This window comes from Cynocephalus volans, chromosome 18, assembly GCF_027409185.1.
Source record: "Cynocephalus volans isolate mCynVol1 chromosome 18, mCynVol1.pri, whole genome shotgun sequence".
Taxonomy (NCBI): domain Eukaryota; kingdom Metazoa; phylum Chordata; class Mammalia; order Dermoptera; family Cynocephalidae; genus Cynocephalus; species Cynocephalus volans.
The window spans coordinates 10,961,484-11,033,572 of NC_084477.1; positions in this window are offsets into that span (position 1 = coordinate 10,961,484).

Consider the following 72,089-nt stretch of genomic DNA (forward strand, 5'->3'; position numbering starts at 1 on the left):
GGGTGGAAGATGGCATTAGTGGCCTTCCGTGGGGGAAAGGACACATGGTTGCATGTGCTGGGTGAGATCACATTGAAAGTCATCCAGAAATTCCACCCAAAGAGCTCATCCTGTCAAGGGAATTATATATTTTTTTGTATATAGAGAGACAAGCACATTCTCTAAGGTTTGCTTGTGTAGAATCTGCTGCAAACATACACAAAACAGAAGCAAAATAGATGTAAAGGAATCCTGAGGGTGTAAAGGAGGCCGATCCTCCCACAACGCAATTTCTAGAAAAAAAAAATCAATCATCAGCTTTTCCAACTTCTGTCATCTTTAAATTCTTTCTCCCCGGGATGCCTTGGAATTCAAACATCATATTGTCTATGCATATTTTCCAAAAATTGCATCTGGTTATATCATCTCTTAGAAGGATCCATATATAGTTTCTAAATTACGATGCTTTCATTATACGATAAAGGAAAAATAAGCATTTAATTTTAAAAACAATCTTGATCGGAACCAGTAACCCATGTAAATCTGTCCTTATTCGTTGGCACATCATATCGAGCATTTGTCAGAGAATATAACCTCGAGCTTTCTTCTTTAAACACACTGAATTTCATCCTTGTATCAAGACAAAGAATAAAGGAGCTGCACACAGGCACCCCATGACGTTGGCCCTTAGAAGAATTGCGTGTTAGACTTTTCTTGGTTATTATGCTATGGACCTAAATTAAGGGCCAATCATCTTAAAAAACATGGGCCTTGCTTTTGGTGGCTGGAGTATGACTGGAAAAATGGCCATATTTAATCACTATAAAGGAAATAATTGATGGATAAAATTTATGGTGATTCTTATCCACTTAAAAACAAGGCCTTCTCAGTTTTATTTTTCCCCATAGCATCTACAACCACCGAACGTATTATATATTCTAGTCCTTTCTTACATAGTATCTTATATATTCTTTTCTTTCTACTTCCAATTATAATGTAAGCTTCTTGAGAACAAGGTTTATTTTTGAGCTATACATCAACTGTCACTGTGTTATGTACTTTCCTAGACAACACAAGGCCAGCATAATTGGAATTTAATTGATACCCACACATTCATCCTGTTACACGAGGACCAGTTTTTATCACTGGCAAGGACAAGGGATGAAATAGTTTCAAAATCACTTGGTTTGGGTCCATATCATAAGCTGTATTCAATCCCATCCTTTAATTTCATTTATAATCTCCTTTCCAGATGACTTTACTTTTTCTCTGATCCATGAAGAGCATTGCCAAGCAGTTAATAATTTTATGGTGAGCATTTTTCACAGGAAATCAAAAGGAAAAAAAAAACAAAAAAAACATTGTGTCACTTCTTGATTAGAAAATCCAGCCCTTCTGAGGCACAGGTGTTTCTGCCTCTGCACAGGAAACTTGCTTCATTTTATCCACCTGCAACCCTTGATTCTGTTTTTGTTTCCTGGAAATATGAAAGCTAAGTGCACATCATGGAACTATGGTTTTTCTTGCAATACCTCAAATTAATTTTAAACCTACAACACTACACAAGGGCCTAATTTGGCACTTGATAGCTCGTTGACACTATTTATTCTATACTTTACATTACATTGAAGGACACAATTGCAGCTCTCAAAACAAAGCTTGTCAGCTCAAATGGAACTAATATAATTAGTAACCCAGTTACTTTTGGATGGGAGTATAAAATGCACAGATAACACAAGGATACTAAAAAATTATAAACAGAGTAAAAATTGCTGATATCTTAAGATGCTTACCATATGCTAACCATCATATTTTAAGGTGTTGACCATATGCCAATCAGCACATAAATGTGTTCGGTCATTAAATCCTCACTTTCAATTCTTGATTTTATTGTTATTCCCAGTTTACAGGTGGGAAAACTGAGGCTTAACACGTTAAGTAACCTGCTTACGGTCATACAAGGGAAAGGTCGAGCGGGGAGCTGAATCTAGATCTGGTGACTTCACTGGTTTTTCCTGAGAAAGGGTCACAAAATTGTCAAAGACACAGCAAGGTGAGGACTTCTAGGGAATGACAGCCCTCAGAAATGGGATGGCTGAGCTCAGACACCAAACCCCAGAGTGGAGACGCACATCTACAAATACATAATAAGCACGTTAGAGGTAAATAAACTTTCAAGTGCTGCTCATGTGGGAAAGAGGCATCTTTACTTTTCAGGCATGGGTCAGGAAGTGACTCTAGGGTTTCCGCTCAAAGCTCTCTTTCATAGAATCCACTTTGGGAAGGGCAGGTGTCCCTGTTCTTTTGGATCCACTGTGGTACCCACTCCAGGACACCCTCCTCTCCCCCAGCCCTAGCCCTGAGGGCCCAGCCAGGCCCAGCCCGGCTCCACCCAGCCAGTGACCCAGCCTGGCAGGGTGCTAGAATCACCAGAATCAGGTGACTCCTTCCCAACACTTCGGCTTGGCTTGGAGACTTCCTGTGACATCATAAGAAATACAGTTTTGGTCTATACTGCCCTTTCCAGGAAAACAGCTCCTAAAACCCTTGGAATCTCTGAAGTAATGAGTATCTTTTTGCATGCTTGGGGGGGGGTCCTGGAGAGCCACAGGATGGGGGCTGGTTGCGTAGGGCACCAAATGTGTGATTAGAGGGTTGGAAGTTTCAGTCCCACCCCCCTGCACCTCTGAGAGGTCACCACCATTGGCCAGTGATGCAATCAATCATGCCTCGGTAGTGAAGTCTCCATAGAACCCCAAAAGGATGGGATTCAGAGCTTTTCCCAGTGCTGGGAGGGGAGGGAGGTGTGTTGAGAGAGGGCCTGGACACTCTTGCCCTATGCATCTCTTCCCTGGGGCTGTTCATTTGAATCCATTTACAATAAACCTATACACATAACTAAAGCATTTCGCTGAGTTCTGTGAGCCATTCTAGCAATAATCAATTCTGAGGAGAGGGTCATGGGAACCCACAATTTGCAGCTGTCAGAAGTTCCAGAGGCTTGGACTTGCTATGGGCATCTGAAGTGGGTGCTGTTGTTTGGGACTGAGCCCTTAACCTGCGGAACCGGATTCTAACTCCAGGTGGAGAGTGTCAGAATTGAGTTGAATTTTTGGTACCTAGTTGGTGTCCTCCGGAGAACTGCTTGGTGTCTGTGGGGGAAGAAAACCCACACATTTGGTAACCAAAAGTGTGTTGAATGCTAAGAGTGCAGCAAGAGAAAATGGTCTATTTAGTTTATTTTTTCTCTACTATTCTACACTTCCCATCAACCTGGCTGAGATTTTCTCCAGGATCTGCGATCTGAGTCTCTCCCATCTTAAGCATCCCTTGCATTCTCCCTTCACAAGTGAGTGACCCGTGTCTCCCTCCTGCCCCCATAAATCTCTTGCGCATCTAAGCCCACAGTGGGGCCTGCTTCTGAACTGACAGATTTGCTCATGGGAATAATAACACTTTCAGAATCTTTTCAGAATCTAACATTGTCTAATAGAATGCATAATTAATGTCTTGTCTAGAAGAATGCATAATTTATATCTGTGTGCATCCTTCTGTTTTTCACAGCTGAACCTGTTCATTCATTTGGGATATATCCACGTTCATTGTGTGGAAATACAAGTAGGCGACATCTTGTTTCTAAGGTGACATTAAACTGTGTGTGCACAGCAATTTTGTACAAAACTGTGCAAAGATGTAGCTATGCCACTTAAAATAACAGAATAGATGTTACTGTAGACATTGGCGTGTATTTAGATAAAAGCGCATTAAAGAAATCAATCAATTTCTAGACATTTTAGCTTATTTTTTGCTACCATAGCACTTGGGATAGCAACAAATTCATTTCCATTTGTTATTCCGAATTCACCATAATTTCATATTGATAAACGTTGTAAGGTAAGAACAAAACAGGACTAGTTAAACGTTTTTCTCCTTATTTCTTAGAAGTAAAGCTGAAATAGAATGGAAAGTTTAAGTCATCTTCATGACAGCTTATTGAGCTTGAAGTTTTTAGGGCTTCTGAGCTGATTCTCTGCTCTCCTAGGCTCCTTTACCATGCCCAGCATTTAATTAGATGCAAGCCTAAATACGGAAAGAGGATGTTTCATCTTTTTTAACTTTTACTGCTTTCTGCAATAGGAATGACTTTCTTTTTAAATATAACTGTCATGTATTAATCTAGAGTTCTGCTGTAATTTATATTCCCTTTGGGTAATGAATTTGACACAACTGTTAATTCTTTGTTTGCAGACATCAAGTCATAGATTGACCCTACATCATAATGGTAAGCCTACATCTTGGTGAAATCTGTTGGTTACAATGAATATTGATATTAGACATACTGGAACATATTTTGTAGTTCCGTGATTCTTCAAGAAGATATTTTTAAAAATAGGAAACCACCTTTAAAATCTGGGCTTAATGAAGCAATTAATTTGTAGAAATCCTAAGTTCTTTTTCTCACTATAGTCTCAACCCCCTAAAACTGTCATCAGCCGTTTACCACTACAGATATTCATGGTTGGGTAATGAGAATAATTGTTAATTGTTTAATAATAAACAATATAAACTTTTAAAAGAAATAAATCACAATTAGCTTCTATATATAGGCCAGTGATTTCTGCTACATTAGTGGGAGTATAAACCAAAGTTAAAAATAATTCGAATGCATGTATTCACAATTATTTTAACAGTTGAACATTTGTCTTCACGTGGCCTAAACGAGGGTAGAATGTAGAGTATTTTAATTACAACTATTGGATATCAACTTATAATACATAGTTATGAGAAATGGCTAAATACCATTTTTTAAAGAATTCACATATTTTATGGAAAGCATACTTAGCAGTTATGTTGTGTAGTGTAATAACAAACACAGATATAACATAGTCTGTTTAAATGGCACATTTTCTTTTATTTCAAAATATGTTGCATTTTAATCCATTAAGTAACTTTATTTCAAAATGTAATAAAATAAGTATTCTAAAGTAGAGTATTTTAAAAGGCAATAGAATTTAGGAAAATAAGATAAAATATTTTATGTATATGGACATTTTGACCTACTTTAACTCATATATTTTGCATTCAATAATACTTCACTATAAAATGTTTTTGCTTTTATTTTTTCCCATCCCTTGGCTGGACGTTTTTCTATTGGTTACCCAAGTTAAATTTATTAAAAAGATCATAGTGAAGATTGAAATCCTTTTTCAATAGAAAATCTGATTTAAAAAAGAAAAATGTTCCAGGCACTGTTTCAAGTGGCCTGTGTATGTGATATGTCTACTCCATGTGATACCTGTGAAGTGGGTACTGTTATTGCCCCTGGCACACCAGCGTGGAAACTGAGGCACAGAAGATAAATTAAGTGGCCCGTGCTCTACCATGCCAGGTTCTGAATCTACAATCTGCCTGTGCTGGCAACACCCTGAGGAGCCAGCTCTCTATTCTAGGCAAAAACTTTGGTGTTATCTATATAATTTAAAAATTTAATTCCAAAGAATTATAAAAGAGGCTGTTTTATTTTACTTCAAATTCAGCCTCCTCTGGTGTGCTTCTCTGATTCACTGAGTATTTATCAGGCCTATAATAGAAGATGCTGGAATTTAAAACTAATCCTACTACTCGAACACTGATTTTATCTTTTAGTTCATCATTTTAATGTGATTTTTTGGTCCACAAAGATTCTATTTCATACGTAATACCTCAGTACTGATTTGAGAGGAATGATTAAAAGATTTAAGGAGGATACTTAACCAAAAATAAATGATCAACACCGTATATGCCTACATGATACAAACTGAATATGTAACTGACGTGGGCATTTTCAAGCCTGAATTCCCTGAGACATGGACGCTAACAAATATGGGACTCCCATGCATTGTTAAGAAAGTCTATACCCTTTCTTACAAAGACGTTTTTACATCTATCTTCATTAATTTTTTTTCTTAGAATTTTCTATAATACTCCAAATTGAAAGTAGAATAGATGCAATAGATACTCTTTATAACCATATTTATTCTCTCTCTGTCTCTGTCTATTTTTTTTTTTTTTTTTGGTAACTGGTAGGTACAGGGATTCAAACCTTTGATCTTGGTGTCATCTGCACCACACTCTAACCAAACAAGCTAATCAGTCATCTGCCAAAAACAAAACAAAACAAAACAAAACAAACAAACAACAACCCCCCCCCCCGTATATTTATTCTCTACATAGCTTATACTGTGTAGGAGAGGAAATCTCCTTTCCTAGGCCAGACTGAAGACAGTCCTAAAATCAGTATGTTGAAATCACAGGATTGTTCAATCATGTGGCAGAAAAGACAGAATTTCATATTTTATAACATCATTGACAAGAATCAACTTATAGAAAACTAAGATAAATAGATTAGGAAACTATTAGTAAACTAGAAAACTATATTGGTAAAATATATTAGTCAACTAGAAAACTATAATTTATTCTACAAATTTTAACTCAGCATTTAGTTTTCATGGCAGGCTCTGTGCTAGACTCTGGGATAAAAAATAAGTAAAATACAGCTTCTACCACCTAGGAATTTGTAGTCTAGTGGCTGAGAGAGAGAGAGACACAAGTAGATAAATCATTCAAATGTAGAGGAATGAGTCGTGCCCCTGCAGGAAGAGCAAAGCGAAAATGGCCATGAGTATGCAGAGTTGGCAGACATGCAAAATGACACAATCTCCCCAGGGGCCCATTTGGCAGTACATTTTGAAAGTATTAAAAATGCACACATCCAGGAATTCTTCTAGGAATTTGTCCTACAGAAATAGTATTAGATGTACACAAGAATTATGTATAAGGATGTCTTACTGTTTTTCTTATGAAAGCAAAATAATTTAAACAGCCTGGGTGGCCAACAAGAGAGAAACTGTTACATTTACTATGTTCTATGTCTGTGGTGTACTCAAAACCATGTTTTCAAAGAGTATTTAAAGATATGGAAAAAATGTACATGATCTGATGTGAAGTAGAAAAGAATATAAAAATATACAGATGTGTTTCTAAGCTGGTTTTGTTGTTATTGCTTGTTTTTGGAGGGAGAATATGGGTTTGCATATTCTGCAAATATTCTTGCAAATTCTGAAATAAAACTGGAAAGAAATATACAAAAATACTAATGATATTTGTCCCTATTCGTGGAGTTATGTATGGAGAATATGGGTTTGCATGAAATAAAACTGGAAGGAAATTGACAAAAATACTAATGATCTTTGTCCCGATTCACGGAGTTATGTATGGTCGGCATTTATTTTCACCTTCTTATTTGTGTATTTTTCTACAGTATTTGTATTGATTTTACAATCAGAAAATAAAATTTGAAAAACAAAAGAAGAGATAACTAAAAATGCTCTCTGAAGAAAACCTTTAGATTGGAGGGAGCTTTGGAGATGGGCACAGGAGGAAAACAAGACTGTCCTCTCAAGGAGGTGGGGGACAAAGTGTTCTTGATGAAGGAACAACATGCATTAAAGTGGGGCCATGAGATTCTGCAGACAAGTGCAATCTATTTGGCTGCAAGGGTATGTAAAGAATATTGGCTTGTAAGGGCACAAGATGCATAACTTGCAAAGTTTCCTATATTATTAAGCAGTCCAGGGCACCCATGTTTCGCATATAACAATTCTAAGTTAAAGAGTTTGAGAGCCTGAACTAAACCCCCCAATAATTCGCATAGCTTAAGTGGTCACCTACCCAACAGGTGGGTGAGCAGGGACTTGGATTTGTGTCTTCTTGCTCTAAACCCATGTCTCTTTCCACTCCATTTTGCTATACTGGCTCTCTATGTTACAATTTTATACACACACACAAAAACATACACACCCCAGCAGTGATAATTCATCCTAAATAGAAAGCTGAGAAAATTAAGCCTGGATTAGTAAATACTATAACTAAATTTCTTATCATAGTGGCATCTTTTCTTCTTAACACAAAGAAGAATTTGGAGCCCTCTGCAAATACCCCACACCCACAAACTTTTACTTTGGGTGCAAACCAAAGTTGCTACCTAGATCAACTTGTGGGATGGAGTATGAAAAAATGTTTTTATGTTACTTACCCTTCCCTCTTTTACATCTTCAAGCTCACATAATGACTTTTATATTCACCTCCTTTGGAAATTTAATGTTATGTTGGATTGGATTGTTTAGGTTCTGGTCCAGTGATTTTCCTTTGCTCTTTTTCCAAATGATCAGCTAAAACACCCTTTCCTTTCAAAAGACTTAGTTGATTTATGATATTACTAAATATCTAAATAGAGTTAAATACATAAAATTATAGTAATAATATCTTTGGGGTTTGACCAGCAACTATGTTGAGATGTCACGAGCCCTCTTAATTTATTTGCACAGCAGAATTGTAAATGCAGCAGAAAACAGCTTACTGTAATGTAAACAGAGCTTTCCATGTACTGAGCACAGGACAAGTTTATTTAATGTAATATATTACACTCACCCATCATTGCTACCTTTCAGTTTATACTTTTATGGTAACAAACGGTTATAATAAACAGAGCCGTCGTGTTAAAATCAAATAGAAGGTTCGGTATTCATCCACTACTTCAAAAGAATCTGATATTTCTCAACTTTATATTTTGTGATACTAAAGAATATCAGGCCACTGTATTTTAAAACTAGAGAGATCCTTACTTCCTAATATTAACCTATGAAGAATTTAGGCTTAAACTTTTTATATCTAGCTCATCTGCTGGTATCTGTTTTCATGGGTTAGCTGATTTGTAACCAGATTGGAAAAAAAAAAAAATTAACAATTTGCCTATAAGAAGACTATTTTGGTATTTTACAATAATAATTTTTACCAATACTTCTGTCTTCTTTTAAAATTATTGTTTAATAGCAGCAGTATTTTAGTCATGATGAGAGAAATCTGTTAACAGATTATTTTGAATATTTATAAAGAACCATTTATTTCAATTTTTAGAAACATAGGTAACTTTTTCTTGTATGAGGTAAAATTGGGCTCAATATCTGTTACAAACATGATAAAGTGTTCATGTTTTAAAAAATCAGTTATTTTACCCATACCTCAAAAACAAATATTACATGTTATTCCTTAATGATTTGGCCCAATAATTCACTTAATATGAGAAAATTTTTAATGAAATATATTCTAGACTCCAGCTGAATATATTAATAATTTACAAAGAAAAAACTTTACAAAGCATATGTTTTTCTATATATAATATTTTAAAATTAATGTTAATAATTTGACTAATCAGTGACTAAAACTCCTCAAGTGTCTAATTTAGCAAGTGAATTCTATAGGAAATTTGCATCTACATTTCAGATCCAAAAATGAAACCCTGAAGGTGGTTGATTTAGAAAAGACACATTCCTTGAACATTTATTATGTGTAAGACACTTTGATAAAACTTTTCCCATGTTGTCTCATTTAATCATCCAAAATCACTGCATAGGAATATCGAGGCTCAGAGAGTTTGAATCATTCGCCCAAGATTGTGTAACAATGAAATGGTAGAATCAGATTGGATTCATGTCTGTCTAACCAGAAGCTTGAGTTTTGTCAAGGACAAAGTGCTGGGTTGGGTTTAACCCAACAACTTGGCTGAATTGCATGTAGCGTTGTTGAGTGGTGACACACGAAACCCAGCCCCCCAAGAGAGAGAGAGAGAGAGAGAGAGAGAGAGAGAGAGAGAGAGAGAGAGAGAGAGAGAGAGAGAGAGAGAGAGAGAGAGAGAGAGAAGTTATTAAAAGGGATGGGGATGTCAAGAAAAACACGCTGATTCATAATGTCAACTCCAACGATGCTTTCTCAATAAATGGATTCCAATTTTCAGTTTCTCTTTTCTTATCTGGAGTAAAAGTTCCTGCTCTAATACTAAGCATTTTGTAATTTTGTTGTTTTGTTTTCCTGGCAGGCAGATGTTTTTGAAGAGAAAAAATATATGCATTTTTTTCCTCCAGAATTTTCTGTACTGCCATTTTTTCTCTATCTCCCAAATCTTAGGATATTATAAGGAAACGTATATAGAAACTACCTTGGAAAAGCTCCTTTTACTTAATCCTGTCTGTATCTTTTTTTCTACAGAGAGTCTTAACTTTTTTTTAAATAAAATTTTTACTATTGAGCAGTCACAAACCTGTTTCTTTATCTCTAAAAGAAAAATATATTGTCAGTCCTATCTAATTTACAAATTATTCTGAAAAAGAAACTGAAGTGAAATAATCAAGTGAATATTTAAAAATGCTAGTCAAATTAAAGTTGGTGATGAAATTGATTGCATGATATACGTACTCATGAATTAGCTTCCAGTTAAATAAAATTTGTAAAATATGGAAAAACCAAAAAAAAAAAGTTGCATAAAAACCTGCTACCCAGAGATAACCATTAACAGTAACAATACTTTTTTTCTGAATATCTATATTTTTAGATATTTTTATACATTTTTTGCATCTTGCTTTATTTCTTTAATATTATTATGTGAGCAATTTTTATGATGTTAAGTAAACATTAATAACATCCCTCTAAATGTTCTCTTGGAACCACTGCTTGCCTAACCACTCCCCACTGCTAGATGGATTGCTCGAATTTTCCTCCACTTTAAATAGTGCTTAAATGAAAATGTATATTGTCATCACTATATTTAATATTATTTTAGTAGAACAGGCCCTCAAATATAGACTTACACATTACCAATCTGTTTTTCCAAAGGATTGCAACGTTTATACTGTTGTGGGCAATACCTCAGCTAGCCCATTTCACACCATATTGACAATCATTAAAAATGTCAAAACTTTGTGTCTCATTTACCAAGTGAAAAGTTAGCGCACGATGGTTTTCATTTATATTTCTCTGATTGCTGGTTAAGATGTAGTTGTTTTTGTTCTTGTTTAGACATTTTCATTATTCTGTAGCAAATGATGGGTCCCATACACAGATCATTAATATTGGAGGTGCTTGTTTATTTCTTCATTTAACTAATGCCATTTTATACTGAGGACAGTTTTGGTTTACTTTACTATCCATTAAATTCACAGCTTATTTGGCTCCTAATTTGATTTCTTATTCAGTTTAAGAGTTGCAAATACTAATGCATTCAATTCTATTTGTCTTTGTTTTTTCTTCTGCCTTCAAGGCTTAGAAAGAACACACCATTTAAGATGTTTGGTAATTAGCTCAATCTTTTTCTTTTTTTTTTTAAAATGGATCAGTACCCGCTGTAGTTGGCTGATTTCCTTTCTCTCCCACCGAACTGATTCTTAATGGCAGGCTGGATGTCTTTCATCTCAGGATTCCCCAGTGCCCAGTAAACAGAACTCCATATTTACTGACTCTGTGGATGGATGGACGGACAACAACGGTAATAATAATGGCTAATGTTATTTGACTTCTTATTAACCACTGTTCTGATCTCTTTCATAAACGTTAACTTGTTGATGCGTTAAAGTTTCTATTGTTAATCACATTTATATGAAAATCGTGGGAAGAGTCAGAAATTCACCACAGAAAGCCTGTTTTTCTAATGAAAGGCATTAGGGGATAATTATCAAACTTCTACCTTCGCCCCATGTCTTAGATGAAGGCTGCACTGTCCCCCAGCAATTGTAACAGAGGTGTCTATAAAGTGCTATGAAACACTGATGACATCCTCTACCCATCCCAGCTCCTGTTGTGAATCCATCTTCTCACCCCAAGCTCAGATGCCTGAGCCCTAAAACATTTCTGCCATATGCCTGATCACTCTCCATTAAGTTCCCTGTGTCTTTTCCCCTTCATCAGTGGAAACAAAATAATAATAAACGTTACCACAGGAAGGGGCTATGAAGAGTAAATGGAAAAGTGCTTAGGGCAATGGCTGCACCTGGTAAAAGCTCAATACCTCTTGGCCATTCCCATAGACTTCATTGCATTCATTCTTTCTCCTCTGCCAAGCCAGACAAGTTTCTTTAAAACATTATTTTGTATCTGCATGTCTCAGCTTCTCCAACTTTCACATATTCTTGCACATTATCATCTGATTATTATACAGGAAGGTGATTCCTCCAAGGTCAATAATCTTGTTGCCAAACCCGATGGTCTACCGCACATAAGGAAACCTGCTAATCCTTCTATCCTCCCTGTCACTGCTGCCAGAGACCTCATAATATTATTGTTCTTTCTCTTGCCATCTGTCCCTACAAGCAAATAATCCTCAAATCCAATCCCTCTACCTTAGAAAAACAGTCTCTTTCTTTTCTATTCTCACCCTCTTGTTCATGTGATTCTTTTAGGGCACTGGGAAATATACAACAGTCTCTGGTCCTTTTTGTTTTTTCTTCATCTCATACATGTTATATTCCTGTGTCAGAGTTAAAAAGCTGATTATATCATCCAGTCGATTGCCTCCCACCCCCCACATTCCCTTTCCAGTCTGACATTCCCGCATTCCTCTCCATTTCATACTTGACCTTGCTCCTGGACAAAGTCCTACCCACTTTCAGATCCCAGCTCATCCGGCAGGACCTCAAATGGTCTTTCCTGTTCCCTCCAGCACAAATTAATTGCTTCCTCTTTTGCAAATCCCTCGTATTTTATGGACTTCTCGATTTATTCAGAACATTCTTTTTATTACAGTTGTGTATGAAATGTCTCTCTCTCCTATTAGGTTGGAAAATATCTCATTTGTCTTTGTGTGACCCCTTGTACCCAGGAGAATATGTGTGTGCATTTCTTAACTCTCTTAAACCATATTTCCTTTTTCTTTTCTTTTAAAGAGAAAGCCACTTAAAATACATAGAGTTAAAATACAGTGAGCTTTCCTATTTTCTCTGGCACATACTAATTGTGTGACTCTTGAGGAAAAACCCACAACCAGCCTAAGACATTTTACTCAGGAGTAAACAGTGTACTGACGAGTGTCTGAGAGATTCTGCAAAGAACCAGACATCTCAGATGTGATGTGCCCGGCGTGGGACACGGCTCATGATTGCCATTATTAAAAGCACACACCTCATAAGCTATTTTGGGGGGTTAAGTATTAAAAAAGACAGTAAATGTAGAAGGATTTTGAAAACTGTAAAATAAGAAACCCAAGTAATATAATCAAGAGAAGGAAAATCTCAATGGAAGTTTGTTGAATTGAATCCTCTCTTACTTTCTTAAATTCTCTCTGATGACTGGGGTTTCACTCATCTGATTTTGGGTATATCTAGCCTTTGTGAAGCCAAAATATTCTACTGACCGATGCTAACATGAAGAAAAGAACTTTTCTTAACATGTAACATTTTCATTTCCTAAGCATTTCTCCAATTCTTCATGAAAGTAAGCACTTTTTGACAAAATACTCTGGATTTATTATATACAGCTTTCAATGTCATAAGCACCTAAAACAGCCGGAAAAATCTTATCCGAGCAGTAGTTTATCTTCACAGACGCTTTGATGTGATGTTTGCAGTCCAAACTTCATCTGTGCTGCCATAAATGTAGTTTATTGGCAATTTTTTTCCAGATTGGATGTTCCCGTAATTATTTACTTAAAGATGTTGATATCAATTTTATATTCATAACATTACAAAGAGAAGCTTTCCTTAGCAAACTGCAGAAGATGCGAATATGGACTACTCATTTCAATACCATATCAGGAGACTCCACGATGAAAAACAAGCCATACAAGTATCCGATTATTCCTCAAACACACGCCTTTTCCATAAATGACTCATCTTCTATGAACACTAAAAATTGTAATCACACATGACAGGAGAAAACTATTGTAAATTCTCTTCAAATATTTTCATGTGAGAACAATGACCTCAGACTACTGTAATTCACTGTGAAATAGAATAAAACAAGCTTTGCTATCTCACAATAAGTTAAATATATAAAACCATCAAGTACCACCAAATAAAAATGTGTTCAGCACAGGTGGATCCGTGAAACTTGGTATTTTATCCTTTTTTGTGAATACAGTTATTAAAATCTCATTTTTTTAAAGTTAAGTTGCAGCCATGTTCCTGTCACTTCACAGCCCATGGACTTAGGCATAGTGACAATTAATGTGTCCACTGCCAGGAAGAGAAAGGCTCGGCACCAAGAATTCGCCAGAAAAGTATGAAATGAACCCTCTTATGTCTGTTGACTATGTGAGAATGTTTGAGGGATCTACCACTTCTAAGCCCCTTGTAAACTCAAAAATAAAACCTAGGTCAGAAGTTTAATCAACTTTAAAAGATTCCCTGCTTATATTTTTCTCTTCTTTAATCAGGACAAAATGAAATAGTGACAGGACACTCTCTCAGAGCAACCTCAGAGGACCGGGTCTGAATTCCTCATCTGTGTTTCCAATTCCCATTGGCAGGGTAAAGAAATACGACCTGTGCTGGCTCCAGATGCATCTGTTTCCAGACACAGTCCCTATCTCTCAACCTGAAAAATCCTTAAACACAAACGGAAAAAAAAAAAAAGTTGTCTCTGCATACATCAAAACTAGCACATATTTAAGCTGTCTTTAATGCCAAATAACAATCTCAGACAACCTTATATTCAAGCCTGCCATTAAAACAGAAGCATTTGGAAAACATACATATTATACACTGGTACATTCTGAAAATTAATATAGGTGTTGTCTCTTTTCTAGGTATGCAATGAAAGTCAAATAGTACTGAATGCTAAAAACATAAATGATATTTTTGGAGTTTTATTTTCATTTCCCTTATACATTTATTTGTTATCAAAGATTTTTAAATCCTTCATCCATGCTTGGAAAAGTAAGGCAACAGTTGGGCTGATGCCAAGTATATGGATTGGACACGTGCAAAAAGCTTTATATACAAATTAGTCATGGCACGATTCAGAACTTTTTATTTAAAATTATTAGCTACACCTATAAAAAATAAGCAAAAGCATTCACCACCTGGATCTCCCCCACAGATTTATTTGAAAGATTCTTCATTGCTTTATCTCATCACAGATCAGAAACCACTTGGCATTGTCTATGGACTTTTCAAAATGTGCTGACAGTTGGTTTTGAATGGTCCCCCTAGTGTCTACCCTTCTCTGGCATTTGAACAAGGCCAGACTATTGGTTTGCAGACACATGTGCCAACTATAAATCTGCTCATTCCTGCACCCTCCATTTGTAGATTGAATTCTGCTCAAATGTAGAAAAACACTGGAAGCTCCGAATAAGAAATTAATCAATAGAAATGTCAACCCATCCACTGACTTTTTATAAGGACAAGAGATTTTAAAACGTCATGGTGGACATTGATGAATGGTACAATAGTCTAAACCTTATCAACAATACCACAAAAGCATGAAAACTAGCTCCAATTTAGGTAACGATTGTATTATTGCTTGCTTATTTTGGTCTTATCTTATTTTTGCTTAACTCGTCCAGGAACTAACAGCTCTAATAATTTTTACAGTTATAAATATATCTTCACTTTTTTTTTTTTTCAGTTCAGATCTATAATAATAGAAAATAATGGCCAGTAGTTTTGGAAAACTTTACATACTAGTAAATAATCATTATCCAGAGAATTGGGTTTTTGTTTATTTTTCTACCTCTTCCCTCAATCTGCCAATTTATGAATTTAACTCCACACTAAGAGCACAAAGACTGTAAAAGCAAAATACCACCCAGAGTAATGTCTGTCTTACAAACAAAGAGGAAATGTGAATTCAGTCATCCCAGGGAGCCTGAGCTGTTTATGGAGTTTAACTGTACAGATGTCTGAGCTAATATTGCAGGTTTCCAGACAAGGATTGAAAAACTATTTAATTAGATACAATTCTGGGGTTGTAGCATTTTAGCTATATTATAAAGGATGCATTTGTTAACTGGCTGAGACCTGTTGTCTGACAAAAAAATAATTCATTCAACAAATACTGGGTATCTACTATGAGACTAGAATACCTTAAGAGAGACCAAAGTAAACATCACTTTAATGTTAAACATGCTCCATAGTCCTGTGTCTTTCAAATTGGAACAACTTAACACCTGAATATAGAGTCAGCCCTGCGTTTAATTCTAGCATTCCTCCTAAAATGGATACGTGCATTTTGTCCAAGACCAGCAGCTCAGTTTCCTCCCTGCATTTTCTGGTCTCTTTCCTCTTTTCTCCTTCCTTTGTGACTCACTTTCAAGAATCTCCTTCTGTGCTTTTGGCTAATGTGTAAACTTACCAGGCTTATGGTCCTAAATTCCTGTACCCATAGAGAGGTTTCTAAACTCTATCATCAACCACATTTGCACACACGCTATCTCCCAAACTCTAATAACCTGATGTCATGCCCTAATAAAAGGAATGCGATCACCTGTCACTCCCTACAAATCTGCTCTGCACCGACGGCCGCACTCTGTGTCCCAAACATGCCCGGGATACACTATTCAGGAGCAAAGACCTGGGCGTAATGATATGCAATGACCATAATAGATTATAATCAACCAAGAAGGCCTAAATGTATTTATTTATTTTTACAGTTGCAAGGTCCTTTTTTTAAAAAAATTTTTTTGTCATTTAATAGGCTATTTTACAGCAGTTACTGGTTTACAGAAAAGTTAGGTAGAAAGGACAGACAGTTCCCCCCACACATACACAGTTTCTTCTATTATTAACATCTTACATTAGTATGGTATATTTGTATATTTGTTACAATTCTGAACAAATATTGAGACGTTATTATTAAATACGTTTTTACATTAGGGTTTCCTCTTTCTATGGGTTTTGACAAATGTGTAATGACCTGTATTGACCATTATAGTATTATTCATAATAGTTTCAATGCCCTAAAAATCCTCTATGCTCCAACTACTCTTTTCTCTTTCCCTCCCTCCCTCCCAGACAGCTACCATCTTGACCTGACTACCTAGGGTATTCCAGGGGTTCCAATCCAACACAAACCCAAGGAGGAAGTTTCAAAATTGTATTTTTACTACCCACTATCTAGAGCCCTTCAGTGGAACTGCTGGTCAACCCAGAGCACAGTGTACCTTTCCAGTAGCTTCCACTAACTTATCTAAGCCTGTATATTTTCATGCTAAGTATGCTGAGAGATGTTGCTACACTATGTAGGAAACTGGATATAAAGCAAGGCCCACCTTATACAACTGTTTGGGTATTATGTTCATGAAGGAAAATTTAGTTGGGATTACATTTTGATTCCATACGAAGCATTCTTTGTTTACAGAGTCCCTAAGATGTTTTAATTTGGTTTTCTGTTCTTTGATAACTGGCCCACATTGGGCAACCTTTCGCTTATGTAATATGAGAATTCTGGAATAGGTTTCAGAGGGTCATCGCTACTGACAAATAGTACACTGAAAAATAGCTCTCTTCTTCTTAGGTTGCACACCTGATCAGAAAGCCTCAATGTTCTTTGCAAGGAATTCATAGCTTCCTAAGAGTAAGCATTATCTCCTAATGGATCATACAGAATAGTTTCACTGCCCTAAAGATCCCCCATGCTTTTAAAGCTTTTACAGTCCATGAAAGCTTCCCAAATCTCAAAAATAATGACACAACAGTCGTATCAAGTTCATAGTAACCACAGCATTCGCTGTGACTCAAGGATAATCCACAAGATGGAGATTATATGACAAACGCTGGTGTCTCAAAGTACAATATAAAAACAGACTCCACCAGGGTCCACACGCCAAGATTAAGCAGAGAAATGTCAGAGGGACATGTCCGTGCCCTAATGCGTTTACCTATTCAAAGCAGAATCTTGCTCTTTATTACTTTATAAAGTTCAAGTCCATTTTCATTCAGATGTGAGTTTAAAAATCAAACACTTAGCTAGCTTTACTTGAATTATCTGTGCATGTGTCACAAATTATCACTATTCATAGAGGTAAGGTTTACACACCAGTACTGTAGCTATAGTTTTAGAGAATAAATCTTTCTTAACTATTAAGGAAACATTCAAGGGTAGAAATAAATGTAAATGTAATTAAAACACAATACAATGAAAGACCATTTAGGTGAAACATTAGCATGTTTTACTATATTTTAAAATGTCCTAGGTTATGGCTGAAGGAGAAATTCAGGAAACAAGAAGTCACTAATGGGCTTTCAGGTCTGTGATCCTATCTGCCATTTCTAATCCATGTGACTTTCGCCCTGTGAGTCCCTCATTCTCTGTAACCATTACCCCAGTGAAGATCGTGGTCACTCCCTAGGCAAAGCGTTAGGAACATAATAAGGCCTTAGAAATTTGCAAGTCTAATTCAAAAATGCTTCTAGTTCTTATGGTAAATCCAGATAAGATGCTTTCTTCTTTTCATAACAGCTAAAAATAAAAGATAAGAAAAAAAGGAACAAATTCTACTAACAGTGTCTAGTTTCAGATTTCAGCCTCAGATTTCCTGAGCAGTTTTGGTGAACCTTTTGGCCTCTCCTTTCTGTCTTGTCAACTTTCCTCTGCCTCTACTTCAGTGGTGTGCCCAGACCCAGTAAGACGGGCTCTCCCCACCACAACCGCCCAGTCACCAACACCTCCAGGGGAGCAGACAATGTTCCAGGGCACAGTCAGTTGCAGTATTTGAAAGCTGTGAAGGAAACATGTCAATGGCATCAGGAAATATTTAACTGGGAAAAAAATTAAAAATTGTCATTACCCACTAGATTGTACCCAGAGTGGGATCATTTATTTTTAAAAAAGATTTCCAGTATGAGATATGGAGCAATGTGGTATGTACCTCATGAGCCACTGAAGTGCTGGCCTGACATGGGAAATTCCATGACAGGTCACTTCATTGGGGGCAGATAAGGTCAAACAAAAAACGTGTGGGTGAGAGCACAAGTCCTGATGAAGATGGAGAAATAGCAACAGTCAAGTCAGCATTTTATTGGGGAGAGCTACAGGGGACAGAACGAGGCATAACAATAAAACCCAGCATCACTGCTCAAATGAGTGTGTTTGCCCTAGAAAAAGTAGCTGTCAATGACTTTGAGGTTTGGGAATATAAAGCATGTGAAGGTAGGAGGTGACATGAAGCACCATACAGAAAAAGCATCTGAGCACGATTAATGAACGTGAGAGAAATTCACAAAGCCTTCCCACTTTCAATCAAAATAAGGATGCGTGACTACCCCCAGCTGTTTCTGACAAGTAGATCAGGTAGGTGAAAAGTACAGCAGAGACACAGAGAGTCAAATAAAATGATGTTGTCCCCAGGCTTGAATGCACTGCCAGGCTGCCCACATTTAAATGCTAAGGGAGCCAGGGGCAGCCTGACCACTCTTTCTGCAATGGTCTGGTGACCGTGAGACGGGACACACAGCTCTATGCATCCACCTTGCAGTCCCTGCACCACAACACGCAAGACCAACCAGGTACCAGGACCTCCAAATTCCAAGTGGATAAGTCCCTCGGACTCACCAGCCCAGAAATGACTTGATTAGCCCAGAGTGATACCTTTGAAATTAACGTGTTTATAATCTGTTGGAGAGCCAATTTTCAGGAAAAGTCTCCAAAATCAACATTATTGATTTTTAAAGCACTCAGCTAGATAGCCAAGATTTCTCTGCCTCCTTTCTTATGTGCCCACGAGCACACACACACACACACACACACATGCAGATACACAAACTCATTTTTAAAATATTTGTCTCTTACAAACATTATTTACAGTGTCTTCCAAAACTATTTAAAAAAAAAACCACATATTTTTAATTATCAAAAGAGAAATGTGATCCTCCCAGCAATGCCTTATATATAGCCCTAACAGTACAAAATATCACAGTATGGAAATGTTAAAAAGAAAACAAAAAAGGCATAAAATATTTTTCCAGGAAAATCAAAAGTTCAAATATGAGTTCAAAATTAAATCTATAATTTTCAAATCTATAATTTTATAAATTAAATTTATTTTTTTATATTTTATTTTTTAAACATTTTATTTTATCTATATACAATGTAGTTGATTTTTGTGTCCCTTTACTAATTCCTTCTTTCCCCCCCTCTCTCTCCCCCTCCCCCCATCAACATCATATCTGTTCACTTGTCTTAACAAGTTCAAGGAATTGTTGTGATTGTCTTCCCCCCACCCCGTTTATTTGTTTGCATATTTATTCATTTTTATTAGCTCCCACACACAAGGGAGGAAAATGTGGTATTTCTCTTTCTGTGCCTGACTTATTTCACTTAATATAATTTTCTCTAAGTCCATCCATGTTGTTGCAAATGGTAGTATTTCATTTTTTTTTTTTATAACAGAGTAGTGTTCCATTGTGTAGATGTACCACATTTTCCTTATCCACTCATCCGATGATGGACATTTGGGCTGGTTCCAACTCTTGGCTATTGTAAATAGAGCTGCAATAAACATGGGAGTGCAGGTGTCCCTTCGACATGATGATTTCCATTTCTCTGGGTATATAACCAGTAGTGGGATAGCTGGGTCATATGGTAGATCTATCTGTAATTTATCTATATAAATTAAATTTATAAATGTGGTAGGATTTGCTGCCGTTAGGACACTCTCTGTAAAACACAGAAAACACTGAGTACATTTTTAAAAGCACAGACACTAAACCAGAAAGAAACATGAAATTTCCGAATGCCTGGCCTACGCCAGATATTGATTTGGAGGAGGTTAGCCCTGTCACTCACTCAGTTCTTTATTCAGTATTTCCTTGGGAAATCGAGTGACAGCCCCCGCTTCCCATCTCCCAGCAGTAGTGGGAGAACTTTTTACTAAAAGCCCTGAACACTACTTGGTTCTTTTTTTAATTTCTGAAAAATTATATAACTTTATATTTTCTTAACTGCACATTTTATTAAACATTTATTAATAGAATAGAAATGGGAACAATACTGACATCCACAGACAGTTGAGTCCTATAATGAAGTCATGAAGCAACAGGTTGCATGAGAAGGAAAAAACCTCTTGAGGGGATCTCAAGGGGGTCTACACCTTTTTCTACAAGCTGATGATATGGAAATCTCAAATTGCCAACCAGAATACCTGTTATGGTTTCTTCTCAAAGCAATTACGATCCCACAGTTTAATGTGAATTCCTTCCCTCCTTTCCTCTCTCCCTCTTTCAACACCAAGCAAATATCATATGCTAAAATACAAATTCACGTAGGCAGGGGTTTTTGTCTGTGTCTTTTTTCCATCGATGTGTTGCAAGCACTTAGTGTATAGCACACAGTAGATGCTCAATAAGTACTTATTGCATTGAATAGAATATGTCCATTACCAGGAGAAAGTGGTAAAAAAGATGCAGTTTCTGCTCTCAGGTACCTGAGGAAACTGACAAGGTTGTCACATGACTATGAGAGGTGAATTATAGGAGACACGCACAGAATATTCTTGGGGGACACAGGGCTGCACAGTAACCCTACTGCTGTGTAGATGGGGTGCCTTGGGAAATATCTCAGAGGAGATGATGTTTATATTGAGTTATGAGAGAAATGTAGGAATGAGCTCGGCAAATGAGGCAAAAAGGGCCCTCCAGGTGGAGGAGATGACCTGGAAGGGCTTGGAATGTGAGATCACAATGCATTGCCAGCTCAACCACAGGGGGACTGTCAGAGATCAGGGCACGGACGTCACCAGGCATTAGGGAAGAAGTGTGACTGAGGGAGAGTTCGAGGAACTTCCAGCAAGGCAGTAAAATGATCAGATTGTGATCCTCCAAAGAGAGTTTTGATGTAGCGGGAGGGGTGGAAAAAACCCAGAGGACTGAGATCTAATGAAGGATGAATTGCATGTGTTTTGGCAAAAATAATGAGAAGAACCTGAACTAAGATAATGGAGGTGCTTTAGAAAAAAAAGGGAGTGAATAAAAGAGATATTTAGGAGACAGAATTGGCAGGTATAGGGTCCCCCAGTCCCTTCCCTCCCTGCAGGGCCTGTTCGTTTTCTTTCTGCAACCTGGCTGAAAATCACAGAGGGCCTCGATCCTTTTGTGAACCAGCCAGCTGCGGGTTTCTCCCAGCAGGTGTGAAACAAAACCGAGGCCTTGAACATTCATGTCTAGGCACTGATGCAGGTGTCTAGGTTGTTGCCCCCAATACTAAAACTGGCCCTGGCCTTGAGCCAAATTTCTAAGATCCTGCTACAAACTCCACATTCTGACCACCTTGCTGTGGACACACACATGTGGAACACCCCTTTGTCTCCTATCATGAGGATACACTACAGCTCCCGTCCCTAAGTTCCCCTACTAAGCGCTTTGGGCTGATCACCATGCCTTTAGTGCTTGTTTCCTTGGAATCCCAAGCAGATGGTTTGGGAGCACTCCCTCGTGGGAATTCCCCTGTTGCTGCTTTTGGGGTGATTCCAGCTGCGGGTTCACGGGGAGAACACAGCATGGCTGAAGGACAGATTAGAAGGTGGTGGTTAGAGCAGTGGGGAGATATGGGCTGCGTATAAGTTTTCCAAATTGGGCAATTGAGAACCTCTGAGTTCCATTCATTGAGACCATGTATTAAGAAGTGGATAGTATTCTTTATGTTCTTAGTATGAGAATGTAATATCTGATATAAGGATAAAAAACAGTATAGGCTCTGATATTTGGGGAGCAGTCAGTTTGGATCATGGTTTGAGCTGGGGATTTAGGGTACCTGATGCAGCTGTGGAGTGGACATCTGGGAATACAGGTGGAGAAAAAAAGACAGAGCACGGGGCTAGATGAAGAGAAGGTGAAATTATGGCTGAATTGTGGAGATAAGATATTCCATAAAGAGAGAATAAAGAGGGGGATAGAACTCAATAATTGACTGTGGAATGAATGAAAGGACCAAAAATACCGTCCTGGGAAGCCCCAATATTCAAACATAAAAGAGACTATTCGGAAAGCAATATTTGCATATTATTTAACAGACCATTAAGATCTTTAGCTAGAAAATGCATTTGGCTGAATTTGACAGTTTCTCTTTCCATTTTGAAGTGCCAAAGAAAACTCAATCTTCTCGTCAGATTATTAAATTATACCATAATTGATTTTCACAATTTCTTCTATCTGGCTGTTTATTGCATCACATATACATATCATGAACATCAAAATTAAATTTTCAAAGTAATCAGAGCAGATATCCTAGCACAGCACTTACAAATGAGGTATCTTGGGGTCAGTGGAAGCCCAGATGAGCTCACTTTGCAAAAGCAACTCTGCTCATATTCTGAATACAGAACATTTTCCTATTCACTCTTTCCAGAACAAGTAGCAACAGCACCTGGCATCTAATTAGGTAAAATTAGACACAAAAGAAACCCAGACGACTGAAGAGGAGGATCAAGATATTTCAATATAAATGAATTCTCAAATCTATCATGTCAATTCAGCAGGAGCACAAACAGGCTGATTTAATGCCCCAACAAATAGCAAGATTTTCCTAAGAATTTACCAGGAGATAAGAACACTGCTTGTAGAATGACTGAGCAGGTAGTCAGCTGAGTAGGTAGGCCACTTCTAAACGGGGTTTTAAATTTGAACTTCTCACCTGTCCTCCCCCCCAGACCCCACTTTGCAGTCACCATGCACAAACCATCTTAGAGTGACATATTGCCCCTTCAAGGCTCCTCTCACATGCACATCTTTCTAGATGAGAAAACTGGATCCCCACTCTTCATCCACGCAGGGTGTTGCTGGGCTTTTATAACAAGTCACCGCTACAGTTTCCAGCACTTTGGCAGATTTACCCTAAGCAGAAAATTCCCCAAATCCTGGGAGAAAGTATCTGCATCCAGCAAGATGGAAATTAAATTAGTTTAGGACTAGAGACCAGAAGTTTAGTTAGCTTGTCAGCTTAATTACTTCAAAGGGTACCAAATCCTGTTCTCTACCTCTTAGTATCTCTCAGAGTACTTACCAAGCAAGCACTAAGTAAACAGTATGAATCCTTGCGGTGGCAGTGACAGTATCCTGGACTGTGAAGTACAGGGCATGGGACAGGCAGAATCCTCAGGGAGCTTACACTAACAGACAGTCCTTCTCTTAAAAAAGCAGTGTCTGACCTTCGACATTGGGATAGTTTATGCTCCTACCTAAGCCCACACTTAGTATATTTTCGGGATAAAATTTATTTCCTTGTTAAGAAAGAGACTATAGTGTCATGCAGATCCACTGAACTTTGTTAATTTCATGATTTGGCATGTCCAGCCTCAGGCATTTTAATTGCTATTTTACAGACTTTAAACACCTTTTTCCCAAAAGTGTGAATCAGTGAAGCAGATTTGATCACCTGTGTAGGTCTGATAGAACAAAAAAACTGTTTTGTGATCCATGTGCACTTTAAATAAATTTATTTTCTGAGGAAAATAACCTAGATTGCGTATATTTATTATGAAAATTAATTTTACGCCTAATTTACACCAGAGAATTTTACAGGTATAGTAGGTGCCTATCAATATTTCATGAAAAATTAAGTAAATGAAAAAATGGTGTAAGATTTTTAACACGTAAGGATTGTGAAGGTCCTATTCTCTCATTCACTGTGAAAAGTTTGGCTCGAAATTAAAATGTCATCGGGATCAGAGGCAGAGATCATTTTAAAAGAAAATCCAATGTCAACTCAAAATAACAGATGTTATAATTTTCAATAGAATGCTAATATGTTTAAAATGCTCTTATATTATTTACTTCATATTAAAAGTAACTAAAATCTCCTTAGCCATTATTCTCCTCTCATGCTCTGAAAACTCCTATCTTACAATAAATTCACCTAATATAGAAAAATAATTGTACCAGTCAACATTCCAAAGCCAAACGAAAACAAAAATGCTTACAAAAAAATAGCAAGAAGCTGAACTCCAAGCAGGATTTTGATATATATGAGGGGATTTTGAAAAGGTCATGGAAAAATTAAATTAAAAGATAAAAATAAACAATATAAACTATTTCTCAACATAAGCTCCATCAAGTTCAAGACACTTTTGTAAGCAATGATATGAAATATTTAGTTCATCCCCAAAGAACTGAGGGTCCTGGGAATTCAACCATGGGCCAACATAGTCTTTTTTTACGTTATTAGCTAAAGAAAAATGGGTGCATTTAAAGATTTTTTAAGATTAGGAAAGAAATAGAAGTCAGAAGGAGAAAAATCAGGACGGTAAGGTGGATGCCTAATGATTTCCCATCAAAACTCTCCCCAAATTGTCCTTGTTTGATGAGAGGAATGAAAAGGAACATTGTCATGGTAGGGAAGGACTCCCTGGTGAAGCCTTCCTGGTGGTATTCTGCTAATGTTTTGGCTAACTTTTTCTAAATTCTGTCATAATAAGCAAATGTTATCATTCTTTGGCTCTCCAGAAAGTCAATAAGCAAAATGTCTTAAGCACCTCCCCTAAAACTGTTGCAATAACCTGTGCTCTTGACCAGTCTGCTTTTGCTTGGACTAGAACATTTCCACTTCTTGGTAGCCATGACTTTGATTGTGCTTTATCTTCAGGATTGTACTGGTGAAGCCATATTTCATCTCCTGTTACAATTCTTCAAGGAAATGTTTCAGGATCTTGATCCCACTTGTTCAGAATTCCCATTGAAAGCTCTGCTCTCAACTGCAGCTGATAACAACAGTTTTGACACCCACTGAGCAGAAAGTTTGATTACCTTTAATTTTTCCAACAGAATTGTGTAAGCTGAGCCAGTTGAGATTCCTATGGTGTTGGCTCTTGTTCATAATTGTCCTCTTCAATTAGGGCATGAAAAAGATTAATTTTTTTTTCCTCACAAACTGATGTGGATGGTTTACCACTGCAAGCTTCAACTTCAACATCATTTTGTTCCTTCTTAAAATGAGTGACTAATTTGTAAGCTACTAATTTCTTTGGGACACTGTCACCATAAAGTTTTCATCAAGCATCAATGATTTCACCATTCTTCCACCCAAGCTTCACCATCAATTTTTTTCTTGCTTCAATTTTAGCAGAATTCATGCTATGCTGATAGGAGCTCTTTTCAAACTGATGTCTTATCCTTCTTAGTGCATCTAACTAGATCCTGTTCAGACATGTTATAACAAGTTAGTAGGAGTTTATTTTGGTGCAAAAAGTTTTGAAATCCATGCATAGATTTTTCGTAATACCCATTTTCCATGAACTTTTTGAAGATCCCTCATTGATCAGGGGAAAAATATATATGTGTATGGTATACGATAGATAGATAGACAGATAGATATACTGAATACAAATACAAACACATACACACACATATATCCGGTGGAAATATCTTGTGATTTTTAGGTATGATAACGGCTTTTTAGATTGGGTCTACCAAGTTTAACGCTTAATCTATATCAATATTTTTCCCAAAATACAACTGAAGGTGGTTTTCCTATGGTCACTCTGGCCAAGAATAAAAAAGTATCTAGTAGTCACAATAAAGCCATACCTATTAACTTGCAAATATCGAACCTCTCTTGGACAGATGAATAGTGATAGTTTGTGAGAGTTTATAAAACTATATGCAATTCAGGCATCTGTTTACTTAATCTGAATCAAATGTAAAATTTTTAGAAATCTATAATGTTACAGATTTCACCTATTTTTATACAGTGCAAAAATATTAAAAGGACTCCCTGGGTGTTTTTTAACTTAGACAAATGGTTTTACACAGTTTCTGCATTTATTATATTTAATTTTAATCCAATGTTTAATAAGTTATAAAGGTGGAAGAACCCATGTGTAGGAAGCTTGTGAAAACTTAAACAAATTACCATTGAGACGTGAGAGGGAAAAACTCCCAAGAATGAAGAAGAGCGGAAAATAATGACAGAAAAGAGAAAATAATTAAATATAAAGAGAATAAAAATGCAATCAGACTAAACAAATAAAAATACCAGATATGAAAAATCAACATATTATCATCATCTTTGTAAAAGAGCAAATCACATCAGCATCTTTGTAAAAGAGCAAAGCACAGAAAATATGTGTCTTACACATGAGCTTTGGAATGTAAAAAGCTGGACAAGAAATGCACTCAATAAGCATTGATTAATAGCAATTACATCCTGGTTTTATAGCATATGTTACACTGGGTATGACTACTAGATCACAGCTTGCTTTTTTGATCTAGTTTAATGTACAGTAAATCATAATTAGATTGAAATAAATCACAGATAATGACTTAGCAATCGTGTATTAAAACCTTACTTGTCAGATTCAATTCAGTTCAATAAGTATTTGTCATCTTAAACTTTATTCTCAGGGATAATGTCTTTTTTTTTTTAATTGACATGCTGTAATTGTACATATTTAATGGATACACTTTGATGTTTCAATACATATATGTTCTATAATGTTTGATTAACAGAGACTAGCATGATGAGAGAGTTTGGTCGACAGGTACAAAGCTACAATTAGATAGGAAGAATAAATTCCGGGATAATGGGTTTTAAGTCACTTTGTTAACTTCACTCTTACCCAGAGCTACTATTTGCATTTAGCAGGCTTAAAGATAAAAAACCTATTGCATTTGGCAGGCTTAAAAATAAAACCCAGTAGGTTTGCTTAGGCAAAGGGGTTATTAGACATGCAAAAAGCTGAAGAAATTGGATTTTTGTTCATTCAAAGGCAAGTGTAAGAATCAGTAATATCAAATGTACCTTAAATTGAACCATGATCTATCACAGTGGTTTTACTCTTGGATCTCATAATTTGGTCTCAGGAAATCCAAAAATTTGCTAAGGAAATAACCCAAATCTCAGTGGGAAAATTATGGGTACAAAGACCTCATGTATATACTTATAAAAGTGAAAAACATAAAACAAATGCTCAATAATCAGGCAGCACCTAGGAACACCATTTTGTATCTTCTGGATAAGCTATCATTTGGCCCTAAAAAATGATGATTATACAGTAATATGGAGAATGCCCACTATTAAAGCTAATAATGAAACACTACTTACAATTATGTGTAATATGTAGAAAAATGCACAGAAACATAAAAGTTTGGAAAGAAATGTATCAATATCCTAAGTATGGTTATGTTGGCATGTCAAAGTTTTTAATGTAGTTGTTTGGTTAATTAAGTTATAGTCTGTAATGGAAAAAACAAACTAGAAAGTGATAAGGAAAATGTTACTTTGAATAATCCTTTGGTAAGAGGTCAAACAGTATGAGATGAAAACATTTTCTCTATCAAGTATTATGACTAAACTTTACTGCATCTATGTTTCATTTTGTTTTATTCAACAAACATGTGTGGAATGTTCGCTATGAACTGTTCCCTGACCTATATGCATTTCACTCATACCCCAAAGTGCCCTTCTCCTGACATTTCCTATTAAATACAAAGACTGTATCTCTTTTCCTTTAAAGTATCTCCTGTGTTATGATTCCTGACTCCTTGTCAATTCACAGCTGGGTCATATTTTGCATTCTGAAATATCTACCCAAACTGTGCCAGCCCAGAACTAGTGTTGCTAATCATGTATGTGAAATAATCCACCAGCGTTTCTGAAATGGAAAATATGGAACGCTTGCTCTTGTCTGCCACAGTCAGACCTGAAGAGGGCTGCAGAAAGGATCAGGCTACGTCTCTGACAGTTGGATAGTGTCATGCTGGACTGAGGTGCAGACGATCACTCTCCTGTCACAAACCCTTCAGAGCACGTGCTCCTAGGGTCAGGGTCACAGGTGGAACAGGAAATACAGGGAATGAGGAGGTGTCCACTATTCAGAGTGGCAAACTGCCTGCCCCTCTTTTCATGTTAGACACAAGAACAATGACATTGAATGCACAATCCCGTTCCTGTGGCTTCCACCAATTTAATAGCCTTGTGTGTGCAAACCACAATATGCGATAAAAACAGCCACCAAGGACCTTCCATGGCTAATTTGCTGGCCACTCTCTAGACTTTTATTATCTGGCTTTTATCTTGCATATGAAAATGTAAATTGTTTCTTCTTTCTTAGAATGTTCTCTTTCCTTTCAGCAAAACTCTCCTGGTTTTCATCTAGTCCTTCTAGAAGCCTCTTCTCAGGCTCCTCCTTCTTCCTGTGTCTTAAATGTTAGTGTTTCTCAAGTTTCTGTCTTGTCCCAGTCTCTGCAGCTCATCTCACTGGTCATTATTCACTTGTCATTCCCAGTCCAATGGCCCACTAGCCACCTTCCTCTACCCTGTGCTGGGCCCTGGGAAGGCGACCTCTACAGAGCATCAAGGCGTGCCTTGCCCTATGGCTTCATGATGGATTCAGCCCCTGGGAGGCCAAAGGTCAGAGTGGGAAGAAAGGGAGGTCACCAGGCTCCCTTCCTGCGAGGCTGTGGGCTGGCATGGCTGGGTTCCTCTGCTGAGGCTGAAGGGCCTATAAACACCCCCCTCCTGCAGCCACAGCACAGATGCAGCCTCCTTTCCTCCAGGTTCTGGAAGTGGCTCCTTTTGTTTGACACCCCCAGCCTGGGAATGGTGACAGCTCTCTGCTAGTACTAGTCCCAGGGTGTTTCACCACCTCAGCTGGTTTCCTTCATCCTGCCCACAACCTCTATGAAAAGCCATGTCATCAATTTCTCCTTAAGGACCCCCATTTGAGTGTGAAATCTGCTTCCTATGGGATCCTGGCTACCACGCCATCTTATTCTCACTCTGCTCTCATGACCACCAGATCCTGATGACTTTAAAACACTACGGCCCAAACCCTTTGCAGTTTTCAAACATGTATCACAAACTGCCTTCTAAATATTCTAAATCAAATTAGCATGCCCCAGATTGCACCCAGCTCCCTCCATAGTTCTGAACTGCATCTTCCCCCTCCACCTGCACAGCCTGTAATTTAGTGCAGAATCCATGCACCTTATATTGTACAGAAATCTCTGTTCTTGTCTCTCCCCAACCAGGTTGTGACCAATTTGAGGAAACAGACAATTGCTTGGTAAATACACCAGTAAGTGCACTGGTTGAATGATTGAATAAATGAATGAATGAATGAATGAATAAATGAACGAAGTGCAAAATGAAGATAAGATAACAGACTTTTCTTTTTTCCATGGGTCTTACAAATGTTTCTAAGTCACTTCAACTTGTGTGTGCACACACACATTTAAGACTTAAGTTAACCCACCAATCTGAATTCTGTTTTGCTTTGGGTTTTTTTTTTTTTTTTTGAGGAAGGGGTTGCAAAGCAATGCTGTGCTGGAAAATAATTAACCAGTTTCCTGAGGGAAAAAGGCAAAATCCTGATTTGCAGCATTTGCAATATCCGTAGTAAAAATACTCCCATTATTGTCAATTTCAAGCTACCAAAGGAATATCACTAATTTAGGAGCTAGAAAAAGGCCTAACTGGCTCTTGTGAGCTGGAATGACTTGGCTCCAGCACACACTTGAAAGACTTTTATGAAGGACACTCTTGTCATAGTGGAGGTTAGATTAACCATATTACCAGAAACATCTGAAAGATCACGATTCCAAGAAATGGAGTGTCTTAAAATTCTACATGAGAAATAAGTCATTTACCAAAAAAATAAATAAAGCTAGGGGCATTATCAGCATCTGATGATCCTTTGGAGATCATTTAATTGTGTTTGGTGAAGTTTCCCACCTTCATCCTCTGTATTTTAACTCCACTGAACGATCATTTATTATCTGCCTATATTTAGTGGGTCTGTGTTCCAGTGTGAGAAGCTCAATACAAAAAGGAAGCCCCCTTGTCTAACAACTACTGATAAAGTTGAATAACTTAATGCTTGACAGGTGTGCGGTTTCCACGTGCAGGAAGGATGGGCGAGCACTGCTTATTCGTAATGGGAAGACCAGTGAAGGGCTCTTGGCCGAAGCAGCTTTGAGCTGCACTTGGGTAAGAAAAATTAGGATAAATCGAGCAATCAGAGAAAAGGAGAATTGAGGTTTGCAGGGATATTTGGTATAATACTTGGCGCATAGTAGGGGCTCATTAAATATTTATTGAGTGAATGAATGGATGAATGAATAATAGATTCAATGAATAAATGAGTGAGCAGATGAATTAAAGGGAAATCACAGGTAAAGACAAGAGAAGTGAGAGAGTGTATGCATTGGGTTCGAATATTAGGTCCAACAGGCTGAGTCTTGCACCACCCAGTCCTGACATAACTTATTCAACTTCAATCCTTAGTACTCCTGATTCACTTGTGACGTTACTATTTTTTCTTTGTGCCATCATGTCCATTTCTTCTGTCTCCATCACTACACCTGTGTCCAAGCTTCTGTCATCTCTCAAAGGGACAAATGCCAAGGCCTTTCGGCCCCTCTGCTGGAATCCAGCCTGGCCCTGCTCCAATGCATTCCCCACGCTGCAGCCAGAGTGAGCCACTGTGACAATCTGGTGACTGCTGCCAACCCCTACACCACTCATTTAAGATGTAGGGTTTCTCCGGGGTTTGGACTGCCCTTATGAGAAAGCCAGGACCCCCAAATACGGCCCCCACTGGTTTCTTCAGCCTGACATCGCACCTCTCTCTGCCGATATGACTTGTTTGCATAGGAATGTCGTCCCCTAATTTCACAAATATTCTGTCCTCTGTGACTAGGTCAGACTGTCTTACAACACCTTGAACCTGTCCTTGGTAGAATTTGTCACTGGTATAAATATATACTTACTCTTAGGACTGTTTAATTAATGTCCATCCCTCCCACTCATCTGTAAGTCCCAGCGGGAGAGGCTCTATCTGTCTTTACCCAAACGTGTGGCACCAGATAGAGGCTTCATAGCTGTTTGTTGAATGAATGAGCCAAATGCCACGTTCATTTCAACCTCTACATCTTTAAAGAAGTGACCACATCCCAAAGTGACCTCACTCCCCCCACTCCCGCCATGAACATGAACCTAATACTTGTTTCCATGCCTGGCTCAAAACCCATTATTTAATTCAACAATGAATGATTATTGTATTAGTCTGCTTCTGTGGCTTACAACAAAATACCTGGAACTGGGTGATTTATAAGAAAACAGAATTTATTGCTTACAGTTTCTGAGGCTTGGAAATCCATGGTCCAAGGAATGCATCTGGTGGTGGCGGCAATGACCCCTCCCATGGCAAGAGGGTGGAAGCAGAGAGAGCAGAGAGACCGACCTCCTCATGCACTCTCCTCTTAGAGCCCTCAGAACCACACCCCTGACCACCATTATTAACCCATTTGCAATGTCATGTCCTAAAATCTAATCGCCTCTTCAAGGCCCCACCTTTCAATGACTGTAATAGGATTTCCCACCCTCAACAGTTACAGTGGAGATTAAGTTTGGGGGGACAGTCAACTCAAGGCAATTATGTTCCACATCCCATTTTAGGGATAAGGACTGTATGGCTTGATAAGATCCTAGCAGGTCCCCTAAGGCATGCCTTTTCTACCTGGGATGATAAACCACTAACTGTCCCATCGTGTGTGTGTGTGTGAGGAATACCAAGACAAGTATGGCCGAAATCTACACAAGCACATTGGAGAAATGAATTAATGGTCTCTGGATACTCCACAAAGCCTCACAAAGGAAAAGGCATTTGGCCTACCTTTTAAAGGCTTCCTTCTTTAACGTTTTCCCATTTCTTAGAAAAAACTTCTGATAATACATATTTTTTAAAACCTACTTTTTATTGAGCTTCTACTCTGTACCAGTGACTGTCATGGAGATATTTTATCAGTTCCTCATTCAATCCTACCTCATAATCTTTTCTGACTCTGAATTTTAGGAACATAGTTTTATAATAAAATTCTACTCAAATATATAATACACGGTTGTTATTTCAATTGATTCCCTTAATGTCTTGGCTTCCCAAAATTACTGTTCGAAAGCTGCAATCTGATATTGTGTATTTTCTGCATTCCTCCTATCCCTCCTCCTCCACAGTGCTGTGCTAGACACGGGCTAAGTGGTTAATAGATACCTTTGGATAAATGGGATCCAGGTGGTCCATGAGTGTATGAGGTAGAGAGTTTCTATTCCAGTCGAAGTGTTCCATAAACAAGCTACCATCATGAAAGTTTCACCTTCTTAATTGCATATGATTTTCGGCTAAATGCAAAAATATTAGCATCAACACGGCACACCTGCTGTACATAATTTTTAATACATATCCTAAAAAAGACCAAGAAAAAAGGGGGAAGAAAATAAATTTTCTTTGGAACTTCAACCTATTTCCCAAGAATTCCCTAGGTACAAACACTGGGCAGGTGCGAGTCACAAGCTTTACTTCACTGAGTCCTGGCTATAGCTCTACGACAATGACATTGTTATCTCCAATTTGCAGGTAAGAAATCAAGGAGCAGACAAATGTCATGGAACTTGAACAAGATCAAGCGAGACTGACACCCAGAACTCTTGATCTCAGACGCTCATCGTTTCGTTACTGCAAAACTATCTCCCCAAAGACTTGTTCTACGTAATCATAGCTTTCATGTATTAGATGGCTTTTATTCTTGGCAAAGTGTTTCACAAACAAATGACGATTTTTATAAAAACTCTTATCTTCTTAACTGCTTGAGACTGTCTTTTAAAAAAAAAACGTGAGGCTCGACATACTAAAACTGAAATCCATATTTTTCCAGAGCTTGTTCTGAAGTAACAAAGTAAAATAGGAAAAAGAAAAAAAAAATAAAGTAAAAGGAAAGATTATTTATTGACATCCCAGAAACTCCCTAAGTATGTGATCTGGCCAAGCCACTTTCTCAGGGTGTAAGGGTCTAGAACATTATGTGAAAGCACAAAATAAAACTCTCAAACCTCAGCTGATGTCTGAAATGGGAAAAATGTGGTCTATGCCCAAATATTGTAATCTCTAAGCTTCCTTATGTTAGTATTATTGAAAGTATTGCTTATTCTTGCATTCAATAGAAGCGCTTTTTTAAATCTAAAGGAAAGATAAACTTTCCCCCTTTTTTTGCCATAATAGGTAAGCTGTTTCTTACATCATTTATTATCTCTCAGCTAAGGAATCCCACAGTCCTTGTTTCCTGTAATGTTATCTGTGTTATAACGTAATGCTGCTATTGTTTGAAGAGTATAATTACATCTGAATGCCTTACAGTTATCAAATTTTGCACATTCCACAGTGCATTATAAATTATAACCTGCATTCTCAACAAGTTAAAAAAAAAAGAATGAAGAATATTCTTTATCTCAATAAAAACTCTGGCATCAGCACGGTGTGGTTTGGCAACTAGAGACTGTAAGACTAACCTAATATAGAGAAATGAAGAATAAAGGAGATAAAATCACACTGATGGTTGGAATTTCTGAATAAAAGGTTAAGAACACTTACTATTTCTTGAACCATGTTGAGGAGGTTATTTCCAAAGTGATAGATCAGCTAATCTCTTTAGAGAGCAAATAAATTATTTTTTAATCAATTGCAAGTCACATATACAGATGATATATAAAAGCATTACATAAATACAGTTTAAAACACTGACATCATTTACAGGGTATTTTAAAGGGAGTTTAATATATAAATGTAATTAAATGGCAAATATTAGTGACTTCTGTGACCAAATGTGTGGGGATTTCTCCCCACTAGCAAGCAAGCCATCAGTTCTGCATCAGACACCAGCTGGGTGTCCTCTAGCTCAATTCCGACACTATCTACCTGGAGATAGTGTCAGATCCCACAGGTTGACAGCTAAGTCCCCAAGACTCCCCCTGCCCCATACTTTTAATGCAGATCAGAAGCTCCAGGTGGTTTTACCTGTGCTCCTGACTGACTGACTGGCTATAAACTGGGGCTCCCACCACCCCTTCCTTGGGTTTGATTAACTTGCTAGAGCAGCTCACAAAACTCAAAGAAACACTTAAATTTACCAGTTTATTGTAAAAGATGTTACAAAGGCTACAGATAAAGAGATAGATGGGGGAGGTTTGGGGAAAGGGGCAGCTTCCATGCCCTCCCCAGGCACCACCTGTTCTAGGAACCTCCACATGTTCAGCTATTTGGAAGCTCTCTAAACCATGTCCTTTTGGAGTTTTATGGAGGTTTCATTACACAGGCAGATTGATTTCATCATTGGCCACTAGTAATCTTAACCTTCATCCCCTCCCTGGAGGTTGGGGTGGGGCTGAAAGTCCCAACCCCTTAATCCTGTCTTGCTTTCCTGTGACCAGCCCCTATCTTGAAGCTACCTAGGGGCTGCCAGCAACCAGTCAACTCATTAGCATACAAAAAGACACTCATCTCTTTGCAGATCCCAAGAGGGAGGGAGACCAAATATATATTTCAGAATTAGCAAAAATGATAGTTAAGCTTATAAAACTGAAGGCAAATTTATACCCCCCCATCATTGTACTCTGATGAAAAAGTCAACGTCCCAAATAAAGAACTTAAAACATGTGGCATTTCATACAATGAAATCAGAAAATACAAAAGGTATATGAGGCTTCTCGCTTACCACTAATGGTAGCGTGTTTCCAAGATAACTGCTTACTAAACCTGAAAATTAAAAAGGACTAAAATCAGGAAGAAAATCAGGAAGAATTATTTTTTTTAACAAGCATTCTAAACCTGCAGCATAACCCTGCCATTTTATAACAACCTAACGTACAATACGCCTCTTAAACACACAATAAATATTTGCTGAGCAATTAAAGAAAGGTTGGTTCCATTTAAAAAAATTGATACATTGGGATACATTGTTATGCATTTCCTTTTTTAAAAAAGAAACTAACTCTACCTAGCACACCATCTATTTTAGAGGTGTTATGCATCCTTTATAGCCACTTTTTGCCTTTTTCTACGTTAAACAAAAATTTTTAAATAAATCAAAATAATTTGTAAGTGATTAGAGAAAGTTATAAAATGACCAGTAGACCTGCATGTCAAATAGGAGAAGGCTGAAAAATTTGCAACAAGGTGCCTTGGTGTTTCCTTGTTTCAGTATCATGGCATGTTTACAAAAGTTTCATTCATTTTTCTTTCCTTATAAAGATAGGTTGAGGTAAAAGACACATTTAAACTTCTGACCATCAGCATAAATCTTATTAAAATAAAATAACAGGGAAAGCTGTCATAGATGTTTTAGAAGATTTATATTGTAATCAATACCTATCTATCAGTCTGAAAAGATAGGGAGTATTTTTAATAATCTAACTTAGAATGAGAAAAAAAAAAACTGGAAAAGCCTCCTAAGATTTCTTATGACAAAACTAATTTTTAGGTCCAAATTTAAACGGTCCTTAATTAAAGTGTGTTGATACTAGTTACGTTTACAAACACTGAACAGACATCTAGCTCAGTGGCTTTCAACCCTGCTGTGGAACTTCCATGGAACTTTGCGAATAGATTCAATTGAGCTCTCTCATGTGGAGTCAGGGCATGTGAATCTCTCAGAAGCTCCACGGGAGGTTTGGGAAGCCCAGTGATGACTGTGTTCATTTGGCATATGCTGTCTGGTGCCCGCTTCATTCCTAGGTGCCTACCACTTAAGGAGGGAAAACAGTTGGCTACGGCGAAGCATGGTTAAGTGTTAAGACAGAGGTAAGCAGTGGTAAGAGGGAGCCCTACACCAGACGTGGGTGAGTGACAGAGCTCTTGTCTCCATAAAAGAGAAGCCTGTTCACTTTCCTCCTCTAACTCAGCCCTTCTGCTCCTAGGGCTTGAGCTAGGGAAGAAGTGACCCAGCCTTAAGCTCCTTTCACAGTTGGACCCCTCCATAGAGTATATAATCTAATGACTGAACAGAGTCTTGTGGATCCCAGGAAGACCAGAAAATGTCACTGGACTGGCAAATTTTCACACAGGGGCAGGGGGGATGATCAGTGCCACCCAGGTGACATAAAGGGGGCATGGGAGAAGACAGAAATAAATTGCTTTATCCTCGCTCCACGTACGTTGTTCATGTTCAGTTTGATGGCTCTTTAAATGAGCTCTTATAGAATCAGACCATGAAGCATGATTCAATGTCAAGGGAGAGGCTGAAGATATTGTAATTTTGATCCTCATGTATAATAAATTGCTCTGCATTCACGTCGTGACAGGTACACGTAGACACTGTTAACATTTAATTTCACTGAATGCTGGAATATGCGAACAAGACAGACCACAGAATCTTCATGTCTGAAAGCTTTAATCGTGCACAGCCTGATCCCCTTCTTAACTATTATCCTTCAAAATAGCAGGTTGATGAACCAAATAGCCATGTATATTCCCCTCCTGTGATTTCGTGACATCAGATCTTAGATCCAAGTGTACATGCAGTCACAAACTGAAAGAAGAACCCAAATGTCAAGCCAAGTTAGATCTCCACATGACTTTTCCATATGAAAAGCATCACACTTACATCCTAACGCTTCCAAAAAAGTTAAACCGTATGAGAGGTTGAGTGGGAGATCTTGGTACTAAAATGACTGTAATGAGTGACTGTCCTTACAAGAACACTCCCGAGTGCTTGGTACACACTGGGTTTTCTCTGCCCTTCCAGTGAGTCCCCACCCTGTTAGAAGAATGAGGTCACCAGGAGTGGCTTAGGAAGTAGTAGCAAAGGAATGAACTGTTCAAAAGCTTCATTGTCAAGGGCAACATTTTCCTTCACCTTCCTGCAATATCAGTAGCACCAGAAACTTCCCCTGAGAAACACTGTGGGAGGGCAGCATTGAAAACTTCAGTTGCTTTGTTTCTCTAAGAAGCAAACAGATTTTAAAGAATGATGTTGCTGGTAATTAAAAATTTATCAAAGTGTGCAAGAAATTTAAAAGATAACCATTAAAAAAATATAAATATCTCCCCAAAATGTGAAAGATGGATGCACACAAAATGTCAAAGTGCTTCTAGGATACAGGTTATAGTCTAAGCAATAGAATATTTTGCCTGCATGGTATGGTAGACCACACACAGAGACATGAGTCCTTTCATGTAGACATTGAAAAATGACTCCCCTCCAGTTAGAGCTGAGCCTCACAGAAATCTTTTGCCCATGCAATACTTTTTAACTTAAAAAAAAATGTATATTTAAAGCTGCATCTAAACATTGGTAAAAGATATGTTAAAAAACTTGATTTTTAAGCATCTCTTAAAAACACAGATGATCTGGCAGCAGAGCTTTCTTTCTGGCATTTGAAAGACAGGCTCATAGTTAGCAGTGTGTAGCTTTCCAAAGAGCACACACTCTTGCTTAGCCGGAGTCCTCTGCTGCAGGCATGTGACTGTCACACTCGGCTTCAACCCCTAAATGTATACACATTTTAGCAAACATTTATGAAACATTGAGTTAAAAGAGCAGGCATTACAGTCCAGAAAATCTGACAGTTTCATTTCTTATCGAGACGTATAGGCATTCTATCCTCATATAGGTTTTGATTCAGAAGCAAACATTTGGGGATGGTACATAAAATCAATAGAAAGGAAAAAAAAATCTGTTGGAATTTGTCATCTGCTGTCAAATAGTTCTAACAAAATCCATGGCCTGGACTTTTTTTTCTTCATTGTGTTCATTCGTCTAGGATCAAAGATTTATTTTTCAAACTGTCTTTGGTTAAGAAGGAAACCTATGGAACTCAGAATTAAGAAATTAATTCCTTGTCGATATCTAAAATTTGAAATTAGGGATATTTGAAACAGATGTCTTTAAATAATCAAAAATAATTTCTAACGCCAAATTGCATTCTAAAGATACAGGCATATGTAGGCGTAAAGTTAGGAAAAAAAAGCAAAAATTGCAGCAATTGAATCTTACTTAATTTCTCATTCTCACATACTGGCTTAAAAACATAATTTATAATCTAGGATAATAAACATAGGCACTTATAACTTACTGTTCCTGAGAAGTCAACCTTTCATTACAAAAGAAGTGAGGCTTCGCCTGTCAGATCAGATCTGATGATTCAGGACAGGCAGGAGCAGCTCTTTAAAGAACCAAATAACACAAGCTCAAAGTTGACCCAGAAGCACAGACCTCTTGCCCTAAATGATGCTGCAGTACGTGCTTTATGCTCTCTTGAAGTCTGCAAATTTCATTTCATAAGATTTTTCTCCACTCACATTTTTTCTTTTGAAAACAGCCTGTGTGAGCAACACATATTCACAGCTGAAATTGTTTTCTTCGCATCTTAAAAAGATAAGGAAAAGTTCACAGGCGTCTTCCTCACCTAAACTCGGAAGCAGATGGCGAGCTGGTTGCAAAATCACCTAGTCAGCCTGTTGTTTGGTAGCCTCTGACACTGTGGGATGCTGCCATTTTCAGGCCTTTTTTTTTTCATCCTACAAAGGGACCCCCAAACTCTCAAGACTTGATAGTTGATCCCCTTAACACTCTTGATTTGTTAAACTGCCAAGCAATTTTTGCTACCATGTTCCTTCCTTCTGGTTCTCCCACCTCCATGCTCATCAATGATGGCATGATGGGTACCTAATTTCCTTTTCTATCCATCCTCATACCTACTGAGAGAGTTGAGCTAATTTACCATCCGGGAGGAATCCGGGCTTCCAAGCCTTATTCCCTGCTAATCTATTTGGAGAGGAAAAAGATTATGTAGAAATCCTTCTAGAAAGTCCCCTAGGCTTTCAACCATGGAATGAGTCTGCAATCTTATTCCTTGTTCTATCTTCCAGTCCTTTCATTTAAACATTTTCTTCTTGACTTACAAATGATCAGTTCTTGAAATCATGTTCTAAAAAGAAGGAAAATTATTAATTGGCAGCCAAAAGAAGAAAACGATTCACAACTGTTGATATTCCATAGTCATCTGTATAGACCTATGTGTTTCCATTGGAAGAAAGATACAGGTATATTTCATCCTGGTTCACATTACTGAAAGTCATCCTTCCAAACGGTAAGATTCAATAGAAAGTGAATGAAATGACTATCAGAAGCTCTACTTGTCACTTCCAAGAACAATAATATCGTTCTACAGAGAAAACAGTCTCTCTTTTATAAGAGGGGAGAAACCCTCTACTTTTCTACATATGCCAATGCTTAGTTCCTGTACTGATAACATATTGTTTTTTATTTGAATCTAAACTTTAAGGGAAAATCAGTGATCAAACCTGATACAAATGAGCCCACACAACTAAGCTATCATTGAATAAAAACCAAACTATGATCATTGGAGAATCTTATCAAGTATGGTCTCTAAGATTCTATTTCTTCAAATAGATTCTGAAATTCATATCAAATTGGGATTCCCCACCATACTTGATTCTGCTCCCAAAGAGCCTCTGTTATTTCTCTCAACAGCTGATAATCCAAGAAGCTGGGCGTGTTGCAATGTCTTCTAGCACATGCATATATTTAACAATCCGCCTTTCTTCCCTTAATTTGTATCTACTTGGAAAATCTATGCCAAACACATAAATTAAGGATTTCTACCTGTCATGTTTTATATCCACAATGCATTATTTACATAAGACCAGTATATCAGCATCCAAGTTACACAGAGGACATCATGCTCGATGCACAAATGATCCTCGATGCAGTAATGAAATGGCATATTATTGCGATCTTGTGATAAATCTCAATTTAAAAATGTTTTTTCTCCCTGTACCTGGTCTTGAGCAGTCACATGTCTTTCTTGCTCTAGCTTCACTTGCTAATGAAAATTTATTATCTTGAGTGTGTCACAGCAATACAGATAAAGAATTACATTTTAGACACATGAAATTTTTCCCTATCTGTATTTGGGTCTCTTAGTTGTTTACAACTTTATACCTTCCTCCAGTTACTTTTATTTCCCTAGTTTTCATATTTTTATTCTGGCCTTACTTTTTCTTAATTTAATGAGTTGTTATCGTGACACAGGAGAAGAAATATTTTTTCAAATATCTATAAAAATCTTGGATCTTTTTTTTTCTTTGTATGGATACTTGAGGAAGGGTCTGGTCTCTTGACTCTACCACAGGAATGAATTCAAGGGCAGTCACAGGAGAAAGTGAGAACAGGTTTAAGATAAGAGATAAGAGATACAGATTTCACAGAGAAGGTGCGGCATAGCTCCAGAGACTGATTGAGTACCACACCAAGTTTAATACAAAAGTAAGAAAGACACAAAGTTTAGCACAGAGTGCAGGCTGGCTCAAGAGAGTGAACAGCCACCTGCGAAAAATAAGCTTAAAACAAATTTAAAGTATACACACCTCAGCCTGCAGAGTGTGGGCTGGCCCCAAGAAACCAAGCAACAACCCTGCTTTTTACCAGGATTCCACTTTTATAGTTTGGCTGTCTATACATAGTCATGATATCCAATGAATATTCAACTAAAGGGGTGGTTCCCTGTTGTGTAACCTAGTCTTACACATGCTCACCTGGTCTCTTTCAGAGCACGCTCATTGGTCAAAGTCCTCACATGCAGCAAATACATATTTCCTCCAGTGGGAGGTCACTCAAGGGAGAAATTCCTTTTACTGAGTATGCTCAGTGAGCTGTCCCCACCCCAGTCTCAATCTCCACAAGCTCATGCCAAAAATAGGTGCTACAGGCCACCATAGCTCAGAACTCAGGGGCAGAGATTGAGTCCCAGGGGAGTGGTTTCGGACTCAGGGGAGTGGCCTGAAACCCGATCCCATGGGACTGAGCACCTCCTGTCTCAGTATCAGTCTATGAGATTCACTTGTTAGTCCAGAAACTGCAAACACCTTAAACCAGAATCAGAGTCAGACACTCGCTTCTATGAAACCTGGTTTGGACAAATGATTTAATCTGTCTGTGATTCATTGCACCCATCTGTTAAACATGATACTCATCTATAAACTCATCTATTAAATTCTATCCTAAAGTCTTGTTTGAAGGACTAAAAAAGATATTATAAGGTAAGTACTTAGAACTGTTTGGAAACAAAGTAGGCACATAATAATTTTTGTAGATATTAATATTGATATTTTACTAATGACTTATTCTGTATGAAAGGGTCAAATTGTGGTTTTGCACAAACTAGTAGTATTTTCACCACTAGCCACATATTCCACAGGGCAGGAGCTCTTAAGAAACCAACCAACATGCTTTGCATAAAATATATATTCAATGTCTACTCTATACATTGAATTATCCTCCTTCAATTCAGCTGCATTTAATTTAAGGCAATATATAAAAATAGGCATACTGTCTATGCTAGACTAGATTTTTAAAACGTATGTTATCTGACCTCAAATACTTTGTTCTGCTCCAGATTTCCTTCTACCTGCTTTGGAATAAACATAAGGGAGCGGCTGATGTTTGCTTAATGTCACATGGCACAGACAATTTGGAAAGGCTGAAGGATGTTGGTCCAAATAGCATCAAACTGCAGTAAACACTTGCCTTAGGTAGACGCAACCTAAATGAATATTCAAAATGACTTCAGTGTATTGAAATCAAACTGAGGAAGGGATTAACTTTTTAAAAAAGTAGGCCACTTGTGTGATTCAGGATAGCATTTTCTTTTCATTTATGTCAAAGACAAGCATTTAACTGTCATCAAAGCGTGTGTGTTCAATACAAAATTAATGTGAATAGGAAGAAAGCACAGGAGCAGGTGAAACAGAGCCCAGCAGAGCTGAGGCACGCCAGTGCCCCACCTTCAGACACAGGCACAGATTTTTAGCTGTAGTGACAGCACCTGTTCCTAAAGGCAACTTGGGGATTTCTCATACAACTTCCCCGGAAGCTCCACAAATGACAAGGACCTAGCCAAGTCTAAAGTTCAATTTCTTCTCATCAGAAACTCTGATTTCTTTTCACCACACACCTCACCCCGGGTTTCTATTATTCTGATATCATCAGTATGATTTAAAATCATATCATCAATATGATTTTCAAAAGCAAACATTCACACTCACAGTGGGGAAAAAAAGTGACATTAGTTCTTTATTTAAAAAATATATATATATACATAGGTGTGTGTGTATTCTTCACACCCCAGAACGATGCTAACTTCAAAGTAACATCTACATCCACTTGCCCTCGAGCCTTTCCACTTAATTAATTAACTAAATAACCCAGACAAGTGAGCTCTCCTTTGCAACACAGCCCCTCATTATTTCATGTCCCATATCTTTGTTCAAAATAACACTAAGGCGGTTGATTGAAGCTCACAAATATATCCTTCAAATCCAGATTATGGCTCAGTTCTCACATTCATAGAAAGCGAGCTTGTGTTGTCAGGGGCAGAGGGCAGGAAGGTGGTTAACGAGCAAGCTTGCCACTGAAAAGAAATGTCTTTCTCTCCTTCAGGTGACACCTGCTCTGACTTATCATGAATAGAAGTCTTCAGGAGGGTGGACCATTAATGATAATTCTAATAATCATGATTACATAATCACCCTGTAAGCTCTTAATTTATTTTATGCTAATCTCCTACTGTACTCATCTTATCCCCTAAAAGCATTCCTATCACACAGTGAAGATAATAAGAGAAACCTAAGTAGCAATAAAAACAGGACATATAATCGCAATAGCAATAATGACTTTTTTGAGTGCTTGCACATGCCCAGTTCTCCTGTGCTTACACATATACTCATTTAATTTTCCTGATGGCCAGCAGAGGCAGATGCAGTAATTATCCTCCACACCCTGCAAATAATAAAATAGAGGAATTCTAGAGGAAACAGGCAATGCTGGGGGGATGACAGTGAAGGAGATTCCAAAAGTACAGCTGCGAGACGGGCCTGGAGACAGAGCAGTCCTGATGGAACACTAGAGACATGGAGGGGACACAGGAAAAGAGAAAGAAAGAGAAAGAAAGGGGCAGGGTGGAAGCTCTGAGAAAAGTATCAATCCCAAGAAACCCAAAAAGTAATGCCAAAAAAGATGATAGTACAGTTCACTAACAGTGGCTCAGCAGTCAGTAATAGTCAAAGCATGTTAATATTGAATGTTGATGGCACCAAAATTTTTCATATCATTCTCTTTAGCAAATAAGGGAAGAGATTTATAACAGGATTAAAATCGCCTACAGTAGAAAATACATTCTAAAATCCAAAAAGCCAAACATAGCAGTCTAGGCACACCAGGCAGAAATGTGGAAGTAAATAGCAGAAAATAAAAATCCTAAAGAGTTGAGATGGTCCCAGCTCAGGACTCTCTGGAGTAGGGATGGGGACCGCTATTATTTTATCATAAGCCTTGGGAATGATGTGACTTTCTAAATGACATACGTTCATTACTTTAAAAAAGTTAAGGTTAAATGTGATTACATAAGTAATCCATGAATGGGACAAGCCCCCAACATAATTAAATTTGGGTCAAATAGCAACTCATTTCTTATGTGTTTTTCTTCTGCAGAGGTCTACCAATTAGAAACTACCTAATTTACTGATGTTTGTGTTAAATAAAAGAAAACATGATGGCACGAGTTAAACACACAATACTATAACAGCACATTTACAGGCCATCCGATCCAGACAGGAGGTCCAAGCAAAACAACCTGACATGTCGAAAGACCCCAGGGATCATTTTTCAGTCTCTGAAGATGAAGTCACTGAGCACTCGCTCTGCCTGTCCTGCAGGAGGGCTCAGTATGTTTCATTCCCTTTCCTGTTCCTTCTTTCTCCAAGATTAACAACAGCATGAGCCACAGCTAAGGTATAGCAATAGCTTCAAAACTCATTCGATGACATTGGAATACAACGACTGTGTAACTCATCTTTAAAATCAAAGTAGAATGGACAAACCTAAGCAGTTCTTTATCTCGATTATACTTTGGTGGTGGAAACAGGCAGATTTCCCAGTAGGAACAAAGCAACGTTAAGGACGCCCACGGCAATGGGGCTGAAAAAGCTGGAGGAAGCTGGAAGACACATAAAATCATGCTCGGAATGTCTTATTTTGCCTCAGAAAGTACACTGATCTATTTGACTGCTCAGCAACCAAGTATTAAGGGGCCACACGGTCAATGTTTCAATGCAGGTCCTTCTTTAGGGACAGCAAGTGAATCAACTCAGGAGAAGGTCCAGAAAGATGGAAGGATCTCTTCTGAAAGGAAGGGGTGGTGGAAAGGGGACACTGCATGCTTAAAGGAGGCCCCAAAACTTCTGGGGGGAGGAGCGTGTATGGGGACTGGTTACTGTGAGTTGCCAGGGGTCATGGGATCTCGGCTCTGTCACCTCGTGGGAGCACCCTGGCAGCAGGATGTGTCTCCCGCCCTGTACGTGACTGATGTGTGCATTCTATGGGATGATGTCACCCCCAAGGGGAGGAAAGTGGGTTCTGAGAGGGCAAAAAGCATCTGACGTATTGCAATGGCTTCTGAGTGGCCACATTATATAAAGATATGCAGTGTATGTATTGTATTGAAATCTCATGGGATGGAGGGGTAGTTAGGAAAATTAAGTCTAAAAGGCTCTTTAGTGGAGCAATAATGAGGAAAATCCAGTCGAGAAACATTGGATTCAAGGAAAATATAGGAGGAAAAATTATGGTTGGAAAACTGTAGAGTGTAAATTGATAAAAACTGAAAAAGACCACACAATTCTGAGACCACGAGAGCATTTTCTGATTGAAAACCATTTTAAAAATTAATATCCGACATCTCAATACCATACACCAAAATGTTCTTCAAATGATAGAAAAAAAAAAAAACACTAGATACCCTCAAATTAGAACTCCTCTAGGATCTAGATCCCAGATTTTTACCAAGAAATATTCACCATTTGCTGAATTTCCTTCTACCAACCCCAAACATTCCATCACCCTTTAGAGATCAAGGGAAGCTCATGATAATCCCAAATTCTGTTTGACCATGAACTTCCATGGGATCTCAGTACAATATCTTCCTAACCTTCTAAATACCTGCTTTGAAGCATCACCTACACAGGTACAGTTTTCTGCTTTGATTCAGAGCCCAGACAAAGGTTTTTGCATAGACATGAGAGGTGGGAAGAGGACAGGTGGGAAAAATTGAAGCCCCGGGTGAGGTCTGTTGATATAGTCCATAAACTTGAGTGCGCACGTAGGGTTTGGTGGTCCTCAGGTTTCCAAAAAACCCTGTGTCTCCAGTGAATGCTCTGCCCAAACAACTGCAGAGCAAAGTTTACAGCATTAGGGACGCTGATCTTTTTTTGACTATGCTATATCAGCTTCCCTCAAACCAGATTGTTTATTACAATATAATAGTTTTTTTAAAACTACTTCTCAACAGCAAGGAAAATAAGTTGGTCCACTGAGATGCCCCTAAACCTCAAGCTCCATGAGGGCGAAGTCCTATCTGCTGTGCCCTGCTCCGTCTCCAGTACTCAGTGACATCCTGGCCTGGGCAGCTGCTCTGTAAATGTTTGACAAATGAAAAAAGAAAAGAAAACAATATCTTCAAGTATGTTTAGCAATATTTTAATACTTAGATTTTAATGTGAAAATCGAATGGAGTATAATATTTAGTAATTTTAGAGAGCCTCGGAATAACTAAACCACTAGAAATCATATTAGCCAAGTAATGTAAGGAATTAAGTATCTTGTGGTACAACGAGAATCTCAGGCCAACATATTTAATCTTGATGACCTTTCAGATTTTAAGTAGTGGCACACAGTAGGTGTGTGCCACAGAATTCCGAATTCAGAAAAGCCCTACCTCCATCTTCCTCTTCCATTTTATAACCTAAGGAATATTTTTACTTCCTTTTCAATGCATATGCTGAAAATTAAGTAAATGAGCATTTACAGAAATAGAGTTTTAAAAAATTAGAAAGTAATAACTTGGTTCTCTCTTATCTACATCTAACAGAAAAACAGCATTATTGGAAATGAAGCTAGGAATTGCTCAAGTCAATTTGATTGAACGGGCTAATTAATTGCCTTGTTTTTCAGACCTACTGTCCTATCATTCATGTAAATGACAGCGATTAGTGGTGATTTCAACACGGATGTCCAAAAGAAAAGGCCCTGGCAGAAAGGGGGTGGGTTTGTCAGTTCTTCTGTCTGCGATAACAAAAATAAAAGCAACCTTGAGTATTCATTCACTGAGTCAACATTTTTTGAGAGCTTATCCTGGGCTAGATGATGTTCTAGGAACTGGAGGTTTAGCAATAAAAACAAACAAACAAACAAAAAAACAAGATTAAGTCCCTCGCCTCATAGAGCTTATACTGAGGTGACTTTCAGACAATAAATGAAAAAACAAGTAGACAGTCTGTTATGTCAGGTGTTGAACAATGCTAGGAAGAAAAAGACAGCGGAATCAGGAGATGGTGAATGACTGAAGAGATCCATGCTGTCTTCAGGAGGTAATCACAAAATGGCCTGGCCAGCTGACATTTGAGGACAGGTCTAAAAGCAGTGAAGAAGCAAGCTGCGTAAATTTCCAGGAAAAGAGTGTTCCAAACATATAATAGTAAATGCAAAGCCTCTGAGGAATATTGTTGGTACAGACAAAAAATAGCAAGGAGTTTTCACTTGTAAGGTGTATTGCCTGAATCATCTGCCCCGTATGTCCCTCTATTTAAATCTTACTGGTCCTTTAATGTATCTGTCAAGTGAAATCCCTTAAAGGAAGAAATTCCTGGTATCCCTCCAAAAAAAAAAAAAAAAAAAAAAAATCTGGCTTCTCCACCCCCTGAATCCCATGAACAACTTGGCTCGGATAACTCTATTTTACAAGTTAACATATTTGTCGATTATAAACACACATCTAGGGTCAAGACTAGGCCACACATTTTTATAGCCCCTCCTGAACCTGGCTGCCTTATACTGATCTTGTCCAAGCTGCTTAAGAAGTCAACGGCAGCATCTGTCCTTGGTGTGGGCTTTCCAGCAAGTTCAAATCAGCAGGCAGCACTTCCTTACAGTTTACCTGCTTTGGATTTGGAAAACACATGATATGGCACTCACAGTTTTCCAAAAGATAAGCTGAATTAGTTATTTCTTTTTTGCAAAGAGGATGGGTGGGTTCCTCATCAGTGGGATTTGGGCCAGTTTTCAGGTCCATAACGGTCATGTTAACCTTCGTCTGTAGAGGTGACTGTCCTGATAGAACAGGTTCATAATTCACTTTCTTTAGACTCCGGTAACTAATGGTAGGTCAAGTGAAGGAGTCAGGCTGGCAGTATTTATTATCTTTGTTTCTCTGCCATCACACAAAAATAAAACATTTGTTTCTCACATGTGGAAAAGTAATTGCCACCCCAGAGCCACCAGTAGGGGCATTAATCTCTACCTCAATTTGCAAAGCTGATTTTAACTTTTTTCATAGGAACAGAACACTGGTGTGACTTTCAACGGGGTTTCATAGTGTCCTCCTTATGGAAAGGAAACAGCAAGCTGAAAAACAAATTCCAGGGAATAAAAAGATGATCGTATTTAACACTTGGAGTCCATGGAACTTAACAGCATCTTCTACCTCCAAGGCATGTGAAATTAACAATATGTTTTCCTATCAAGTGGCACATTTCATTTCAAAACTTGACCTGCTCACTGGACACACAAGTGCAGATGTCTGCCATCTAGTGGCAATAATCAGTATCAACACTCTATTTTTTCTAGAAAATAATCGATATATTTTTCGAGAAAATTTTCATCGAAGCCCCATGTTTAAGAGGTAGAGGAAAAGTAAGGCTACACATCAGATTGGCCACAGTATCCAAATAAACTTGTCTCTTCTCATCTTGATGCCATGTAGAGGCAGGCCTGTTTAGAAATCTCCTTGTGAGAACTAGCCCAGATCCTGTGCATTTTTCACAAGGGTGCAACTTCCATGAAGGCAGCATGTCATCCTGCTTATTCATCCTTTATCCTGAGAACTTAGAGCATTGCATAACATAATTCCATAAAAGCAGCTGGAAACAGACCAGACTTTGGGTCACCTGGCTCCAGAGTCTTTGCTACCACAGGAATTTCCAAAATTCTAGGGAACAGAGTGAAGTGATTGTCACTTTTTTAAAAGTTAATATACTACTTTACATTAAATTTGTGAAAACCTATAAGTTGTATATGATTTTTAAAATTTGCTTATTTGTATAAGACCTGTATAAAATGCCCCTTAATGGATGGAGAAAAACCCATCTCTGTCCATTTTTCAGAACGCTCATGATAATTGAACTATTAGGCACAAGGGCAGCAGTCCTAGACTATTCTGTCTTTTCGTGTTTGACTTCCTGCTGTTCATATCAATAATATATGTGAGGCGCTTGCTCAGGAATGTACACATGCAAAAATATGGTCTGTGTGACAGTCGATTCCATGATATTACAAACAAAAAAATAATGTTAAGAAATGCTTATATGTGAGATAGCTTCTGTTTTTATGGCATCTTATGGACATTGTTAACCATAGTTTTCTAAAAATATATATTTAGATACAACGGGGTACATTTGATGGCAGCAGTTTCATCTTCTGTCTGTATCTGAGATCTCAGTCCTTGTCCAATTGTGCTCAAATTCCAGTGGGAAGAGCAGCCCACACTTTTCAAAGCCCGAGAAACAGCCCAAATTAAACACGACTCATCTTACTGGAGACCACAGACTTGGGTCATGCCAATCCACGCCATTAATCTAGTCCGAAATGAAAAAAAAAAAAAATTCAGAAAACGTTTTTCTCTCTCTCTCTTTCAGTCTTCAATTTAACATTTACCAGGCAGAAGTATCATCTGGTGTATCTGTTTAGAATGACATTGACAGAGACCCTGCCTCCTTTCTGATTCAGCTGGTCTGGTTTCAGTCCCCAAGAGAGCATTTTTAGCAGCCATCCTGGATGACACATCACCCCAAATCCCTACGATTGAAAGCTTTTCACTGGTTACTAAAATCCTTCAGGAGATCTGGCTACTTGTAGCAGCTGATGATCAACTAGTAATGACTACTTGAAAAGTACTGGTCATTAGAATTAGGTGGTGAGAGAAGCCATAATTTGGGGGATGCTGTCTGAAAGGACCCCACTTCTCAGAGACAATGCTCCACACAAGAGAAGCTCTGAATCTCAACTTGGGAAATTCTGTTGTGCTCTGTACTACACTCATAAGAAACTGCTTACTGTTTACTAATATATAAACTATTCTGCCACTAGCAAGATACATTGAAAACTGCTAAACCTCAGATTTTTCTCCCCCCCAAGGAACAGTAACAGGGACTCACTCAAGAACAGTGCGAGTCTATTATGTGCCAAGCACTGTATTAGACCCTGGTGATAGATCAGTGAATAAAACATTAAAAAATCTCTGCCCTCACAGAGACCCAAAGCCTCATTCAATTTAATGAGCTTCTATAAAGTGTAAAATCCTGGGCAGAGAGAAATAAATCATGAGCAGATCGTGATGAGAAGCTCAAAATCTAAAGGAAAAAAAAAAAAAGCTTATTTACATAATTTATTCGAGTGCAAACAAGTATGGCAGATGTTATGACAGGCATGAGACTAATACATTAAGGAGGGCAGGGATTGAAAAGACGTGTTTTCCTGGAGGCATGCGGGCCTTCTAATATTGGCAAGACCACTACAGCCAAGCTAGGGACAGCAGATTTCAGGAAGTGTAGACGCTTCCATAGAAACCTAGAGAATGCAAGAGAATGGAGGCTCACCCTCTAGCAGGAACCTCTAGCAGGCTGATGCGGCTAAGGGGCCGCGTTCAAATTACAGGTGAAATTGTTAATGACTTTGACCTTATTATAGAATGGGTTAAAAACCAAAGGGGACTGGAAGCAAGGAGACAAGTTAGAGGTTATTGGAGCCATGCAAGGGGGGAGATGGGAAAGACGTCTATCAAGGAAGTAATAGCGGGGGATAGAAGAGAAGGAATTAATGACAGATGGTTCAGGAAAGTCCAATAGGACTTGGGAGCTGCATGGAAAGAGGAAGGATATAAAAGAAGTGACAGAATTCAAGCCTGAGTTCCTAGGAAGATTGGATGCAATCAACCGATATAGGAAAGCAAGAGAGAATGATGTTTTGGAGAAAGTGACAGGTTCCAATGTCCAAATGGTGCATGAGAGGTGCCTGATGGACGTTCTTTGTAGAAATGTCTACAGAGGACCAGAGATGCATGTCTAGCACTCAGGAGGAGATATGAGACTAGAAATCTGTGTCTACTGGTATCTGACGCCATAAACGCAGCTGAGATTACCAAGAGAGAACCTGTGATGAGGAAAATCACAGGTGGTCCCCAGGAAGTGACAGAGCATGAAAGCACACAGAAACCTAGACATGGCTCCAAAGATCCAGGCTTATTCATTCTACGTCCTCAGGTGCAGGATTCAACTTCTTAGGACCTCAGGTTCCTCAAATATAAAATAAGACGCCCACACTAGATCATCTCAAAAATCCCTTTGACATCTAAAGATTTTAATGTTATGAGAGATCTATATTTCTTGGGTACCAGGGAATGCGGGAAAACAAGAGCAGAGAAATGACAGAAAATGCTGCAGAGACATCAAGCTGGATGACAACCGGGTGTGGAGTGTTAACTTTGGCTGTGACTGTGTTAATGCATAAGCTCAGCTGGTCGGTTCCAAAGAAAAAGTGATAAGTGGACCATATTTCATGGGATTGCAAAAAAAAAAAAAAAAAAAGGGAAAGAAAAGAGTCAGAGGGAATAGAACTGAGTGACAAAACACAGAACGGTAACTTGAATAGTCACAGGGCTAAGGAAAGGTGCTTTAAGAAGAGTGAAGTCAAACACACCATAGGCAGGGGAAAATGTCTTGCAGACAGGAAAGCCTGGATAATGCAAGCGACAGGTGGGAGTACTGAGGGTACAACAGGAAAGTGCTATTGGGCACAGATTTCTTTTCATGATGAAGTTGGAGAGTGGCCACAGATTGACTTAGCTGGCCCAGCCTCCTGACCCAGGTACCCTTTTTTCATTTGACCTGACTTTGTGGCCAGACCAGGCTAATCAGAGTTTTATCAGTGGTTCAACAAGGGCTAAGTATGCTCCTAAGACTGTGGAAATACTATAACCCTTCCCAGAACTTACTACCTGATTTCCTCTCTGAGCCTAGGCCTCTAAGGTTGTGCTTTTGTTGCCTGGTTCCTTGCTTCTGATGAGAAAGACACACATGTATATTATACTGAAAAGGTGAAATGCAAGGCAGGAAGACCTTCTCTGTGAGACACTGACTTTCTCTGACACTATTAGCTGCTTAAGCTGGGGGAAATTCCTTAACCTCAGTATGTTTTAGTTTCCTTTTCTGTATAAAAAATAATAATAACAATCTGTATTTAAAGAGGGTTGCTGACAGCATGGTACTGGCATAAAAACAGACACACAGACCGGTAGGACAGAATAGAGAGCCCAGAATAAATCCACACATGTAAAGTTAACTAGCTTCAACAAAGGTGCCAGAACACACAGTGGAGAAAGAATAGTCTCTTCAATAAATATTGTTGGGTAAACTGGATATCCACATACAGAAGAACGAAATTGGATCCTTATCTCATACCACATAGAAAAATCAACTCAAAATGGATTAAAGACTTAAACATACGACCTGGAACTACCAGAATAAAACATAGAAGAAAAACTCGATGACATTGGCCTGGGCAATGATTTTTTTTTTGGTATGACCCCCAAAGCACTGGTAACAAAAGTTAAAATAGATAAGTGGCACTACATCAAAGTAAAAAGCTTCTGCACAGCCAGGGTCAGGGTTATAAGGTTGTAACACCAAGGTCAGGGATTTAGATCCCGATCCTGCCAGCTGCAAATAAAAGCACAAACCAAAACAAAGGGTACCAAGTTTTAGTTAGACAGAATGAATAAGTCCGGGAGATCTATTGCACAGGACATACAACTATTGACTATGGTTAACAATAATGTACTGTATACTTGAAAATTGCTAAGAGAGTAGATCTTAAATGTTCTTGCAATAAAAAATATGTATGTAAGGTAATAGATATGCTGGTTAGCTTGATTTAACCATTTTACAATGTATACATATATCAAAATGTCATATTGTACATAGTAAACATATACAATTTTTCATTGTCAACTCTACTCATACATTAAAAAAAGAAGGCTGTTGACGATTCAATGAAATACTGTCTAAAGACAATGATCGCTGTAAGTTACCAGCAGTCACGATCATCATAATCACCAGCATCACTATCCTTACTTGTTTTTTCTCTGGGATATCTTGGATTAACCTAGAAGTTGCCTCCTTTACCCACCATGGTGGTTGCTGGAGTTTTCAGGCCTTCAAAGACACCTTGGTCCCAACACATTGCTTTTGTCTCTCTTGATTTGCTTTAAAAGTATTCACCCACTTTCATTTTTTATTTTCTTGTTTCCCACCAATCTGAATTTATTTTAAATATTTAAATTTAAATATTTAAATATTTAAATATTATTTAAATTTATAATTTAAAATATATCTGGGTATAATTTTATAGGTGTCACTTTAGACTACATATTTCTCAATTATATCCTGCTCACTTTCCAAAGAAAATCTGAGAGTGTTCATATTAATATTGAAAGGTGGAAAAAACGCTAGGGGAAAAAAAAAAAAAAAAAAAAAAGGAAAGTAACACACAGAAAAGCCAAGCAAAACTGGCTTCTATAATTGAGTGCTATCTTTAGGTCCAAGTTTCCCAACAGCCAATGCAAAAGTAGAAGTAAAGAGAGCTTAGTTTTATTATTCCAGGAGAGGTTAAATTTTTACTAAATTTTAAAAGAAACATATTATATAACACCATAAAGAAGAGATATTCACTAAACCTATGCACAAAGTTTTCAGGATTCTGATAGAAGATGTACACACATTGTCTGCAGAATTTCACCGATCCAGCCTGTTGAAGAAGTCTCACACTGTTTCAAAGCTGTAGCCTCTTATTGTCTCATATTCTACTTTTAAGTTTCTTCTCCATAAGTCACAGATGGTTTTGGTGACAACTGTAGGTCGCTCAAACATACCCCTGCTCTTCCTCTACCCAGGGGAATAATATTCCAGAGTTCTGCCTCAAAACTGTTTTTTTTTTTTTTTTTTTTACAAAATGACAAATGTGCAATAGAAAACATGCATCATTATTAACAGCTATCTTTCCAAAATGCTTAGAGGGATATCAATTTTAACATCTATAGAAATGTTCTTTTCAGCAAATGCCTTAAATTGCACCTTTAATTACTGGCATTCTAAGACATAACTCATATGACATTTTATTTTTGTTTTATTTCTCTTAAATTGTGGTTTTGTGAAATACATTAAGACATTTTGGTAAATCTTTGTTTAAAATGTTCTATGTTTTTTGCTCTAAGTTTATATTCATTCATGAACAAAAAGCAATATATATACACACACACACACACGTGTTAGATAAATATGTACATATTCCAAATTCAAAATGGTTCATCTTGTTCTTTACAGCCATAAAGACTGTGAAAGCTCACATTTCAACATGAAACTCAGCAATCTGACATGCATGTTATCAAACACAATGATTCTAATCTGGCATTCAAGAGGCATCCAAGAGGAATGATCACTATGGCTCCATCGGTCTATACCCCAACACTAGCCTGAATCAAAAGAATAGCGTAGACCTGCTGGGGCCGTATTTTTGTCTTACTCTTCCAAATCCAGAGTGTCTAGCATGATCCTAGGAGCTGAGAAGCTGCAGAATAAAGACATAATTAACTGATCAGAAACTCAAAGCAAACATATTTCTATAGCTAGACCAATTGAAGCGGATTGATTTTTATGGTAAAGGGCCACAAAAAAATGATTACAGTGCTGAATATACTAATTACCCTAATTTGAGCATCACATATTGTACACAGGGATCGATATTCAACACTGAACCCCACAGATATGTATAATCAATTATGTTTCTATAAACAGAGAAACAAACAAGACACGGATGGTGGGGGAAAAGAAGCATTGGAAAATACAACCCACAATGAAGATATTGATCAATCGATCAAAATCAACACAGGACTTAAACACAGATAGATGTTCATGATGTTTATATTCTAATTACATGTCTATTATAACTGGATTACAAGTGTTCCAAAAGTTATGTTGAGAGAAAAAGACAAATGACATGCTGTCTTACTTCAAGCATTTCACAGTCTGGTATTGGAAATAATTTGTGTACACACACACACACACACACACACACACACACACACACACACACACACACACACACACAGTCAGAGTAAATGTAATTAGCAATAAAAACTGAGATTGTGATAAAGTACTAGGGAGATGAATTCATAGGGAGAAGTGTCATTTCAAGCAGTCCTTGACAAATTGCTAAAATGTGGGCCCCGGAAGATGTGGCAGAAAGGGTGTCCTGAGTCGCACGTGAACACAGCAGAGGCAACCAGGAACAGCCAGTGCTGAGGGTAAAGAGGAGGGTGACCTTGAGATTCTCTCGAGGCTGAATTGACAATGTAAATCCAAATGGCACAGGCTGAAGCTGGTGCCAGACATTTAGTCGTTATTCAATAGGTCATGGAAGAGGATGATGGATAAGGTGTTTGAGGATAGGAGGAAACTGATCAGATTTGGTCTCTGATGAGAGTCATCGGTAAAGAGAATATAGTCAATGAGATCACCGGGGAAGCTCAGAGAGTAAGAGGAAGGCATCTGAGGACAGGTGAGCGGCCTCTGCCTCCCCTGGGAGCTTGTTAGACCTGCTGACTCCCGGGCCCCACCCAGATCTCCTGATCAGAGTCCTCACCTCACCCAGACCCCTGTGTGATCTGAACACACGTTAAAGTGGGAGAAGGAGTGAACTCAGGTGTTGCTAGCAGGAAAGGAAAGCAGCAGGAGGTTTGATATGTGACTTAGTTGAATGATCAGGACTTGGTGTCTGGTTAGATGTGGGAGGAAAGGAAGAGGATAAACGAAGATTACACAGGAATTTTGAGCTACAGGATGGTTGTGCTATTCATAGAAACAGGAGCCCCAGGAGAGGAGCAGGTAAGGCCGAGCTCCCAGCCGGCACATGCAAGCGCTCCTTGCCTCAGCCACGTCAGGCTTGGGGACCCTGGAAGGAGGGAAAAGACACAAAAGAGAGGAAAGCTAGGAGGGAGGCCCAACGCTCTGAAAATTAAGGGAGTTTAAAGATGTTGCTGAGAGATTAAAGGGGATCGTGAGGAAGGGTGACTGGGCTTGTGACTGAGAAGTTGCAGGTGACTTTCAGGAAAGTGGTCCCTGTGAACCTCAGGCGCAGGGAGTGAGAGAGTGAATGCTACTCACGGAGCGAGCGTAAATGACAAGGTATGCATCTGGCCATCACATCTTGGGCACAAGGGGTGACAATCGGCTTTGCATCTCATGAATATTCCTAACCAAGAAAAAAAGGACTATGCAAAAAATAAATGGTAAAAAAAAAAAAAAAAAAAAAAAAAAAGAATGAACGTGAAAAATGAGAAGTGGCACCGAAGACCCGGCTGAATCAATTTGAAAGATTTTCTTCTGGAAGAAAGATCAGAACTGTTCTCACCGTGATTCTCAGAATTATTAGGAAGGCAAAGAAGCACAGTGAGTAAGAATCAGATTTGCGGCTCCATAGGAGGAGGATCTGCCTCTCTCTGCTCACTGAAAAAGGAAGGAGCCTCCCTGGGATGGTTCATTCCTCAAAGCGTCCAGACTGCACAGTTTGAAGAACACGAACAGAGAGTCATGACATAGAACGTTGTCCACTGATGCCAGCTGTCATGGTGTGAATGGTGCTACCCCCCACCCCTGCAAAAGACATGCCCACCTCCTAATCCCTGGAATCTGTGACTACCTTATATGGCAAGAGATGTGCTGAAGTTAAGGCTCTTGAGAGGAGGTGTTTATCCTGAATTTTCTGGGTGGGGCCTAAATGCAATCCCATGTATCCTTATAAGACAGACGCACAGACACGGAGACACGGAAAGAAGAGGAGGAAGCCTGTGTGAGCCGAGAGGCAGAGCCTGGAGCGATGTGGTCATAAGTCAAGGAATGCAGACAGTGCCAGAGCTGGAAGAATTCTTTTCTAGAGTCTTCAGAGGGAGTGTGGTCCTGCATGCACCTTCATATCAGACTCCGGCCTCCAGAAGTATGACCGAATAAATTGCTGTTGCCCTAGGAAATTAATGCAACATCAGACATCCCTTCCCACTTGGATTTGTGGAGCCACTCTGGCCTCAGGCTGTTCATACGCTCCTGGAAGGCAGAGCTCTCGGCTCACCCTTCCTGTGCACCCAAAACAGAACGTCCACGGTTCCTGGCGCATTAGGTAACTACACAGGAAAGCGTGACAGCAGAGGCAGATGTCCATGTGTGTAAGTGACCAGCAGCGATGGATTAGACAAAGAGAGAGGGACAGAGATAGAGGGGTAGGTTGATCATTCTACTCCAACAAGTAATTATGAAGTTATCTTCTTTGGAGAGAATCAGCATAAATACTACCTGGCTTACCCTTGAGTGTCAAATTTAATATTATTGATAGTATTTACCACCAGAATTCAGAGGAAAGGGATGGGACTTGGAGTTGCTCAGTCAGACAGGCTTCTAGAGTCTTCTCTAGATATAAGTGATTTAAAATAATTTATCACAGAGATATCGGAGTGATAGCTGCACTCAGAGAGAGCTGCAGAAGGTTGGCTGGTCCTTGCGTGATGGGAGGGATTTGGGGGTAAGGAGAGAAAAAAAGGCACATCATGGCCATTCTAGTTCCCTGCAGGCCCCTCTTCACACAGGTGGGACACCTAATTGTGTGTGTCAGAAATCACAGGCAAAGAGAACAGGAGAGTCATCACGTGTATTTCCTGCATAAGAGCTTCTTTTCCATGTAAATGGTTTGAGGGACCACCACATAACAAAAGTTGTGCTTTTTAGACGATTTTGCACTAAGAAAACTGAAAATGAGAAACATTAGTGTGTTAAATAACAGTTTTATATAAATACCCACATATATAAAATCATCAACAATATTGTTGATTTGAAACAAAGAGCCTAATAATACTTCTGAGTCTGTCAAATGCCCCTGGGTTGGAGTCCCACGGAGGTGAGAGCTGGTTCAGGGGAACTTCAAATGGCCGTAGGCAAGAACCAGCCTGAACTTAGCAGCAACCTCGTTTCTCTCCAGTCTGAATCCCATGGGTAATTCTAGTGGAAGGGGATGCACTCCAAAGTGACAAGTTTAAAAATATAGGCAAAAGAAAAAAAAAATCATCATAATAAAATAAAAATAAAAAGGTAGCTGAAGGTTGATCCCTTTTGCTACAGCTCAGTGACTGGATATTTGAATATACATCTAATTGCATGGTCGTAGCTACCTGTGACACTGTAGAAGGCTTCAGCAGAAAAGCATCACACCCATGAAGGCAGGTCTCCTAAAACAGACATCTGGTAACCCCTCGGTCTGGGGCTGCTCTCTGAAATAGGTTGAAAATATCTTACTTTGGGTTAAACTCACCTGAATTTTATCTGATCAGCAGTAACTGGAGGATATCCTGCCTGAACCAGGATGTCTACACCGGTGCCCTTCCTGTGGTAGAGGTGACTGGAGGCACAATGTCACAGCTCGTGCCAGACATCAAGGGAACAGTGGGGACGGGCATGGACTAGGGCTGAGCCAGAACAAATGACCTAATGAAGGATTAATCCGGTAGTGGAGAATCAGCAACTCAAGTTACAGTGGCCGGGGGGGGTGTGGAGACTTGAGATTTGATCCTGCCAACAATGACAGACAAGGAGATTTCATTTGTCAAGTGGAACTTGGCAGCCCAAGTCTCCAGGCAGAAATGACACACCGACAGGAGGGTGGCTGTGCCTTATGTCCAGGAGCTCGTCCACCTGGGAGTTGAATCAGAGACTGAGAATACAAAGAATGGGGTCCTGCTCCTGGAGAGAAGTTCTTGGCAGAAGCAAGGATGACTGTCAGGGTCATAGCTAAAGCCTTTCCAGGCAAGACGTTAAATCCAGTACTGAAAATGTGAATTGAATTGAGAACACATGAGAAGCCTAGTCCTATGAAATGGCACATATGACAGGGTTATGGGAATTACTGGAGCTCACTAGGGTTAGAGCAGGTGGATGGAACGCAGGCTTGCATCTTCTGTGGTCTGCAGAGGTGAAGGATCCTTGAATCCCATGCAGAGCGGGGCTGGGAAGCCAAGGCCTCAAAGACCCCAGAACATCTGCAAACCACCATCTGTCTAATTGTATTGTCTGTTTTTCGACCATCACTTTTCTCAATGTCTTCATATTCTGTGTGGCTTCAGGATGAGCCGACATAATTGGTAAGAAGACGGCCATGGTTTGGACCATTCCTTTTGTTGGCTTCCTGTCTTCCCCAGGGGAGCCTGGGTCTGGGTCAGGGTGGCAGGCTGTAGCCGCAGCCTCAGCAGAGGAGTGCGAGAAGGTGCAAGTCAGCCAGAGTCCTCAGCCTCTGGAGGGTGTGAGCAGGAAGTTCCAACAGGTGTGAGGACACATATCGCCAACCCAAAGGGGACACCATGCAAGAGGCTGGGAAATCTGCAAGCTGCCAACACTTCTGGACAAAAAGGAACACAGAGCGACCAGCGACCAAGCAATAATGGCCCATGACAAGGGGTCAGCACCCACTGATGCTCTGTGCACCCAAAGAGTATTGAGGGGGATGTGGTTCCAAATCACGCGTGCATTTCACAGTGCTTTGGAGTCTGCTCAAAAAGCACCTCCACACGCATGCAATCCTCAAAACCACCCCGCAATGTAGACAGGGCAACTACTATTGCCTTTGTGTGTGCGCTGGCGAAGGAAATGCTTGGGGAGGTCACAGGGTTTTCACAGAAGGCACATTGTGGTTCAATATTTTCAGCAGCTTTGCTGCAACAAAACTATTTGAATTTTTTTTTGGCTTGAAGGCAACGCTAATGCAGGTCTACCTGTCCCAGGCCACCCAACTGTTAGGCAATGTAGATGCCAACAGAGCCCCTAGGTGCTGGGGTCAGCCCTGCACAGACCCTCCTGGGGAGCTGGGGAGGAAGCCGCTCAGACATGACTGATCTCGAACACTATCTGCATTTGGGCTGAACCAGGACATTTCCTTCATGTAGAAGAGAGAGCCCGTCAGACCCAGGAAATTAATTTCAATCCCACTGGTTTTGCCTCCTGTCCAACTCATTAGATGATCTCTTCAGAAGATCAAAACTTTCCACTGAGGTTGAAATTCTATCCCAAACTTCTAAAAGGCCAATAACCAGGACAGGGCTTCCGCTGGACTCAACGAGGCTTATAGGTAAAGAACCTCATGGAGCACTTCACCGATATCAAATCTAGGAAAACGCTGCATATGATTAAGTATAAGGCACATTTTATTACACTGACTAACTTTTAAAAAGAAATGTGGTAGAGGGACTTGATTAATTTTTTTGGAGCCATATATATACCTTTTTAATATTCTGCTGCAAGGAAAATGTATTTTAAATCCACAAACATATTATATAAGACATTTCCAGTTACTCGCTGGTACTTAAAATCCACACTCTGAGGATAATGCTATTAGTTATAACATATGAAGACAGAAAATTAGGTTCCCTAAGAGAAAGATAGATGCATCTCTCTGCATTTTGATCAGAGTCTCTATCTTCTAATGATTCAGAGTTCATTCATCTCTTCTCTGAAGTGCCACTATACCACAGCTGTTCCCAACATCAACTTGCCAACACTACTAACAGGACCCAGTTTCTTAATGGTTACACTGAAAATATCTGGGCCATTGAGCAGTAAGAAACTAATTCTGCCATATTAAATTGTTGATTTAATATGTTAATTGTTAATTGCCATATTAATTGTTAGTAGGCAGGAGCAATATGGTGGCTCAGGAAATGACAGGACATTTTAGGTAAAAATATGAAAAAAAATTATTACTTTATAATTTGCAAATGCACAAGGCAATTTTGCTGTTAATCATGTCATTTAACTTTCTGTCTATTCAATTTACTAGGGTGGTTGCAAGAAATTCTAGCTCTGCCAATTTCACATTTTTTTTTTTCCAGGCTCACTTTCAACAGGTTGGCTGCAATTAAAAGCTAAAATATCATGAAAAGAAGTTTATATTTTTACATAATCTAGCTTAAAATAAATTTTCTTTGTGTTAGAAAATACGAGTGTACTTCAACAAGATTGTGGGAAAATAGGATTAAAAGATAAAGCAAATCTTTCCATGAACTTTTTGAAGAACCTTTGTACATTATTTGTCTTTATAAGGTACACCCTAAAGAACTTTTATTCATGCCTAAATAATCTTCAGAAATAAATGATACTTTGGAAGTGACATTTTACTTTTTTCTCACTTCAGGAAGAAAAATAGGGTAATGAATATTTATAAATTTCTCTAAACTTTAAAGTTTCTTAAATAAGTTTAAATGTAGGTTTAATACAGTGCTACTCTTATTATAACACCGTTCTTTCTCTAAATCTTGACCAAATCCGTGCATGCTAAATTTCCCACATTATATTTTTCTCTTGCAATAATGTTCCATGCAAAAGATTTACAGTCAAAGATATTTTCAAAGTCTACTGTTAATCGCATTTTTTTCAACTATCTAGTACATCTGAATAATTATCTACCATTATGTTTTTAAAAACACAGTGCTTCAACACTGCTATCTTTAAGTTAAATTCAATCTCATAAGAACCCCCCAGCTTACAGAAACAGTCTAAATCGGACCTGCAATGTCACTCTTTTTAAATTAGTAATTTAATCTGAAGTTATATTTCCATATGGAAACTACTTTAAAAACAACATGCTTTCTAGCTCAACAATAGCTAATTATTATCAAGCTAATTGAGTCAAACCATGTAAACAAAATCTAAAGTAGGTTATTCAGTGGTAGATGTGTATGATGTGAACCAGATTTCTGTGGCATGTTGGAACACACATTGAACAGTCACATCCATGTAAATGTACACCTCGCAATACCAGCTCGCCTAACAACAGGGTGCACCCAACAGTAGCCCACAATATTTGGAACAGAAAGATCTAAGTTTCTTTTTTTGTCCCCCTTTATTAACCATCCTGCCTAGATGCATGCATTTGTTCTAGGCTCAGCTTTTCCCCAATTCTGAACTGTCTGTTCTTACACAGGGTCTTTCTCTTAAGTAAATACACGGGCGTTGTTTTAAACACAGGAAATAGTGACGAATGGTTCATGCAAATAGAACAATCTCACAATATAAAATTATTTGGACTCCACAATCCTTAAACAGGCTTTTAAAAAATTATTTTTCAAATAGTAATGCAGAGAATTAGGTTATCTTTCCTGTTGAACTCAGAGACCAAGGGAGAAAGGAAAGGTCTTTGCAAAGCACCCGGGGGGCGAAATAACCGGTGTCTTTAACAACACAATCACCCTGATAAACATATTGTCAACACGAACAGCGGCAAACATCTCCTTACAGTTTTGGGACAGGCTCAAATGACACTTGCAGACCCATGAAGGTTTGCGTTCTTGAAATCTGTCCATATGGATGCAATTCCTAAAGCTCTGCTGCTTCTACCACTTGGCAACCCGCGTACAGGGAGAGTCGCACACACGCACGAGCTCGCAGAACAGGGTCACAATTGCACCACGAACGTCGCGAAGGAGACGTGTGTGTGCCCGTGGTCACTGTCCCCTCGCCCCCCCGCCGTTTCAAAACGCTCAGAAATGAACCCGGCCGTAAGGAGGTCGTGCAGGGGGACGGTTCCAGAGAGGACACCCGGTGCAGTCTAGCAGCCACCGCTCTGCCCGCGTAGACTCTCCGTCTACACTGGCTCAGTCAAGACGCGCAGCCGGGCTACGTCCCTTCGCCCGAGTGTTACTCTAAGTGCCAAAGGGACCCCCGTCGTCCCCCTACAATGCAATCCGAACAAGCGACCCGCTGGAGGCTGGAGGGTGTCTGCTTTAGCTTTTTCAAAAACAGCAGGACACCAAATCGGGGCTGGGGGACACACGCGCATAACCCACGCGGGCGCACGACCCCGCACCCAGCCCAGTGGCTCCTCTCGCCCGGACACTTCGTGCCCCCCAAGCGAAAAGGACTGCGGGGGTGGGGCGTCCCCGGCTCTCTCGCGGCCACCGCTCGCATTCGTCCTGTCCCTTCCCCGGCCCTTGGGTGTCCCCCCACCCCCGGCGTTCCCACCCTCTGACTCCGGGAGCCCCAACTCCGCACCTGATCGCGCTCCCGAGGTGCCACCCCCACCCCCAATCGACAGACCGGCCTCCCTCGTCCCTCCCAGTCCCTTCTTTAAACTCCGACAGCAAAGCCATTTCCTACCCGCGCTGAAAACTTTTTCCTCCTTTCGCCACGAGATAAGACAAGAAACCAGGTCAGCCGCCACTGTCACCCCGCTCTGCCCAGCGCCCGGGTGGCGGGCGCGTCCTCACCTGGCAGCTGCGCTCCAGGTGGCCGTCCCACGCCGGTCCTCCGCGCCCCTTCCACCCCCAGGTGTGCGGTGTCGGGGTGGGGTTGGGGGCGTCCTGTCCTCTGTCCCTCCGAGTCCCCCCCCAGGGAGTGGCTTGTCCTTAGGCTCGCGCGCCCCTGCCCGGAGCCGCTCGTGGCTTCATCGCCGTCTTCCCAGAAGCGCAGCGCGGGGATCGGGGGTGGCACCGACTCGCCCCGCCGTGTGCGCTCCGGCCCGAGAGCGCTCCGCCCGCGCGTCACATGCCACCTCCGGGCAGCGTCCGCGGCACCTGCCCGAGCGCCGCGCTCCCGCTCCCGGGGTCGCCCCCGCGCCCCGCGGCGCCCTTTCTGCTCACGCCCTTTGCCTCGGTGGCTCCCCACACTTTTTTTTTTTTTTTCTTCTTCCCTTGTCCTTTTATCTCCTATGTCCCTTTTCCAAAAGCAGACACAGGCGCTCCAAGGGGGAGGTGGGTCTGTCCCTCCCCACGAGCTCCTCCTCTGCCGGCTGGTGGCGGTGGTGGCCACCGCTGGCCGCGCCTCCTCCCAGGGCTGCGAGCGCGGGTGTCATGCACACGCCGCCTGGTCGAGACCCAAACCTGCCCGGCTTCTGAGCATGCCCAGTGTGTCCCCGCTCCTGTCCCCCGTGCCCGCCCCGCGGCGCTGTCTTCGCCTGGCAGGGGGCGAGGAAAGCCAGCTGGGGAAGATCCCAGGGGCTCCCGGGGGGGGGGGGGGTGGGCTCGGGGCACGAAGCTGCAGAGCCGGGAGCCTCACCCACCCAGCCTGGGCTCACGTGTTCCCAGATGGCGCTCCCAGGGCTTCAAGGACACATGTGCATGGTCCGCGCATCTTGTGTTCTCTTGTAAATTGGTTTTCTTGGACTGCTTAGAAGGGTCAGAAGGAAGTCGGTTCCTTGGGCACTGCTTACCCATGAATGAACCCCTGCTCATTTACCGTGCACGACTCCTTTGCAAACCTTTCTCTGGAGAACAGTCTGATGCACATGCTGACGTTAAGGGAGAGTCTCTCTATGCACAGCAGGAGGGCAGAGGAGTTTTTGGCTTTTCCTCCCCAAGAAGTCTACACCTTAGGAGAAAAGGAGATGAGCGTCCGTGGAAAAGGCGCGCGCGCACACACACACACACACAGACAGACAGACAGACAGACAGACACACACACACACACAGACAGACAGACACACACACACACACACACACACAGAGACAGACAGACAGACAGACAGACAGACAGACACACACAGAGACAGACACACACATTTTAAAAATCAGATAATAAATTTTTAAAAAGGTTTAATATTGCTAGCCAGACTTTTAAAGCTCCTGTGTAACTCAGGAGGATTGAGAAAAATGAGAGGGTGTGAGAGAGAGAAGGGAAAAAAGGATTCCTTACTATATGCCGCTGTCAGCTAACTAAATAAGGAAAAGTGGAGAGATACCAGAGTTGCAAAGACACCCGTGAGACTGCTTCCCAGCACTCGAGAGGCTTTTAAAAAAGCATGTCAGGAAAGATGGTATAGGAGGATCCCATAAGATAGACAAGCAAGGGTGGTAACTCTGGAAAGAAGGAAAGATGGAAGGAAGGAGGCATGCAGGAAAAAAAAAAAAAGAAAAATTTAGAATACAGTATGAAATGAAACTTTTAACAATACGAAAGATGGCAAACTGATTTTAATTCCATTTAGAGCAAGAAGCTCAGCAGGACACGCCAGAGCTCTTGTTTGAAAAATAAGTAACGTCAAGAGATTAGAGAAATATAAGTATACAAATTCCCTTCTGAGATTACAGTCTCCTCTAGGTAGAACTAAACATTGCTTAGAGAGAATTGAGGTCATAATAGGAAAAAAAGCCAGTGAAAAAGCACGTGGCTACTTAAAATAATTCAAATATCCGTTTTCTGGTAAATTGCATGCAGGATACTGAGATGATAATAACAATATTGATACAGCAGTCATCTTGTTCAGATGCCTCTCAGGTGGGAATATAATAGTTGCCTTCATATATATTTTTTTATTTTCAATGCAAACATTCAAACAGGTATTTTATCCCCATTTAATAAAATAGAAAGACAACAATTTAAAGAAAGAAGTAAATTTCCCATTATACAGCTAGTAAGAGGAACATAAATTCAGATTCAAGTATCTTTCCCATTACATAGAATTGCTATTGACCTGTGGGAACAGGAGTACTTTAAACAATATTTGGTAAATGCATCAGAACAGATAGGGGGCAAAGGAATGAACAAATATGGATATTTTAGTTTTCAGAAAGAGAAAAAAAGTTTATGCTGTTATCGGTACACTGAGAAAGTATAAGATTGACTTGGAAATATTCTAGAGAAGATCATGAACTAAACCACTTGTGAGTAATCAGTAAAGAAAAGAAAACGCCTAAAATATAGTAAAAATATTATACCAGACCAATGGCATTTCTCTTTTTCAATAGCCACTAAATTTATACATATGGTATTTCCTGATTCCAGCCAATCTTCCTGTTATCTTTATGGACAAGATAAATGTAAATTATATGCTTGCATTGAACAAACTAGAAACTAACAGTTTAGACAGAGTTGCCCAAGTTTCTTGGTAAGTGGATTCATGCTGGATTGGAGTAAGGTATTTGTTTCTGAGCTTGGTGCCCTGTTGCTCAACAGATTTATCAAATTTCCAGAGAAAAACATAAAAAGGATATTTATTGGATTTGAGAATGAACCAAACTAGGGGCAATGCTAATCTGTAAGATACCAAAAATTGGATACCAAGGAGTACTTATCTTTGGATGTCGATCTAAAACAAAGGAGGTAAACTAGAGCCTGAATATTTTTTTAAATCCTTCATTTTAGTTTTGTTTTAAAAAAACACACACACAGAGGATAAGCATAGGATTTATTAAATGAGACTCTGGTTGTGGACAAGACAGATAGCTAATAACATGCCTTTGTACTGTAAAATAGCTATAAAACTGGAACAAACTATATACAACAACGTTTTTAGTTATAAACAACAACCAACATACGGCTGCAATTTTGAGTGATAGGAGGTACATAGGGTGAGCTGGTGATTTTTTCCCTAGGGGCATATATTTTTTCAGCAGAAGTACTGGGAGGTTGAGACCAAGCACGGAACTGTAGTTTCACTGGACAGAGGACACATAGCTCAAGAGGTTGGAGCTGTAAAGGTAACTGAGATTTCAAGGAGAGGGCACAGTGAAAGAGACTGGGTACAGAAAGGAAACCCAGGAGTTGGCTGAACACCTAGGCTGCCATGTGCCCAGGGGGACCATTCTGGAGGCCTGATGGGGTGCACTGGCTGAGAAGCTGAAATTTGAGCAGAGGTTCTAGTTCTGAGGAGATGCAGGAAACTGGGTCCAGCCAGAGTGGAAAGACCTTGGTGAACACCTAGAACATTTGGTTGAGAACACCTGAAGGATACTCCTTAGATATGAGGATGATGCCCTAGGGGAAAAAAATAACCCCAAATTTGACCTAAGACAACTAAAACCATGCCTTTGCAGGAGTAAGGTGATCTACCAATGATTTAACTACCTGCTGGAACACAGCTCAAAGCTCATGAAAGGAAGAAAAAACATAAGCTCAAACTTCTACAAGGGCAGACATGCAAAGAAGCAGGAAAGAGTAACTGATGACCAAATAAATAAAATAAAATAAAATAAAAAATACAAAATAAAAAAAAGTTAATATAGTCAATAGAGAGAGGCCAAGAAATGATCCAGATTTGGAAATTAGTAGACAAGGACTTTAAAAAAAAAAACATGATTAATAAGTTATATAAACTACCCTGGAAATAGGAAAAATGAATGAAAAGATACACTGTAGAAGAATATTAGACTCTATAAAAAAGAATGAAATGGATTTTGTTGAAATACTAAATCAAGAAGTAATTTGATGGGTTTAAAAGCCACCTAGGCACAGCAGAAAATAAAACGGATGGTCTCAAATACAAGTCAATAGAAAATATCTAGAAAGAGCACAAAGACTAGCAAGAGAGGATCAGAACCAATATTTGAAGAAATCATGACCAAGAACTTTCCAAATCTGATGAAACATATCAAAGATATTGAAATTTAATGAACCCTAATCAAAGAAAATCCCAGCGAGATCTATGAGAGTCAAATTGCTGAAAACCAAAGATAAAGAGAAAATGTACAAAGCAGCCAGAATTGAAATCCACATCACCTTTGGGGTGACAAAACGATTGAAGGCTGACTTGAATGGAAAAATAATGGCAGGTGGAAGGTAATAGGAAGACACGTTTAAGGTATTGAAAGAAAGAAACAAACAAAAACTATCAAACTAGATTTCTAGGTTGATTGAAAATTATGGAAGAATGAAAGTTAAAAAAGATTCACTTAGACTGACAAAAGCTGAGCGCATTTACTGTCAGCTGGTACTAAACTACAAGATCTACTGAAGGAGACTGTTCAAGCTGAAGGAAAATGATCCCTGATTGAGGTCACAGAAGTGGAACCCAGAACAAACATCCCCAGAACAGGTGAATGTATGAGAATGTATAAAAGACTAACTGTTTAAGGGATGAATAATACAGATACTTTGTGGGGCTTATTCCATATTTTGAAGTCAAATATATTACAACAATAACAAGGTGGAAAATGGTAAATCCTGCATTTGGTAATAGGTACACAGTCTCAAGGATCCATTTTTTTAGTGTAAGCAATGAAAGAATGATATCAAAGGTATAATTAAACAAAAAGGTAATAGAGAAAATAAAATTTGTAAATAGAAGAGAAAAAAGATAATAAATAAAATAAAGTTGAATTGTAAACCATACTTGTAAAAGAAGTCATGAAAGGAGGAGTTTTAATGAACTGAAGGAGCAAATGGAAAACAGTAACAGGAACTGTATTATTGATTACATTAAATATAAATGGCCACTTAAATGACAAATATGTTCAGGATGCTTACAAAAACAAGACCTAACTACTTGCTATTTACATGAAACACCCTTTAAACATAAAACAAATACGAGTACAGAAAGGTTAAGGATAAATGGATGGAAAAGTTCTACCATGCATTTACTAAACATTTTAAGATATTGATTCTGCTCAAATTGGCCTATTGTTTCAATGCATTCCCAATCAAAATCCCTGGTGTGCATGTTTGTGTGTGTCTCTGTAAATTAACAAGCTAATTTTAAAATTTTATTTAAAGATAAGGGACCTAAAGTAGATAAAAAAATATTGAAGAAGAGCAAAATTGAACTTCTAGACTTATTACAGGATTTCCAAACCTATCGATCTACATAAATTGAGGCATTATGGTATTGGCAGAAGGAAAGCAAAACAGACTGATGGAAAATACTAGGGAACCCAGATATAAACCCACACGTTTATTTTAACTTCATCAAATCAGTTAACAACAGAGGAAGCTAATTTATGATGTAGAGAATTACTTGGTTAGAAATATTAACAAGGGAGGGGAGAACAGGAACACATGTTTGTTGGGTAACTACAGTGTTTTATCCTGAGCTGAGTGGCGGTTACCAAAGTAAATAGATATGCAAAAATTTAACACACTGCACACTTAAAATATGTACGTATTATTGTATCTAGATTATATCTCAAATTTCAAAACGTATATGTTGAGTTAAATGCAAACCTCTAGGTCCCAGACCAGGTAGAGAAGGAAAACTTCAGTAACACCTAATTCCTGCTCTCAAGGATAGAAATACCTGGCTTGCCTAAAGTTCATGTAACAAAAACTCAGGATTAATTGTTTAAAAATGTACTACTTTCAGGGCCGGCCCGTGGCTCACTCGGTAGAGTGCGGTGCTGATAAAAATGTACTACTTTCTTCTCATTAGGGCAAAAAGGCAGTGAACTGATGACATGAGGTGATAATTTCTTAGCACTCTTTTTTCGACAGATTCGTCTTGATTTTTCTAAGTGAGTTAATCCACCAGATTTTAAGAAGAACCATGTTTTTTGTACATCCCTTTACTCATTCACTTACTTTAAATATTCATTGAACTTGCTAAATGCCAGGTGCAATTAGTAGTTAAAAGATGCAGATCTTCTTAGAAGACTTAAAGGACATGAAGGCTCTTCAAACTTTTGAAGAAAAAGTAAACAATTATGTAGTTCTAGAGGAAGTTATGGGGATAGAGGCTCCGGCTCATGATAAGGAAGACTTACCTTAACCTTTATAAAGTGTCCATCCGGCCTAAGAAATGGTATGATTTTTATCTCTGGAAACATTCCAATATAGAACAGTATTAGTGACAATCACTTTTGACCCCATCTTTCTGCTAGGTAAGGGGTGATGCACTTTGTGCTTATTGTAACAACGACCTTATTGAGAAATTCATATTATTTCCCACTTACACACGGGAAACTGGACAAGGGACAGAGCAAATTTCAACCACAGCTGGCAATTTCTCTTTAGATGGTGGTTTTAAAGGAATGTTGCCAGAGTGATTTCTGCAGTGTCGGAGGAAACATATAACCACTAAGATCTTTTCCAACTTCAACATGTCTTGAATTTAACCTGTATGCATGGATGTACCTGGGTTTTGTAGACCCTGTAGCTTATACAATTTGGTGAGTTTTCTTCATGTGAAAATACTGTACATTTATGAATACTAACATAGGCACAAATCTGTAGAAGGGCGTTTATACAAGTGAGAGGCTCTGAAGTTTGAATTTATTTGCTTCCTAGATAGTCACTTCCTGCCTGTTTGTCATAAATGCTGTTTGTAAGGAGCAGCTGATGACTGGTTCCTCCAGTAGAGTGTGGCATGGAGATGACAGCAGGGCCTCTGCTCTGGGGTGGCCAGGAGCTAATGGGGAGACCATGTCAGCAGAATTATGCAATGACCGAAGAGAGTGTCAGTGGAGGGATGGGTCTGTGGCCAGCTGGTGAGAATATGTTAGCAATCACATACAAGTGCACCCTTTTCTCTCTTCTCTTTTTCTTGGGTTTACTTTGGCCTCTCGATTTCTTCTGACAATACCAAGTGTTGGTTGGAACGTGGAGCAACTGGAACTCCGGTTCGTTTTCTCTCACTCTCTTCATGCTCTCTTGGATTCACTCAGACTTTGGTCTTTGCCGTCTTCCTGCTGATCTATCTACCTGAGCAATCCCGTCATAGCCAAGGTCTCCTGCTGCAAATCTGTTGATGAAAAATTCAGCGGCACCCAGCAGAACTCAGCTTCCCTTTTCTCCTCCATTTCCAAATCTTTTTCACTCTGAACGTTTGATGTCACTTAGGGAACCACCCTCTCTCTGGTCCATTACACAGCAGTCTCAATTCCCTTGACTTCTCTCCCTGTAACTTCAATAAATCACTAATTTCCATCGAATTCATTCCATAAAATTCTCACAAACTTGTAAATGGATCATGGGCTAAAATTCAGAAAGTTCATGGATAGTATCAAGGTTAAGAAGAAATTTAAAGCAAGAAAACGCCCTTTAACTTGGCTGTAGTGGCAATGTCACTTCTAGGAACAATGTGACAATATTGTATATAACATTGATATGTAACATTTTCATACCTTAAATACTTTTACTTGTGTAATTTTCATATCCCGATGTCATTAACTAATTTTGCAGTACAGAAACAGGCTAAAATAGCTATGAATGTCTTGTTAAATGTGACAGAAGGGAATAGATGGTGGAAGTTGGATTTATACTCTGTTTTCCATTACCCTTGAAATCACACAGAAGTGATTTCTGCTTACAAATAAAACTAGCCCAGTAATGGGAACAGCTGTTCTTAGGTAAAAACAAAACCAAACCTAAAAATCCTTTATTCTCTTTATTGTAAATCAAATTGCTCCTCTCATGTAACTGTGTTATAAGACATAAATTGAATTTTTTAAAACACACATCTCACTTATTTTGGATTATCTATGATATAATTTTAACTTAAGAATTTCCCTCTTGCCATCCTATAAGATTTGGAGTTCACATGCTGTGGCGAACACGTGCCCAGGAACAGGAAATAATGTTTCCAGTTGCAAATTAAGAAATGCATAACTTAGAAATTAAATGTACTCATAAGAATATCACATAATGAATTAAAAAGGCATGTATACTTTATTCTTGATTATCTGTTGAGTTATTAATGCTTATAATTAAGATTTAGTTTCATATTATTAAATACATTGGCTGATGCTTCCAGAGCTCCTACCCATGCCGATTGTGCTAAAGTGGCCTTTTTTAGACAGTCTGAGACTGATTTTTGACTTGCAACATAAACTTCTACTGCAGTTTCAGTTTCTATCTATAAATCACTCATTTGGTTTTGAATTTTGAAGTTTTCTTTCCGTCTGTTCCTCTTCCTTTTTGCTGAAAGACATCCTGAATTACCATCCATCCCCCTTTTCCTCCATCCTTTCCTTCTTTCCTTCTTTTCCCTTTTTTGCTCTTTCCCCCTTCCTTCCTCTGTAGTATTCCAGGATCCATAAATTAACAGTGCTTTCCCCCAGCATTGAAAAATGACTTACACCAACCATTTTATTTGTCTTGGACAGTGCTGCCTTGGGCAGTCATCTGATTAGTCCTTTGACTGCATGGATTCTTCTCTCCTACCATAATTGCCATGTCTCTCCCAAACTTTGTGGGAAGGCCCACTGGGCTACTTTCTCAGATTCTATACTAGATCTTCTGCAGTGCAGATAGACTCTTTTGAAGTCTTTTGGAGATGCAAATCTTATCTTTCTACTCCCTGGGAGAGAAGAACCCTCTAAAACAAATTCCTTAATATGCCCTCTAAGGCTGTTCAAGTTTTAGCCCCTCCTTACCTACCCATAGTCATCCAAGCTACCACTGCCCCTGTCACCCCACTTTATAAGCCCTCTCTCTTTCTCAGGGAATTCTCACCATGTCTTTCCCCTCCTAGAATGTTCTTACCTTTCCTCCTCACCTAAGTAACTACGGTTCATCCTTGAGCACTCAGATTAAAGGGCACTTTTCCCAGGAGGCTCCCAAGACTAGGCAGGATTTTCTATATACCCTGTACTCTTTCTTTTGAAAAAAACCTATTCTCAAATTTGAGTGTTCCCAT